The sequence below is a fragment of the Rutidosis leptorrhynchoides genome, chromosome 5, assembly GCF_046630445.1.
Source record: "Rutidosis leptorrhynchoides isolate AG116_Rl617_1_P2 chromosome 5, CSIRO_AGI_Rlap_v1, whole genome shotgun sequence".
Classification (NCBI taxonomy): domain Eukaryota; kingdom Viridiplantae; phylum Streptophyta; class Magnoliopsida; order Asterales; family Asteraceae; genus Rutidosis; species Rutidosis leptorrhynchoides.
The window spans coordinates 70345694-70417782 of NC_092337.1; the positions used below are offsets into that span (position 1 = coordinate 70345694).

A 72089-nucleotide genomic window follows, 5' to 3' on the forward strand; every position below is an offset into this window, starting at 1 on the left:
CAACCTGAATGTACCATCTTTCTTCTTGACAAACAAAATAGGAGCTCCCCACGATGATGTGCTTGGTCGAATGAAACCACGCTCTAAAAGTTCTTGTAATTGGCTTTGCAGTTCTTTCATCTCGCTGGGTGCGAGTCTGTAAGGAGCACGAGCTATTGGTGCAGCTCCTGGTACAAGATCTATTTGAAATTCAACGGATCGATGTGGGGGTAATCCCGGTAATTCTTTCGGAAATACATCGGGAAATTCTTTTGCAATGGGAACATCATTGATGCTCTTTTCTTCAGTTTGTACTTTTTCGACGTGTGCTAGAACAGCATAGCAACCTTTTCTTTTTAGTTTTTGTGCCTTCAAATTACTAATAAGATGTAGCTTCGTGTTGCCCTTTTCTCCGTACACCATTAAGGGTTTTCCTTTTTCTCGTATAATGCGAATTGCATTTTTGTAACAAACGATCTCTGCTTTCACTTCTTTCAACCAGTCCATACCGATTATCACATCAAAACTCCCTAACTCTACAGGTATCAAATCAATCTTAAATGTTTCGCTAACCAGTTTAATTTCTCGATTCCGACATATATTATCTGCTGAAATTAATTTACCATTTGCTAATTCGAGTAAAAATTTACTATCCAAAGGCGTCAATGGACAACTTAATTTAGCACAAAAATCTCTACTCATATAGCTTCTATCCGCACCCGAATCAAATAAAACGTAAGCAGATTTATTGTCAATAAGAAACGTACCCGTAACAAGCTCCGAGTCTTCCTGTGCCTCTGCCGCATTAATATTGAAAACTCTTCCGCGGCCTTGTCCATTCGTGTTATCCTAGTTCGGGCAATTTCTAATAATGTGGCCCGGTTTTCCACATTTATAACAAACTACATTGGCATAACTTGGTCCGACACTACTTGCTCCGCCATTACTCGTTCCGACACCATTTGTTCCTTTAGTTCTATTAACCCCTGGTCCGTAGACCTCACACTTCGCCGCGCTATGACCATTTCTTTTACACTTGTTGCAAAATTTGGTGCAGAACCCCGAGTGATACTTTTCACACCTTTGGCATAGCTGCTTCTGATTGTTGTTGTTGTTGCGGTTATTATTGTTGTTGGGATGATTGTTGTAGTTGCTGTTGTTGTTGTTGTTGTTGTTGTTGTTGTTGTTGTTGTTGTTGTTAGGCCGTTTGTTGTAGTTGCGATTGATGTTGCGATTGTTGGGATAATTGTTGCGATTATTGTTGTAATTGCTGTTGTTGTTGTATTGGTGATTCTTATCACCGTTTTCCTCCCACTTTCTTTTGACTTGCTTCACATTGGCCTCTTCAGCGGTCTGTTCTTTAATTCTTTCTTCAATCTGGTTCACTAGTTTGTGAGCCATTCTACATGCCTATTGTATGGAGGCGGGCTCGTGTGAACTTATATCTTCTTGGATTCTTTCCGGTAATCCTTTCACAAACGCGTCGATCTTCTCTTCCTCATCTTCGAATGCTCCCGGACACAATAGGCACAATTCTGTGAATCGTCTTTCGTACGTGGTAATATTAAATCCTTGGGTTCGTAACCCTCTAAGTTCTGTCTTGAGCTTATTGACCTCGGTTCTGGGACGGTACTTCTCGTTCATCAAGTACTTGAATGCTGACCACGGTAGTGCGTACGCATCGTCTTGTCCTACTTGCTCTAGATAGGTATTCCACCATGTTAACGCAGAACCTGTGAAGGTATGCGTAGCGTACTTTACTTTGTCCTCTTCAGTACACTTACTTATGGCAAACACCGATTCGACCTTCTCGGTCCGCCGTTTCAATCCGATCGGTCCTTCGGTTCCATTAAATTCCAAAGGTTTGCAGGCAGTGAATTCTTTGTAGGTGCATCCTACACGATTTCCTGTACTACTAGATCCAAGGTTATTGTTGGTATGTAGCGCAGCCTGTACTGCGGCTATGTTTGAAGCTAGAAAAGTACGGAATTCCTCTTCATTCATATTCACAGTGTGTCGAGTAGTCGGTGCCATTTCCTTCAAAATAGTCAAATGGAACAAGTTAATCATACAGAATATTAAGAGTAGTTAATAGTATTTCGTAGCATAATATGAACTCATTTATAAAAGCTTTTTCTTCATATTAGCGTTTTATAAGTTTAAATTCGGGTAGTACCTACCCGTTAAGTTCATACTTAGTAGCTAATATACAATTCAACTACTACAATTCTATATGAAAAACTGATTATAATAATATTTCGCGTTCAAACTTTTATACAATATTTTACAAACTTACAATACCGCTTATTTTACATAAAGCATGAAATATAGCACACAATAACTTTGATACAAGATAGTTGTGAAGATAATTCTAGCTAGTACACAAGTCGTTCAGCAAAGGCAATAAAGACACGTAATTCATACGTCCAGAAACAAGTCATGCATTCTGGTTTTACTAGGACTACTTCCCATCCTTGGTCTTGTGGAACATAACCGTTATGGCCGTTGATAAGACAGCATGTTGTAACGTCGTCAAAGGGACGAGGGTTACGTAATGTCCAACAGTCCCGTAACAATCTAAAAACCTCATTTCTTACCCCAATTACCGACTCCGTCACTTGTGGGAACGTTTTGTTTAATAGTTGTAGCCCGATGTTCTTGTTCTCACTTTGGTGAGAAGCGAACATTACTAATCCGTAAGCATAACATGCTTCTTTATGTTGCATGTTAGCCGCTTTTTCTAAATCACGAAGTCCAATATTCGGATATATTGAGTCAAAATAATTTCTTAACCCATTGCGTAAAATAGCATTTGGGTTCCCCGAAATATATGCGTCAATGTAAACACATCGTAACTTATGGATTTCCCAATGTGATATCCCCCATCTTTCGAACGAAAGCCTTTTATAAACCAAGGCATTCTTGGAACTTTCTTTGAATGTCTTACAAACTGATCTCGCCTTAAATAGTTGTGCCGAAGAATTCTGACAGACTCTAGACAAGATTTCATCAATCATGTCTCCGGGTAGGTCTCTTAAAATATTGGGTTGTCTATCCATTTTGTGTTTTTATACTGTAAAATAGACAAGAGTTAGATTCATAAAAAAAAATACTTATTAATATAAGCAATTTTTACATATATCATAAATCATAAGCACATTATATTACTTATATTACACCACACGAATACAACTATCTTATTCCGACTCGCTTGTTTCTTCTTCTTCGGTTTTGGTTCGTTTTGCCAAGTTTCTAGGGATATATGATGTTCCCCTAATACGAGCCGTCGTTATCCACATTGGTTTAGAAAAACCTGGTGGTTTAGAGGTTCCCGGGTCATTGTTACAACTTAAGGACTTCGGGGGTTGATGATACATATAAAGTTCATCGGGGTTGGAATTAGATTTCTCTATTTTTATGCCCTTTCCCTTATTATTTTCTTTTGCCTTTTTAAATTCAGTTGGGGTAATTTCTATAACATCATCGGAATTCTCGTCGGAATCCGATTCATCGGAGAATTGGTAATCCTCCCAATATTTTGCTTCCTTGGCGGAAACACCGTTGACCATAATTAACCTTGGTCGGTTGATTGAGGATTTTCTTTTACTTAACCATTTTATTATTTCCCCCACCGGTTCTATTTCTTCATCCGGTTCCGATTCTTCTTCTGGTTCCGATTCTTCTTCCGGTTCCGACTCTTCTTCCGGTTCCTCTTCGGGAACTTGTGAATCAGTCCACGAATCATTCCTATTTACATTTGACTCTTCATTATTATTAGGTGAGTCAATGGGACTTGTTCTAGAGGTAGACATCTATCACATAATATCAAACGCGTTAAGAGATTAATATATCACATAATATTCACATGTTAAAAATATATAGTATCCAACAAAATTTGTTAAGCAATCATTTTTCAAGTAAACACGGTCGAAGTCCAGACTCACTAATGCATCCTAACAAACTAGATAAGACACACTAATGCAAAATTCTGGTTCTCTAAGACCAACGCTCGGATACCAACTGAAATGTCCCGTTCTTATTGATTAAAAACGTTCCATATTAATTGATTTCGTTGCGAGGTTTTGACCTCTATATGAGACGTTTTTCAAAGACTGCATTCATTTTAAAACAAACCATAACGTTTATTTCATCAATAAAGGTTTAAAAAGCTTTACGTAGATTATCAAATAATGATAATCTAGAATATCCTATTTACACACGACCATTACATAATGGTTTACAATACAAATATGTTACAACAAAATAAGTTTCTTGAATGCAGTTTTTACACAATATCATACAAGCATGGACTCCAAATCTTGTCCTTATTTTAGTATGCAACAGCGGAAGCTCTTAATATTCACCTGAGAATAAACATGCTTTAAACGTCAACAAAAATGTTGGTGAGTTATAGGTTTAACCTATATATATCAAATCGTAACAATAGACCACAAGATTTCATATTTCAATACACATCCCATACATAGAGATAAAAATCATTCATATGGTGAACACCTGGTAACCGACATTAACAAGATGCATATATAAGAATATCCCCATCATTCCGGTACACCCTTCGGATATGATATAAATTTCGAAGTACTAAAGCATCCGGTACTTTGGATGGGGTTTGTTAGGCCCAATAGATCTATCTTTAGGATTCATGTCAATTAGGGTGTCTGTTCCCTAATTCTTAGATTACCAGACTTAATAAAAAGGGGCATATTCGATTTCGATAATTCAACCATAGAATGTAGTTTCACGTACTTGTGTCTATTTTGTAAATCATTTATAAAACCTGCATGTATTCTCATCCCAAAAATATTAGATTTTTAAAGTGGGACTATAACTCACTTTCACAGATTTTTACTTCGTCGAGAAGTAAGACTTGGCCACTGTTGATTCACGAACCTATAACAATATATACATATATATTAAAGTATGTTCAAAATATATTTACAACACTTTTAATATATTTTGATGTTTTAAGTTTATTAAGTCAGCTGTCCTCGTTAGTAACCTACAACTAGTTGTCCACAGTTAGATATACAGAAATAAATCGATAAATATTATCTTGAATCAATCCATGACCCAGTGTATACGTATCTCAGTATTGATCACAACTCAAACTATATATATTTTGGAATCAACCTCAACCCTGTATAGCTAACTCCAACATTCACATATAGAGTGTCTATGGTTGTTCCGAAATATATATAGATGTGTCGACATGATAGGTCGAAACATCGTATACGTGTCTATGGTATCTCAAGATTACATAATATACAATACAAGTTGATTAAGTTATGGTTGGAATAGATTTGTTACCAATTTTCACGTAGCTAAAATGAGAAAAATTATCCAATCTTGTTTTACCCATAACTTCTTCATTTTAAATCCGTTTTGAGTGAATCAAATTGCTATGGTTTCATATTGAACTCTATTTTATGAATCTAAACAGAAAAAGTATAGGTTTATAGTCGGAAAAATAAGTTACAAGTCGTTTTTGTAAAGGTAGTCTTTTCAGTCGAAAGAACAACGTCTAGATGACCATTTTAGAAAACATACTTCCACTTTGAGTTTAACCATAATTTTTGGATATAGTTTCATGTTCATAATAAAAATCATTTTCTCAGAATAACAACTTTTAAATCAAATTTTATCATAGTTTTTAATTAACTAACCCAAAACAGCCCGCGGTGTTACTACGACGGCGTAAATCCGGTTTTACGGTGTTTTTCGTGTTTCCAGGTTTTAAATCATTAAGTTAGCATATCATATAGATATAGAACATGTGTTTAGTTAATTTTAAAAGTCAAGTTAGAAGGATTAACTTTTGTTTGCGAACAAGTTTAGAATTAACTAAACTATGTTCTAGTGATTACGAGTTTAAACCTTCGAATAAGATAGTTTTATATATATGAATTGAATGATGTTATGAACATCATTACTACCTCAAGTTTAGTAGGTAAACCTACTAGAAGTGACAAGAAATGATCTAGCTTCAAAGGATCTTGGATGGCTTGAAAGTTCCTGAAGTAGGATCATGACACAAAAACAAGTTCAAGTAAGATTTTTACTCGAATTAAGATAGTTTATAGTTATAGAAATTGAATCAAAGTTTGAATATGAATATTACCTTGAATAAGAAAGATAACCTACTGTATATAACAAAGGTTTCTTGATCTTAGATGATTACTTGGAATGGATTAGAAAGCTTGGAAGTAAATTAGTAAACTTGAAGGGATTTTTGAAGTGTTCTTGAAGTGTTCTTCCTATGATGATTATAGCTTGATTCTTGAAGTGATTTTTGATGAAGATGATGATTAACTACTGGAAAAATACGTTCATAATAGTGTGTGTGTGTGTGTGTTGAGAGAGAATTAGAAAGAGAATTGGAAGTGAAATGGAGTGAATGATGAGTGGTAATTGGTGAGTGGTGAGTGGGGTTAAAAGGAGTTCTAGTTAGTTGACTAGCTCATGGTAGAAGTTAAAATTGATTATTCATACATGACATAATCAAGAGTGGAATCCCATGCTAGTTTCTATTGGTATATACCCATAGTAAGTACGTTTTGAAGCTGTGTATAATACGGGTAAGAATACGACTAGAATTCTTGATGAAAGAAAAGAATGGGAAAGTAACTGTAACCATTTTCGTTAAGTATGAGTGTTTTGATATATGTGTGTTTTGATATATGTCTTGAAGTCTTCCAAAAGTATTTTAATACATCTAAATACACTACATGTATATACATTTTAACTGAGTCGTTAAGTCATCGTTAGTCGTTACATGTAAGTGTTGTTTTGAAACCTTTAAGTTAACGATCTCAATTAATGTTGTTAACCCATTGTTTATTATATCTAATGAGATGTTAAATTATTATATTATCATGATATTATGATATATTAATATATCTTAATATGATATATATACATTTAAATGTCGTTACAACGATAATCGTTACATATATGTCTCGTTTCGAAATCCTTAAGTTAGTAGTCTTGTTTATATGTATATAACTCATTGTTAATATACTTATGGAGATACTTACTTATCATAATCTCATGTTAACCATATGTATATCCATATATATATCGTCATGTCGTTTTTACAAGTTTTAACGTTCGTGAATCGCCGGTCAACTTGGGTGGTCAATTGTCTATATGAAACATATTTCAATTAATCAAGTCTTAACAAGTTTGATTGCTTAACATGTTGGAAACATTTAATCATGTAAATATCAATCTCAATTAATATATATAAACATGGAAAAGTTCGGGTCACTACACCATCTCTTCTTTTCTTTCATCGGGTAAAACAGTTTAGTTTAGTCCAAAGCAAAAGTATTTTCAGTTATTTGTACAAAAATATGTGATATATGTTTTGAATAACTTGGAGAATTTTCCCACACTTGGCTTTTATTTTCCTCTATTCCATTTTAAATGAATTTTAACATTTTGGTTTGTTTCTCAATTTATGTCCTTTCCGAGGTTACAATAATTTCGGTGTTAAAACCTAGTTTTATCGTTCATAAATATGTATAAACATGATTTTGAGTTCATTTAATTGAAAATTTTGAAAATTTTTACTAGAATTGGGTAGTCAGTATATAAGACTAGGGCTGTTCTTTATTATCAGAGAGCACTAGATTCTAATACAACTACTGCTTTACTAGTATTTTTAATGGTAACCAAGTGTTTAAGATAAAAATTATAAAATCCGAAAGAATTTAACCCCTTCCCACACTTAAGATCTTGCAATGCCCTCATTTGCAAGAAATCAGTAACAATTTAAATTATTGAGGGTGATTTGTGTGAAAATGATTAAATTTTTACCAAAGTTTCCAAATATATTGGCGTTTGTTTGCTGAATGATAAATGGTGCACATCATTTGTTCATTCCGTCTTGTTGTTATTTCACATATATTTTGCATCTTGTCGTCAAAATTAGTTGCTTTTGCTGAACTTAATGTCAGTCTTTGAAAATGCGTTGTTTTACCCTGTTGTGTACATAAGATAAACTGCAAACATATATACATATTTTTGAAGTTTGGTATATTATCCCACATTCAAAAATTATTAAAATCTAAGAATAAAAGTTAGAAAATTATAAAAACTATTACAATATTAACATAAGTATTAAACGTATCAACATTACAAATTACAAAATAAATAAAACTAAGTAGACTAGGGATGATACTGGTACCAATAGGGGTTCCAAGCATAACCATAGGTGCTATAAAATGCTTCGGCAGGGTTATACGTAGGATACGGTGGTTGCATCTCTATAGACCAGGGAGGGAATATGGGTTTTGGCGTAGGAATATAGTTTCTACCTATATGTTGGCAATGAGCTATAATTTGGTTTTGATGAACTTGCCAATCTTCAAATGCTCTCTGTCTAGCATTTTCGTACTCCTGTGAAGCTATAAACCTTTGCATTTCTTGCATTTCTTGCATTTCATTTCCCCCTCCTACATTACCTTGCTGTTGGTTTCTCTCAACCTGTGGATGTCTACCATGGTATTGTACTGCGGCGTTATTTCGCCTCTTCAAAACTTTCGCAACATGGTATACATTTAAACCTATAGTATCGCGGGGTTCTGGTTCTTCGACTAATAATCCCCCCCGACTTATATCCACACCGAGATATTCAACAATCAAAGTAATAAAAATACCACCTCCTATTATGCTATGCAGTCTCATCCCCCTAACCATAGCTGATAAATAATAACCCACACAATACGGTATACTTACAGCGCTTTGTGGGTCTCGAATACACATATGGTAAAACAAATCCTGTTCATTTACCTTTTCCTTGTTCTTACCTCTTTGTGTAATCGAATTAGCTAAAAACCTATGAATCACTCTTAATTCAGCTCTATCTATATCCAAATAAGAGTAATTTCCCCCTTTGAAACGGTGATGGCTTGTCATTTGACTCCATACACCATGTGTATCAAAATTTTCATCTATCTTTCTACCATTTAGTATCAACCCTCTACAATCGGCAGATGCTAACTCCTCAGGCGTATATATACGTAAAGCCTGAGCCATGTCTAGTAAAGACATGTGGCGCATCGAACCTCCTAACAAAAATTTAATAAAAGATCGATCGGTTAAACTAGCTACCCGATCATTTAATTCTATACTACACAATAATTCTTCACACCATACTTTATATACAGGTCTACGCATGGTGAATAAACGTACCCAGTCATTAAAAGTAGAATTACCATACCTCTGTGCAAGTAATTCCCTAATTGGCCCGGCCAATTCTACAGCTTCTAATGGTCCCCATTCTATGACCTTAGGTACCTCAACAACTTTAGAATGAAGAGTATGCAAACTCCTTTGATATTTTGGAAAATCTATCCAAAGTCTGTCAAATCTCTGGTTCGGGTGCAAATCTTCCAAGTGCATATCAGAAAATGTCATGACTGGATGAGGTATATCTTGCTTGTAGTAGTTATCCACCTCCTGTTGTTCCGCATTCTCAGCAGGAGCATTGCGAGCTTGGGATGAAGATTCACCCCTTTCAGTCTGCAAAACACATCAAACACAATTTTTGTGCATCCAAATATGCATTAGTGTCAGCAAAATCATCAATCAAAATAATTACAATGACATGATCAATTTTTATCAAACTTAAGCTCATTTTCACATTTTTATCAAATCTACACTTTTTCAAATAAGCATATACGAAAATGTTCTCCAAGTTCATAAGCATTCAACTCAAATAACATGTCAAAATAATCATTACTAGCAATTAAACAAGTTTCAAATGGCATTATCTTTCAAAAATCAAGTTCATGAATTTTAGACTTGAAAAAGTCCACTTTAATTCTCAAAATCATGTTTAGGCTCAAAGTTTGGATCATTTAACTACCTAAACATGTTACACTACTTAATTTAGCAACAATTCATGACAAAAATCGGCCATAACCTGTTTATATCAAAAAGCCCCAAATTGCTCAAGAATACAAACCCTAGATTACTCAAAATTTGAAGTTTAAGGCTTCTAATCATGTTAAATAGCATCAATCTAGGTTATACAAGCATAATACATAAACAATTTAAGCATAATTACACTAAAAAGCATCAAAATCGAATTGGGGAAAAAATTGCTCAAGAACACTAATTTTCGGATTAAATGGTGTTTAGGTGTAGAAATTTACCGTTTTTCTTGAGTAATTCCTTGATAGCATCCTTCTCAACATGATTTTAGTAAAAGATTTGATGATTAACGGTTAAAAATTGTGATTTTGGGGGTGTTTTTGCGTGTTTTTTCGAGAGTTATTTCGCAGTTTTTTTTTCTGTGTTGGGACTGATCAGTTCGATCAGTATATATTTTTTTCTGGTTTTTTCATCCTCCACGAGTCGCGGTGGATTTACCTTTCAAACTCCGCGACTCGCGGAGTTTGTATATTTTTTTTTATATATCTTATATTAATTAAAACAATTAAGTAATTAATTTTAAAATTTTATTTCCCTTGTTATTTAGGATGAGGTCGTTTCGGATCGATGTCCTAGTCCGTCCTTCGACAAAATTTTAAAATTTGTCTTTTTGTAGCGATTGTTTTAAAAGCTAAGATTTTTGGGTTTTTTTAATGTTTTTGGCATACTTTAATTCAATAAGATTAAAAATAATGATAATAAAAGTTCTCGTCCCTCCCTTGGGTAAAGTAATTTCGGTTTAAAGACCTAGTCTTCAACTTACGACGAATTTTAAAAATCATATTTTTAACTTAATGAGATAAAGTAAATTTTTGTTTTTAAATTCACACAATTTAAATATAAAATTCAAAATTAATATTAAAAATTCACACCAAACTTTAAAATTTGAAATGCATAAAATTAAAAATTCATATTTTAAAAATTAAAAATTCACACCAAACTTAATTTAAAAATTCATATTATAAATTCACACCAAACTTATATTAATTTTTCAAATATTTACAATTTTAAATATATTGATTTTACAAAGTTTACAATATTAATTTAAGATTTATATATTAATTTTAAAAACATGGTAAAAATAAAATTAAAAATCTTTTTGGCTTTTTATCCCACTTTAATCAATCAAATATTATCAAAAATATGCGCCCCTCTTTTCGGTAAAGTAATTTCGGTTCCAAGACCTAATTTAACTCATGACGAATTTTTGAAATATTTTGGGTTGATTGATTAAAGATATTTATACCTTAAGAATAAACGTTAAATTTCGCAGTGATGTAATAAATTTTTGAATGATATCAATAATTTCGGTCGCCAAACCTAATTTTATTCAATACCAATTTAATACTTTATAGCGAACAAATTAGCGTTTATTATCAAAAGGTTAAAAATAAAAAAAATAAAAAATAAAAACTGTACAGACTTACCTGTGAAATAGATTTCTTAGTTATATGATCTATCTCATTCATAAGATAGTCGGTTTAATTGGTTTTCCATAGCTACATAGGCGTAACCTCGAGCATTCAGTGTCTTTTCTTCTAAACATACGAACGGTCCGTCTCTGCATAAAGTAACAAATTCGGTATTTGAATAGGTTTGATTATTTGAACATTTACCTCCATGTGACCATTTTCCGCATTTGTGACATCTTTCTAGGTGTCGTGCTCTTCTTTTTGCTGCGGATTTTGATTTTCCTTTACCAAATTGTAACTTATTATCTTCGCATCTGGATTCTTTTCTAACTCCGTCCATTCTTTCTCTGATTACTGATACTATTTCACTCGGAAGTGTGTCATTATTACGTTTAGTGATCAAAGCGTGTAGCATTAGACCATGGTTTAGTTCACAGGCAGTCTTCATTTTCTAAAAAAAATAAAAATTCAGAATGGGGGGAGAAGACTAGTTCTTTAGGGTCTGCTAGGGAAAGACCATTCGGGTTCCATTTTCGAGAACTACACGAAAACAGACAATCTAACTCTAACAGAAATACATATTATCCTTTAAAGACTTGATTCTCCCCACACTTAGTTAGCTGTGGTGTCGAAATTGTGATTAACTTCGTTGTCAACTTCCATCGGACTATCTATGTAGTGTTTAACTCTGTGACCATTAACTTTAAATTCAATTCCATTTGAATTTATCAATTCTACTGTTCCGTATGGGAAAACTCTTTTAACTATGAATGGTCCAGACCATCTTGATTTCAATTTTCCAGGAAATAGCTTGAATCGTGAATTGAAAAGAAGAACTCTGTCTCCTTCTTTAAATTCTTTTGAACTTCTGATTCTTTTATCATGCCATTTCTTCGTTCTTTCTTTATAGATTAACGAATTATCGTATGCTTCATGTCTTAATTCTTCTAATTCGTTTAGTTGACTTAATCGTAGACGTTCGGCTTCATGTAAATCAAGATTACATGTCTTCAAAGCCCAAAATGCTTTGTGTTCAATTTCTACTGGAAGATGACATGCTTTTCCATAAACAAGTCTAAAAGGTGTGGTTCCAATTGGAGTTTTGTAGGCTGTTCTAAAAGCCCAGAGTGCATCCTCCAATTTAATGGACCATTCCTTCGGATTTGATCCTACGGTTTTCTCTAGAATACGTTTTAAAGCTCGGTTTGTATTTTCAACTTGTCCACTTGTTTGTGGATGATATGCGGTGGAGATTTTATGAGTTACTCCATATCTTTTAAGAACTTTCTCAAGTTGATTATTACAGAAATGAGTACCCCGATCACTTATTAAAGCTTTCGGTGTTCCAAACCTTGCAAAAAGACGTTTTAAAAAGTTGACTACAACTCGTGCATCATTAGTTGGGAGAGCTTGTGCTTCCGCCCATTTAGATACATAATCAATGGCTACGAGAATATAGAGATTATTATGAGATTTTGGAAATGGACCCATAAAGTCAATACCCCAAATGTCAAATACTTCACATACTTGGATGACATTTTGTGGCATTTCATTACGTTGACTTATTTTTCCGGCCTTTTGACAAGCATCACAGGATTTGCAAAGAAGGTGTGCGTCTTTGTAAATTGTAGGCCAATAGAATCTGGCATCATAAACTTTTCTTGCTGTTAGTTGAGGCCCATAATGCCCTCCTGTTGGTCCTGTGTGACAATGGTTTAATATTTTACTAGCTTCATCTCCAAATACACATCGGCGTATTATTCCATCGGGACAACTTTTAAACAGATGTGGATCTTCCCAAAAATAGTGTTTTATATCACTGAAGAATTTCTTTCGTCTTTGGTACGATAATCCTTTTTCAAGGAATCCACATACTAAATAGTTTGCATAGTCTGCAAACCATGGAATTTCTTTATAATCTATCTTCAATAGATATTCATCAGGAAAGTTGTCTTGTATGGCCGATTCATTTAGAACTTCTAATTCGGGATTTTCAAGACGAGAAAGATGATCAGCGGCGAGATTTTCTGCTCCTCTTTTATCTCGGATTTCAATATCAAACTCTTGTAAGAGTAAGATCCAACGGATTAATCTTGGTTTAGCATCTTGTTTTGAAAATAGGTATCTAAGAGCAGAATGGTCGGTAAAGACCACCGTTTTTGCTAGAACGAGATATGATCGAAATTTGTCAAAAGCAAAGACAATAGCAAGGAGTTCTTTTTCAGTAGTTGTATAGTTCGTTTGTGCTCCTTGTAACGTCTTACTAGCATAATATATAGGTTGAAATCGTTTTTCAATCCTTTATCCTAAAACGGCTCCCATTGCAAAATCACTTGCATCGCACATTAGTTCAAATGGTAGATTCCAATTTGGTGTTATCATGATCGGCGCATTAGTGAGTTTCTCTTTAAGAATATTAAAAGATTTGATACACTCATCTGAAAAGATAAATGGAGCATCCTTTTCTAGGAGTTTATTCATAGGAGTGGTAATTTTAGAAAAATCTTTTATGAAACGTCGGTAAAAATCGGCATGCCCTAGAAAACTCCTAACTCCTCTAACATTGGTGGGATGTGGAAGTTTGGCAATTACATCTACTTTAGCTCTATCCACTTAAATTCCTTCTTTTGAAATTTTATGTCCAAGAACGATGCCTTCTTTAACCATGAAATGGCATTTCTCCCAATTAAGTACTAGATTTGATTGTTCGCATCTAATAAGCATTCGTTCAAGATTAGCTACACATGTTTCAAATGTATCACCGAAGACTGAAAAGTCATCCATGAAAACTTCCATGCATTCTTCTATCATGTCGTGAAAAATCGCCATCATACACCTTTGAAAGGTTGCAGGGGCGTTGCAAAGTCCAAATGGCATGCATTTGTAAGCAAAAGTACCATAAGGGCACGTGAATGTGGTTTTCTCTTGGTCTTCGGGTGCTATTGGAATTTGAAAATATCCGGAAAATCCATCTAGAAAACAATAGTAACTATTCCCGGCTAATCTTTCCAACATTTGATCTATGAAAGGTAAGGGAAAGTGATCTTTTCTGGTGGCGTCATTTAATTTTCTATAATCAATACATACACGCCATCCTGTTACAGTCCTAGTAGGAATAAGCTCATTTTTTTCATTTGTAATGACAGTCATGCCACCCTTCTTAGGCACGCATTGAACTGGGCTTACCCATGGACTATCAGAAATTGGATAAATTAGACCCGCATCTAGCAGTTTAATAATCTCTTTCTTAACTACATCTTGCATATTAGGATTTAGTCTTCGTTGGCGTTGCACATACGTTTTATGACCTTCTTCCATAAAGATTTTATGTGTGCAATACGAAGGACTTATTCCTTTAATATCATGAATCTTCCATGCAATGGCTGGTTTATGAGCTTTCAACACAGAAATGAGTTGTGATTTCTCATTTTCAGTAAGAGAAGACGATATTATTACAGGTAATTCAGATTCACCATGTAAATAAGCGTATTCCAAATGGTTTGGAAGTGACTTTAACTCTAATTTCGGAGGTTCTTCTATCGATGATTTATATCGATATCTGTCTTCTTCTTTTAGCATTTGAATTTCTTCTGTTGTTGGTTCATATCCATTAGCTATAAGTGTAGCTAACATTTCAGCTTCATTAATTGGTTCATTACCTTCTCCTAAAGAACATTCTCCTGTTCCTTGTAATTCTGGAAATTCTTCTAATAATTCTGCATGTGCATCTATAGTTTGAATATAATAACATGTATCATCTGCAGATTGTGGTTGTTGCATTGCTCTATCAACTGAAAAGGTAACACTCTCATCCTCTATACTTAGGGTCAGTTTCTTACCGAACACGTCTATCATTGCTTTAGCCGTATTTAAGAATGGTCTTCCTAATATGAGAGGAACTTGAGAATCTTCTTCCATGTCCAGAACAACAAAATCTACTGGAAATACTAAAGTACCAACTTTAACTAGCATGTTCTCCATTATCCCTCTAGGATATTTTATTGATCTATCGGCTAGTTGTATGCTTATTCTGGTTGGTTTCAATTCTCCAAGGTCTAGTTTAGCGTATAGTGAATACGGCATTAGATTTATACTAGCACCTAAATCTGCCAATGCTTCTATTGAACTAAGACTACCCAGAAAACATGGAATTGTGAAACTTCCTGGATCAGATAATTTTTCTGGTATCTTATTCAACAGCACTGCTGAACAATTAGCATTCATGGTAACAGCCGAGAGTTCTTCCATTTTCTTTCTATTTGAGATTAGATCTTTCAAGAATTTAGCATATCTAGGCATTCCTGAAATCACATCAATGAAAGGAAGATTTACATTTATCTGTTTAAACATATCCAAGAATTTGGATTACTCGGCTTCAAGTTTCTCTTTCTTCATTTTACTCGGGTAAGGAAGTGGTGGTTGGTATGGTTTAACATAAGGTTTAGCCTTAGCTGTGTTATCTTCATTAACCTTTTCAACTACCGGTTCTTTTTCCTTATCTTGATCAGGTTGTGGTTCTTGTGGAGTAGGAATAGCTTCATCAGAAGTTACAGGTATTTCAGGTGGTTTAAGTGTTGTACCACTTCTTGTGGTAATGGCTTTTGCTGTTTCATTCCGGGGGTTAGCATTTGTATCACTAGGTAGACTTCCCTGTTTTCTTTCACCTATTAACCTTGCTAGGTTACTTACTTCTTGTTCCAGATTTTGAATAGAAGCTTGTTGATTTCTAAATGCTTGAGCATTTTGTTCATTAGTTTGTTTCTGAGATGTGAAAAACTGCGTTTGAGTTTCAACTAGCTTCGTCATCATATCTTCTAAATTCGGATTTTTATCATCGGTTTGTTGTGGTGGTTTGTTTTGAAAATTAGGTCTTTGCTGATTGTAAGTATTATTGGATACTTGTTGATTGCTAGGACCTTGTTGGTTGTTGTATGGAATATTTCGGTTATAATTCTGGTTTTGATTGTAAATCGGTCTTGGCGGTTGATAATTATTCTGATAATTATTTCCAGGCCTTTGGTTTATGTATGAAATATTCTCTCTTTGTTCCATTGTAAATTCAATACTGAGACAATCTTTTGTCAAATGTGGTCCTCCACACTGCTCACAACTAATTCGTATTGAGTGAATATCTTTAGTCATCTTTTCCATTCGTCTCTCGACAGCATCTATCTTTGTGGAAATGGAATCTAAGTCATGGCTAGAATCGGCTCTAGCTGCTTTAGATGATCTAACGATATCTTTTTCTTGGTGCCACTCATGTGAGTGGGAAGCAGTGTTATCAATAATTTTGTAAGCATCAGTTTCGGTTTTCTTCATAATAGAACCACCAGCTGCTATATCTATGTCTTTCCTTGTAGTGATGTCGCATCCTTGGTAGAATATTTGTACTATTTGACAGGTGTCTAAACCATGTTGCGGACATCCTCTTAATAACTTTCCAAATCTTGTCCATGCCTCATATAGAGTTTCATTCAGCTTCTGTGTAAACGTAACAATTTCTGCTTGAAGTCTTACGGCTTTAGATGCAGGAAAGAATTGTTTAAGAAATTTTTCAACTAAAACATCCCATGTATTGATCGCCCCTTCAGGTAACGATTCCAACCAATCTTTGGCTTCTTCCTTTAAAGTCCAGGGAAATAACATGAGATATATCTGTTCATCCTCCACTTCTCGGATTTTAAATAGTGTGCAGATCCTATTAAAGGTACGTAAATGTTCATTTGGATCTTCCTTCGGCGCACCACTAAATTGGCATTGATTAGTCACCATGTGTAGAATTTGTCCATTGATTTCATAATCTGGCGCATTAATGTCTGGATGAGTAATTGCGTGACCTTGGCCAGTGCGTTTAGCTCTCATTCGGTCTTCCATACTTAAAGGTTCCAGATTCTCCATAATTGAATTTGTTGAATCAGAATCACTAGAGGATTCTGATTTAATGGTTCGTTCCTCAACAATCTCTGTTTGAATGATTGGTGTTTCCGGAGGAAAGTTTAGTGGTTCAGGATCTATGAATCGTTCCTGAATATTCTCCGGATTCTCAATTGTGAGGTCGGGTTCAAAAAATGGATTATCAGAAATTTGAACTGGAGTACTTGGTCGACTGGATGACGATTCTAAAGAAAAATCAACGGCAGTAATATTTGCTAAATGTCTTGATCTAGTTACAGGTGGTGAACGTACAAAAGGTGGTGAACGTCTTGCTCGGTGCATTCACTGAATATCCTATTAGTTTTTAAAAGGAAAGAAAAATTATAATAAGTTATCCAATCAATAGACTTTTCTGATTTTGCCCACGTTTCGAATAGCCAAAAGATGCAGCAAAGGGGCAGGATTCGTTTGGTCTCAATATAATTGAGGACTGTTTGGCTCCAATAACCCGGTCCACGTACAAATCCAACTATTACTACGAACCAGAAAATTTTGATGTCTATTAATTTAACCACTTAAAATAAATTTTCGTAATTTTAAGAAATTTAGATAAGAAGTAGAATAAAAATCTATGTCCTAAAACTAGAATAGCGAGAAATAAGAAAGAAAAAGAGTTCGTCGGAAAAAGGTCGAAAAAGAAAAATGGTTGAAAAATAAAAGGTGACGGAAAAATAAAAGAAACTTATAAAACTTAAAAATACTTGACTAGCCTAACCTTATTACTACAATTAACTTAAAATTATAATCGCAAATTGATATTACTAATTGGAATGATAATTGATACATAGGTAAAAGTCGTCTAAAAATATTAAAACTTACAGGAAAAACTAAATCCCAAATGGAAATAACTTAAAAAGAAACTAAAACTTAAAAAGGCGTCACAAAATTCTAAAGTACCTAAATCTTAGTCTAAAGAAAAAGCACTTAAGGAATTCTACGGCTAAGTCTAAAAATCTAGAAGTAAAAATAACTATTGCAAAAACTAAGTTTAAAACTAAATATGAGCTAAATATACAAATATTACGCTAAAACGATTAAAAAGGGACAAAATATTAAAAATATACAAAAAGTTGTAAAAAAAATACAATTTTTATAAAAATATTATTTTTATATTATTTAGTTATTAAAACTATTAATTTTACAATTTAATTAAACTAATTTAACTAAAATATATAAATTAAATAAAAAGTAAAAGTAATTATAATAATAATAATTAGTTAGGGTTAATAATAATAATTAATAATTACCCGTAATTAATGCTGAATTAGGGTTCTGTCGGTGTCAGAGTGTCTCCGCGAGTTGCGGTACCCGAAGCAGAAAACTCCGCGAGTCGCGGGGTTCCCGAATTCAACTCAGGTACAGTTTTTTATTTGACGCGTTTTTTTTATTTTATTTTATATTTTCTGTTTTTATATTTTCTGTTTATATCAAAATATTTATATAATAAAAAACTTATATTTTAAAAACTTAAATAAAAATAAAACTACTTTATAATTTTATAAATATCTTAAAAATAGATTTATATATATTAAAAAAAAATTTTATATGTTTTTTATATTTATAAAATATATTTATAAAATAAATTAAATAAAACTTATATTTTTACAAACTAAAGAAACTTTATAAAACTTAAATATTTATCAAATTCCTAAAAATATTTGTATTTTTGTTTTTGTTTTTATATTTTCGAATATTTAAAACGTATTTTTATAAAAACGAATTTTAATAAAAGTAAACTAAAAATACTTTTTTTTTTTATATTAGCGTTGCGCTTTCGGCTTTTAAGCGATTCCCCGGCAGCGGCGCCAAAAATAACTTGGCGTTTCGCGAGGTGTATATAAAATAGCTATTAATTTTAGCAGGAAATACTATTAAATACGATATAATTTTACACAAAATATTTATTTATTTAGAGAATGGATATACTTAAACCTTGCTACAACACTTATAGGCAGTGTACCTAATCGTACAGTAGTGTAGTTTTTAGTAAGTCCGGTTCGTTCCACAGGGAATCTTTTTAAACAAAGCTTAACGCTATATTAGTTTACTTTTATAAAAATACAAATATATATATAAGTAATATTATTATTATAAAGGGGGGTTTTTACCGTTTAATGACCGGTTTGTCGATTTTAAAACTTTAGTCGCAGTTAAAACCAAATGTAAAATATTAAAAATAAATACAAGACTTAAATTAAAACGTAAAGTAAATAACGATAATGAAATTGCGAATAATAAAAGTGCGATAAAATAAACTTGCGATAATTAAAAAGTACAATAATTAAAAGTGCAATTAAATACAATAACAATAAAAATGCGATAATTAGAAGTGCAATTAAATATAAAATAAAGGAAATTAAATATGAAATAAAAGAATTATGCTTATTTAAACTTCCGTAATCATGATGTTTGACGTGTTGATTTTAGTTTTATGCCCATGGGTTAATTGTCCTTTGTCCTGGATTATTTAATATGTCAGTCTGGTTTTTGTCCATAACAGTCCATCAGTCATAAATATAAAGTGCGAGTATCCTCGTCAAATTATCCTTATACCCGAAGTTAAACATTCCAACTAATTGGGGATTTAAACTGTAACAAGATTTTAATACTTTGTTTAATAATTACACCAGGATGTCGACTGAGTGTAACCCAAGGTTTTAATATTTTGTTATCAATTATACCAAGTGTCCTTGTACATAATTTCACCCCTGTTTTAATTATTCTAGTGGCTATTAATCCATTCCCGTGTCCGGTTAAATGAACGATTATTCGTACATATAAATACCCCGCCCATCGTGTCCGATCGAGTGTATATGGTAATTTATAGGGACGCCCAATTGTAAATCTTTATATTAACATTAACAAACTATCATTTAGTTAAACAAATATAAAGCCCATTAATAGCCCATAGTCTAATTTCCACAAGTGTCGTTCTTTTGTCCAAACCCCAATTATGGTACAAAGCCCAATTACCCAAATTTTAGTAATTAGCCCAACATCATGATTACTTCGTTTTAAATAAGCATAATAATAACTTAGCTACGAGACATTAAATTAAAAAGGTTGAACATAACTTACAATGATTAAAAATAGCGTAGCGTTACACGGACAGAATTTCGACTTACACCCTTACAACATTCGCTAACATACCCTTATTATTAGGATTTAAAATTAAAATTAAAATTAAAATTAAAATATAAATTATATATATTTTTACGTATATATTGAGAGAGAGAGATATATTAGTTATGAAAAATGATCAGAATTCGGTTGGCTTTATAGGGAGTTTCAAACTTTGGGTCTCCGCGACTCGCGGCCCATTTTGCCTTCAAACTCCGCGAGTCGCGGAGTTTGTAAATACAGCTCACCAGCTTTTGGCTCTTTGTTTGCCGACGATTTATTTTATAAATATAATATATATATAATTAATATAATTAATTATATATTATATTATATTTATATATATAATTAACTTGTAATTTTTAGTCCGTTGCGTCGAGCGTTGAGAGTTGACTCTGGTCCCGGTTCCGGATTTTCGAACGTCCTTGCGTACAATTTAATATCTTGTACTTTGAGTTTTGAATCTTGTACTCTTGTAATTTCGAGACGTTTCTTATCAATAATTGGAACCTATTTGATTGTCTTTTGTACTTTTGAGCTTTTTGGTCATTTGCGTCTTCAATTCGTCGAATCTGTCTTTTGTCTTCACCTTTTATTATTTAAACGAATATCACTTGTAAATAGAACAATTGCAACTAAAAGCTTGTCTTTCTTGAGGAATAATGCTATGAAATATATGTTCGTTTTTAGCATTATCAGTCAGTTACAGGAACTTTTAGAGCGTGGTTTCATTCGACCAAGCACATCACCGTGGGGAGCTCCTGTTTTGTTTGTCAAGAAGAATGATGGTACATTTAGGTTGTGTATCGACTACCGAGAGTTGAACAAACTTACTATCAAGAACCGCTACCCACTACCGAGAATCGACGACTTATTTGATCAACTATAAGGCTCGTCAGTTTATTCGAAGATTGATTTACGTTCTGGGTATCATCAAATGCGGGTGAAGGAGGATGATATTCCAAAGACTGCTTTTAGGACGCGTTACGGTCATTACGAGTTTATGGTTATGCCGTTTGGGTTGACTAACGCACCAGCTGTGTTCATGGACCTCATGAACCGAGTGTGTGGACCATACCTTGACAAGTTTGTCATTGTTTTCATCGATGACATACTTATTTACTCAAAGAATGACCAAGAGCACGAAGAATATTTGAGAAAAGTGCTAGAGTTGTTAAGGAAAGAAAAACTGTACGCTAAGTTTTCAAAGTGTGCATTTTGGTTGGAAGAAGTTCAATTCCTCGGTCATATAGTGAACAAAGAAGGTATTCAGGTGGATCCAGCAAAGATTGAAATCGTTGAAAAGTGGGAAACCCCGAAAACTCCGAAACACATACGCCAATTTTTAGGGCTAGCTGGTTATTACAGGAGATTCATCCAAGATTTTTCCAAAATAGCAAAACCCTTGACTGCATTAATGCATAAAGGGAAGAAATTTGAATGGAAGGATGAACAAGAGAAAGCGTTTCAATTGTTGAAGAAAAAGTTAACTACGGCACCTATATTGTCATTACCTGAAGGGAATGATGATTTTGTGATATATTGTGACGCCTCAAAGCAAGGTCTCGGTTGTGTATTAATGCAACGAATGAAAGTAATTGCTTATGCATCTAGACAATTGAAGATTCATGAGCAGAATTATACGACGCATGATTTGGAATTAGGCGCGGCTGTTTTTGCATTAAAGACTGGAGGCACTACTTATATGGGGTCAAAAGTATTATATATACCGACCACAAAAGTCTTCAACACATATTTAATCAGAAACAACTGAACATGAGGCAGCGCAGATGGATTGAATTTGTTGAATGATTACGACTTTGAGATTCGTTACCACCCGGGGAAGGCAAATGTGGTAGCCGACGCCTTGAGCAGAAAGGACAGAGAACCCATTCGAGTAAAAGCTATGAATATAATGATTCACACTAACCTTACTACTCAAATAAAGGAGGCGCAACAAGTAGTTTCAAAAGAGGGAAACTTAAAGGATGAAGTACCCAAAGGATCGGAGAAGCATCTTAATATCCGGGAAGACGGAACCTGGTATAGGGCTGAAAGAATTTGGGTACCAAAATTTAGAGATATGAGAGAAATGGTACTTAGAGAAGCTCACAAAACCAGATACACAATACATCCTGGAACGGGGAAGATGTACAAAGATCTCAAGAAACATTTTTGGTGACCGGGTATGAAAGCTGATGTTGCTAAATACGTAGGAGAATGTTTGATGTGTTCTAAGGTCAAAGCTGAGCATCAGAAACCATCAGTTCTACTTCAACAACTCGAAATCCCAGAATGGAAATGGGAAAACATTACCATGGATTTCACCACTAAATTGCCAAAGACTGCAAGTGGTTTTGATACTATTTGGGTAATAGTTGATCGTCTCACCAAATCAGCACACTTCCTGCCAATAAGAGAAGATGACAAGATGGAGAAGTTAGCACGACTGTATTTGAAGGAAGTCGTCTCCAGACATGGAATACCAATCTCTATTATCTCTGATAGGGATGGCAGATTTATTTCAAGATTCTGGCAGACATTACAGCAAGCATTAGGAACTCGTCTAGACATGAGTACTGCCTATCATCCACAAACTGATGGGCAGAGCGAAAGGACGATACAAACGCTTGAAGACATGCTATGAGCATGTGTTATCGATTTCAGAAATAGTTGGGATCGACACCTTCCGTTAGCATAATTTTCCTACAACAACAGCTACCATTCAAGCATTGAGATGGCGCCGTTTGAAGAACTTTATGGTAGAAAGTGCAGGTCTTCGATTTGTTGGAGTGAAGTAGGGGATAGATAGATTATGGGTCCTGAGATAATACAAGAAACTACCGTGAAGATCATCCAAATTCAACAACGGTTGAAAACCACCCAAAGTCGACAAAAGAGCTACGCTGACATTAAAAGAAAAGATATAGAATTTGAAATTGGAGAGATGGTCATGCTTAAAGTTGCACCTTGGAAAGGCGTTGTTCGATTTGGTAAACGAGGGAAATTAAATCCAAGGTATATTGGACCATTCAAGATTATTGATCGTGTCAGACCAGTAGCTTACCGACTTGAGTTACCTCAACAACTCGCGGCTGTACATAAAACTTTCCACGTCTCGAATTTGAAGAAATATTTTGCTAAAGAAGATCTCACTATTCCGTTAGACGAAATCCAAATCAACGAAAAACTTCAATTCATCGAAGAACCCGTCGAAATAATGGATCGTGAGGTTAAAAGACTTAAGAAAAACAAGATACCAATTGTTAAGGTTCGATGGAATGCTAGTAGAGGACCCGAGTTCACCTGGGAACGAGAAGATCAGATGAAGAAGAAATACCCGCACTTATTTCCAGAAGATACGTCAACACCTCCAACTGCTTAAAATTTCGGGACGAAATTTATTTAACGGGTAGGTACTGTAGTGACCCGAACTTTTCCATGTTTATATATATTAAATGAAATTGTTATTTACATGATTAAGTGTTTCCAACATGTTAATCAATCAAACTTGTTAACACTTGATTAATTGAAATAGGTTTCATATAGACAACTGACCACCCAAGTTGACCGGTGATTCACGAACGTTAAAACTTGTAAAAACTATATGATGACACATATGGATATATATATAGTTAACATGATATTATGATAAGTAAGTATCTCATTAGGTATTGTAACAATGAGTTATATACATAAAAATGAGTCTATTGAATTAAGAAACTCGAAGACGATATATATAACGATTATCATTATAACAACGTCTTACTAAATACATATGAATTATATTAAGATATTGATACACTATGTTTAATCATGATAAATGATAAGTAAACATGTCATTAAGTGTATTAACAATGAACTACATATATAAAAACAAGACTACTAACTTAATAACTTCGAAACGAGACATATATGTAACGATTATCGTTGTAACAACATTTAACTGTATATATATCATACTAAGATATATTAATATATCATAATATCATGACAATGTAATAATTTAACATCTCTTTATATATAATAAACAATGGGTTAACAACATTTAACAAGATCGTTAACCTAAAGGTTTTAAAACAACACTTACATGTAACGACTAATGATGACTTAACGACTCAGTTAAAATGTATATACATGTAGTGTTTTAATATGTATTCATACACTTTTGAAAGACTTCAAGACACTTATCAAAGTACTTCTACTTAACAAAAATTCTTACATTTACATCATCATCCATTTTCATCAACAATTCTACTCGTATGCACTCGTATTTGTACTCGTACAATACACAACTTCTAAATGTATTTACTATTGGTATATACACTCCAATGATCAGCTCTTAGCAGACCATGTGAGTCACCTAACCATGTGGGAACCATCATTTAACATCTAGTATGAAATATCTCACAAAATAACAAACTAATGGAGCCTATATGATGGATCAATATTCACGTGAAGTATGGTGTACACAAACACTTTCATTTTGAAACTTACATGCATCAAACTACTCTCTATCAAGTGTTCTTCCATTTTTCTAAGTGTTCTTCATCATCTTCATCAAAATATAGCTCAATCTTGTTTATAAATCCATACATAAACCAAGTTATAAAACAACTACTCAAGAACACACCAACAACACTTCCAAGTTTGCTAGCTTACTTCCAATCTTGCAAATCCACTTTGAGTGATCATCCAACCTCAAGAAATCTTTCTTGTTTACAGTAAGATATCTTTCTTATATAAGGTAATACTCATATTCAAACTTTGATTCAATTTCTATAACTTTAACAATCTTATTTCGAGTGAAAATCTTACTTGAATTTGTTTTCGTGTCATGATTCTACTTCAAGAACTTTTAAGCCATCCAAGGATCCTTTGAAGCTAGATCTATTTTTCTCATTTCCAGTAGGTTTATCCACAAAACTTGAGGTAGTAATGATGTTCATAACATCATTCAATTCATATATATAAAACTACCTTATTCGAAGGTTTAAACTTGTAATCACTAGAACATAGTTTAATTAATTCTAAACTTGTTCGCAAACAAAAGTTAATCCTTCTAACTTGACTTTTAAAATCAACTAAACACATTTTCTATATCTATATGATATACTAACTTAATGATTTAAAACCTGAAAACACGAAAAACACCGTAAAACAGGATATACGCCGTCGTAGTAACACCGTGGGATGTTTTGGGTTAGTTAATTAAAAACTATGATAAACTTTGATTTAAAAGTTGTTCTTCTGGGAAAATGATTTTTATTATGAACATGAAACTATATCCAAAAATCATGGTTAAACTCAAAGTGGAAGTATGTTTTCCAAAATGGTCATCTAGACGTCGTTCTTTCGACTGAAATGACTACCTTTACAAAAATGACTTGTAACCTATATTTCTGACTATAAACTTATACTTTTTCTGTTTAGATTCATAAGCTTAAGTTCAATATGAAACCATAGCAACTTGAATCACTCAAAACGGATTTAAAACGAAGAAGTTATGGGTAAAACAAGATTGGATAATTTTTCTTGTTGTAGCTACGTGAATATTGGTAACAAATCTATATTAATCATATCCTAGCTAACTCATATTGTATTATACATGTATTCTAATATATTATGTAATCTTGGGATACCATATACACGTATGCAAATGTTTTGACATATCATATCGACCCATGTATATATATTATTTGGAACAACCATAAACACTCTATATGCAGTAATGTTTGAGTTAGCTATACAGGGTTGAGGTTGATTCCAAAAATATATATACTTTGAGTTGTGATCTAGCCTGAGACGTGTATACACTGGGTCGTGGATTGATTCAAGATAATATATATCGATTTATTTCTGTACATCTAACCGTGGATAACTAGTTGTAGGTTACTAACGAGGACAGCTGACTAAATCAACTTAAAACATTAAAATGTATTAAAAATGTTGTAAATATATTGTGAACATACTTTGATATATATGTACATATTTGTTATAGGTTCGTGAATCGACCAGTGGTCAAGTCTTACTTCCCGACGAAGTAAAAATATGTGAAAGTGAGTTATAGTCCCACTTTTAAAAGCTAATATTTTTGGGATGAGAATACATGCAGTTTTATAAATGTTTTACAAAATAGACACAAGTACGTGAAAATACATTTTATGGTTGAATGATCGAAATCGAATATGCCCCTTTTAGCTTGGTAGCCTAAGAATTAGGGAACTGGCCCCTAATTGACGCGAATCCTAAAGATAAATCTATTGGGCCCAACAAGCCCCATTCTGGAATTTGAAATGCTTTAGTACTTCGATTTTATCATGTCCGATGGGTGTCCCGGAATAATGGGGATATTTTATATGCATCTTGTTAATGTCGGTTACCAGATGTTCACCATATAAATGATTTTTATACAGATTGTATATTATTGAAAGATGAAATCTTGTGGTCTATTATTATTACGATTTGATATATATAGGTTAAACCTATAACTCACCAACATTTTTGTTGACGTTTAAAGCATGTTTATTTTCAGGTGATTATTAAGAGCTTCCGCTGTTGCATGCTAAAATATGGACATGATTTGGTGTCAGCATGTTTGTATAATATTGTTTAAAACTGCATTCGAGATTTACTTTGTTGTAACATATTAATATTGTAAACCAATATGTATTGGTAGTGTGTAAGTGTGATATTTTTAGATTATCATTTCTGAATAATCTAGGTGGTGTCCTTTTAACCTTGTCGATAAAATAAAGGTTATGGTTTGTTTTAAAAACGAATGCAGTCTTTGAAAAACGTCTCATATAGAGGTCAAAACCTCGCAACGAAATCAATTAATATGGAACGTTTATAATCAATATGAATGGGACATTTCAAATACTATTGTATTTATTTAGACAAAGAGGGTCAATGATGACAAATGGCCATACATAGAGTATTTAACGGTTATTATTAAAAGTTTAAAATTAGAATAACTTAATTTATCGTGAATGATATATGACACCATAATAATATGGTTTTGGTACAATATCTAACATAATTAGGTATTTTTCCTGCAACTATTACTTGTCGACAATATAAACTTTTTGTGGTCGGGTAAGTAATTAAGGTTTGTTTATTATCATTAAATTATTAGATATATGTTGTATATGATAATTTGAATAAATATAAATGAAGAAGCTAGTACAATACCTATATTTAAAATATGAGTTGTATTCATTTGCATTCTTAATTTAAGTTGAGATCTAAGGGACAAATCTCAGCCATGAATCAAATTTTCATCACATGTGATTGAATTTTACAAGTACTATGTGATTATATTTGACATACGGAATCACATGTGATTGAATTTTATAATCACATGTGACTGGCATGCAGAATCACATGTGATTTGATTCTGATTTCTGTTAGTGTACATGTTCATCATCTTTATCAAAGCTCAAAATACAAATTCGTTTGTTGATAATTATCTACACAATATGAGTTCAGAAACATGACTAACATCAAAATCCTAAATTACGTGCATGATCAATTTGGATTAACAACAACAGATTCAACAATTTTGATTCGTGTTCTTCATTCATGACTTTTCATGGTGTTTTGGCCTCTGGATCAATTCAGCAACAATTAGAGAAAAGTAAAAGTGCATAAGTGTTTCAAATATCTTCATGAATCTATCTGCAAATTCGCATATCATAATTTGAAATATCAGACATGAATTTCGAGGTCAAAGGTTTGAAGAAAAAGTCAACTGTTTTGAGATTAATAAAATTCGAAAAAATCTATGTGTTTCAGGATCAAAGGATGAACGTCGAGTTATATGAAGGATTTCAAGCAAGTTTTGTGTTGATTTCATCTTCCAAAACGTCCTAGATCTCAACTTTGATTTTTGGTGTTCACCCTTAAATCCACCAATATTCATCATTGATTCGATGATTTGATGTTGTTTTGATCCATGAAGCTTTACAAAACTTGTTAATTAGTGTCTCAGAAACTAATCTCGATCAACAATTAGATTCAGTTCGATTAGTTGTTACGATGAAGATGAACGTATGATGAACTTACTTTCACGTCTGACCTGATGAACGTATGAACTGATCTGCACCTCTTCTGCAAAAATAGGGAATTAATGTGCAATTTATCTAAAGACTGAGATTTTATCCCTTAGATCTCAACTTAATTTTAGAATTTATTTGAATATTCTTCATTAAAATATAGAATACACAAATAACTTCCATATAAAGAAAATCACAAGAAAATAGTTAGTAGATAGTTGTGTTCTCTAAAGGTTTAGACTTGAAGGTGGTGCAACTTCATATTGTATATTTCTCAACATTTTGTTGAAGTCATATTTGCAAAAAAAAAAAAAAAAAAAAAAAAAAAAAAAAAATATATAGAAAAAAATCTATCCATCTATATTTATCTATATCTATTATCGAAATTCTAAATTTAGAACTAAAATAAAAACAAAATGAGATTTTATCCCTTAGATCTCAACTTAATTTTAGAATTTATTTGAATATTCTTCATTAAAATATATAATACACAAATAACTTCCATATAAAGAAAATCACAAGAAAATAGTTAGTAGATAGTTGTGTTCTCTAAAGGTTTAGACTTGAAGGTGGTGCAACTTCATATTGTATATTTCTCAACATTTTGTTGAAGTCATATTTGCGAGAAAAAAAAAAAAAAAAAAAAGGAAAAAATATAGAAAAAAATCTATCCATCTATATTTATCTATATCTATTATCGAAATTCTAAGTTTAGAACTAAAATAAAGGAAAAAACAAAATAAATAAAACGGAATATAGTCAGCATCTCCCTTATCATTTCATGTGGTCATGCATTGAATCAATTCGTCTTAAATCTCTTCGTATGTTAGTTTCTTATCTTCTTTCTGTCCTCCCAATTTCATATCTAACCTCTGCCCACACACTTTCTTTCATATTAAATCCAATAAATCTATATATGTATATACTTTCTTTATAATAATAAGTATTCAAAAGTGATAATATAACAAATTATCCAATGAAACAAAGCTTCATTTTTGATCTAAATACAATAAATTCAACACCATTTAAATTGCACGTTATCATGATCATACATACATACATACATACATACATACATACATACATACATACATACATACATACATACATACATACATACATACGTACGTACGTACGTACGTACGTACCTACATACATACATACATACATACATACATACATACATACATACATAATATCGTTTTACGGATCAACGTGTTAGTTAACACGTGAGAATGATTCACAAATGCATCAACAAGCCAGCTGGCGATTCTAGCTTTCCTACTAAAATAGAAAGGGAGGTCAAGAGTTCGAATCAACGGAGTACCAAAAAACCCCTTAGACCACGTAGGTTCTCCATGCACGACTCTGGTCAGCTCGCAAAGCAGGTTGTCGACTTAGGATTAGTCTGGAAATCGAGTTGGAAACTCGGATCCAAAACGGAAAAAAATAAGTGCTCGCCTAAAGTTGACCACTATGTTGTGAAGATTACACCATTTTGTATATGTAGGTCGTGCATTTAAGGCTTTCCTATGCCAAAATTCGAAATTATACATATTTGTGATAGTGCCATAGTGGTATATGATGGTAAAATCTTTGCAAATTGAAAAGTTAACTTGGGGCATATAAAGTGATTTTATTTAACGCACTAAAGTTAAAATATTAGACTAATCAAATATGTTTAGATCTCAACTAAAAGTATTTTTTTTTTTTTTTCCAGAGTATAGATATACAAGGGACACAAACTTCTTATCTTAAATTGATTTGGTACGAGTCGTTACATTGAATGTTCCTAATAATGGTAATATGAGGAATATCTTTTGGGAAATAAGATGTGATTCCAAGTCTAATAATTGAACTCTTCGAGTTATAGCTTCATATCAGCATTCAGTCATGATCACAAGATACTCCAATGATAAGGTTCAAAATTAAAAATAGTTCTACTAAAATTAACCAATACATTAATTGGTTAACAAAAAAAATTGTTATAAATTTAACCAATACATTAATTGTTTAACAAATAATTATGATAATAATAATTTCTCACTTGTTCATATATTCATTCATCCAATTTTTTATTTTTTAATTTTCTTTTTTAGTAAAAAACTTTAACTTTATAAAACTCGAGCTTCATAGTATCTCTTTTCTTAACCTTAAACCCTTCCTCACTATTTGTTTCGAAAGCGCCTTCGAATGAAGCAGTTTACCTTCCACCCTAATACATCTTTCAAGATCTTTCGTCGCCGCCTCAAAAAAAAAACTAGTAGCATTACCCGATGTCTTACTTTCATCTAGGCCCACACCTGTCTCCCGACCCATCTCCCATCCCTGTCTATTTTGATCTAAATCGAACCGAGGACAACCATCATCCTCCACCATCAGGTTGCAAACCGGATGAACAGCGGAAACACCATTCACCTCTAGAAAATCAGGAACACGATCCGAACCACAAACCCCATTATCCATTTTGTAATTCTCTGAAACCACATCATCATCCCCTAAACTTAAACAAAGACCTCTTTTGCGACTTCGAAAACCATGAGAATCTAAAGGCGCTTGAACCTTGTCTACAGAAAACGTAACCGAGGGAGACCGATCCAAACCTAAACCTGCACATTCAGTAGATTTACAACCAATGCTTTTGCCACCCGTATGACGGTACGAGGAACCTTATTCACCCGAGAAGAACTCCCAACTTCAAAATTTCCAAACACAAAATTGCCATCACTTCGAGCAAAGTGCTCGGACTGAACCACGGGACTCGATGGCACATCCGTATCAAACATTACGGCCCTATCAACAAGTTTTAATCATATTATTATTAGGATATTAGGACGATCTTTACGCCAACCAATTTTCGTTTATGATTCTATTATCTTTATCTATTCAAGTACTCCGTCGATCTTGTTGGCTCTCCGTAAGGATGTTGTCCATAATCGAGTTAATTCTCTTTGGGGTTTTGACTATCAAATTGGGCCTAACTAGTCTATTAGCCCAAAGACTGGATACAATATTAAATCCACCGCATCCATATTAACTATGCATCTCCATGACTCACTACACATCCATGATCACCTCTATACAAAGTTTCATGAGTTTATTAGACTATTTTACTTCTTTATTTGAACTTTAAATTAAAATTAAATGACATGAACAAAAACAAAAAGTACAACATTCTTGTGGCTGGATTATAGATCCATCGGGTTGGAGCGTGTGGACTATTTAGTGTTGCCGATTATCAACATTTGCCAAAACACCAACTAATACTAATTAACCTGCGAAATTAAGCAACCTCTATTACATTGACTCGTAATCCATAAAAAGCTTAGGTTTCATCGATATTAATTCTTATAATCAAGAGTTCTCTTTTAATATTTAGTTTAGGGGTATTATTATCATTCACTTCGTTCACTCAGAAAAAAAGTAAATAATATACTTCATTCTCACATTAATGGATATGATCCTCCTAATTTTTGATAGACCAATAACAACTACAATCAAATTAATCTATATATCATTCATTAAGTAACAAGATACAACTTATATAAAGCTACTAGTGAATCTGACAATAAGCTTCTATTATCTTATAATAAAAAAATAATTATAGTTATTATTGTTATACTTATAGTTATATAGTTCAGAATAACGCAACATATTTATAATTATAACAATAATTAAGACAGACACTAGTATAAGTTAACAATGGAGTACGAAATTCCAAACTTTCCGTCACCACAAATTGTAATTTCCATTTTTTTTTTTTCTCAGCTTGTTCCCACATAGGTTGTAGTACATACCTGAAACCTCTTTATATAGCGCTTTTGTAAGCTATCTGTCACCGGGTTTGGTAGCGCTTGCCTTTAACTCAAGAGAGGGTATTAAGACGGTTGGATGTTGAACTTGTTAAGTTAGATTGGTTCTGCCGGAGCATATCCGCTTGCCCGTTTCAAGTTGTGAGTTTTGGATCCGTTTCAAGTTGTGAGTTTGGACCCATGTGGCTCAAGCGAAGGCTTGGGTCTCATGGTTCCTAAAGTAGGGGGCATTGCGTAAGGCTGGCTTCACAGAGCTGCGTAAACCCCTCTCTCATGACAGTGTAAGGATAACGAGTTGGGGCTTTCAACAGGTTCATAAAATCTGCTTGGCTGTCTCAAACAAGCAACTGCTTTTTTTATTATTTTTATTATTTACATTCCACTCTATAAGACGGCCTCGGTTAAAAACGGATAACTTGCTGGATCGGCCAAAAAACGAAATTTACCTATAATTTGATATGTTCTTCACACTACTAGATTAATGTGATGAATGTGCTTATAGATGGCGATATAGAACGTTGTTTGCGTTGAAAGTACTATCCGGGCAACTTTTAACCCTTTCGGCTTTGTTCCATTCCCTATTTAGCTTTGAAAATCTGTATATAACTCATTTGACATGTAAAAGACTCGAATACCCGTGCAGAAATCCGTTTATCCGATAGTTCATAAGTAAGTGGGGACCCGGATACCTATGGGAAACCCATTGCCCGCTAGTTAGTAACTAAATAGGCACCGACGGGTCCGGGTTTTTTTGTTACTTCATACTTGTGTTACAAACATTGATATTTATCATTGAATACTAATTTTGTATTAAGTTTATAATCTAGTACTAAGACCCAACAATATCATATTTTAAACTAATCAATTCCTTCAACATACCTTTTAGGGTTATAGCAACAATGAATTTTTTATGGATAATCCATTTCACGAATCATCCATGTCATCGGATGGCAAACTCAATCATTAAACTTGTACAACTGCCTTACTCAAAAGTTTGATATTCGGTGATTAACTTTAATTCATAATCATACTCAAAGCTGGATCTCTTTTGGTTAATTGTAAAACTGTCACACTAATTCTTCATTTTGAATCAAACCGACTCAACTTGACCCGTTTAAAATTTTACTTGACCCGTTTAAAATTTTGACATGGTTGACCCATGACCCGTTTCGACATGTTACCCAAACCAACCCATTCTGACCCGTTTGGCAGGTGTACCTCCTATATTCATTCTACCATCTAGATTATCTATATATGAGAAGATGAGTAAACAGCGTCTTAGCAAATAAAGATATTTAAACTGAACGCATCATATTCGTATCTATAAAATTAAATTAGTATATGGTTAATCAAGTTGATAATAGGATAACCATTGATCTTCAAGCTTATTCTCTCATTCTCCTATGATAAAATTAGATTCTTCACCATCACCTTCCTTAATCAATGGATCAACACTTGTTGTATTACATCATCCCATTTTTCTCCTTTCTCTTTCTTTTTCTTCTTTCTAAATTTCTCTTACAAACACAAACAAATCACAAAAAGCTTCCTCCAACCCCTCTTTCTTACCCGATAATCGGCCATTTACACCTTTTTAAACATCCAATACATCGATTTTTACATTCGCTTAGTCTAAAACACGGCCCGATTTTCACCCTCCGCTTTGGTTCCCGCCTCGTTCTTGTCCTATCCTCCGCGTCCCTAGTTGAAGAATGCTTTACACAAATCGACATTTTAGAAAATCGAGAATGTATTACAACAATTCAAGAGTACATGAAACACGACTACACGTACATGATCACGGCCCCTTATGGCCCATATTGGAGGAAACTACGTCGTATCACCACCATCGAACTCTTCTCAATTACACGACTCAACACTTATTCAGATGTACGACAAGATGAAACACGAGAAATGATTAAAACTTTGTTGCAAGGAACCCTCCATGATGAATTCACAACAGTTGGATTAAGGCCTAGGCTACAAGACATGTGTTTTAACATTATAATGAGGATTGTTTCTGGTAAACGAAATTATGATCCTGAACTTGATGATTTAATGGAGGCGATTAGATTCAAGAAGATGATTAAGGAGATTTCAAAAGATGGTCGTGTTTCGTATCGAAAAGATTGTTTGCCATTCTTGAAGTTGATTGATTTTCAGGGTATGATGAGGACATTAGTGAGACTAAAGGCGAAAAAAGATGCATTTACAAAAGATTTATTAGATGAATATAAAAAGAGAGATGGGATATCTAACAAGAAAATGATTGATGCCATGCTTAGTTTGCAAGAATCACAATGTGTAGATTACTCTGATCAGACACTTAAAGGGATTATGTTGGTATATATGTTTTCTGTTTTCTATTTAATTTGACAGGAGAACGCTAAACGTAGCTGTTAAAGTTATGCTCAAACATATTATATACGAGTATAACTTAATTTGAGAATGCTTACATAAGAAAATCAGTATAAAAACAAATATGCATACTTTCTAATTAATTAAACCAAGTTTTAAGACTTAGTAATGTTAAACATAGCACTAAAAGCTACTTTTAGCATTATTTGATATGACAAATACTAGTGCATCAATTGTGCATCTTTAGTTTCTTTTTTAAAGAAAAGTCTGTGTAGTTATATAGTCACTGACTATGCCATAAATCTGTACATAATTTATTCATTTGTTGCATTTGCGTATGCTTAAAAAGATTCATGCTTGTTTTGTGTAGACACTATTACTAGTAGGTACTGATAACTCAGCGGCAACGATCGAATGGGCGATGTCACTTCTCTTGAACCATCCGCACTTGTTACAAAAAGCTCGAGCAGAGGTCGATGAACACGTAGGCCAAGACCATTTGATACAAGAAACCGATCTCCATAAGCTAAAATACTTGCAAAACATAGTTAACGAGACGCTTAGGTTATTTCCCACAACACCACTTTTCATCCCACAAGAGTCTTCTAACGAATGCACCATCGGAGGCTACAACGTGCCACATGGAACGATGTTATTGGTGAACACGTGGGCTATCCATCGGGACCCACATGTGTGGGAAGATCCAACAAGTTATGGACCCGAAAGGTTTGAAACTCAAGTTGGTGATCTTGGGTATAATTATATACCATTTGGGATGGGAAAAAAGCAATGCTCTGGAGCTGGACTTGCTAATAAAGTCATCGGCATGGGTTTGGGTTCATTGATTCAATGTTTTGAGTGGAAAAGGATTAGTCAAAAGATGGTTGAGTTAGATGAGGATAGAGGGTTAACCATGCCAAAGAAAAAGCCATTAGAGGCTATGTGTAAAGCAAGAGAATGTATGTTTAATGTTTTATCAAAAGTATTAGATGATTAATATAAATTTGATTATGATGATTACATTAATTGGATTCTTACTTTGAAACGACCCCAACTTAAATCCAAAAAATGACAAATATTATTAAATTTTTTTTTTTTTTTTTTTTTTTTGAAAAAAATGGTTTCTCCAAAACAAGAAGTACATTCTTCCATTCCGGGAAACATTCTCCCAATACGGGAGAAAGTTCTGATAAAACTCAAGAACCTAAAAACCTTCTCCCAGATTAAGAGATCATTTCCCAGGTCGGGAGATGACTCAGCACATGGCATTTTGCCCAAATTGCTATCCTTTAACCCATTTAAAACAACGCAAATCGACATCGACACTTACCATTCAATTGCAACATGTTTAACTTCAAATTTTACATGAAGTAAGATTTCTAATGTACATAATAATGTACATTCATCCATCAGGTATCAAACGACCCATACTACAACAAAAGGTGTTAAACTTGACCCATAATGACAAACTGACAACATCAACACTAGTATTAGAAGTTGTGATGTGGTCCAGCAGTTGGTGGTCTGCCTCCTTTAGGGGAGGTCAGGAGTTCGACCCCCGTTGCCTACATATTAAAACACAATTTCATCCCTGCCATGAAGTATCCACCCATGACACCTTTCCTATATCGTTTGGGGGGTAAAGGGGAGGGGGTTTTACTTGGCCATGCCCTTGGATCGGTTTCAAGGTTTCCTCCAGGGCAGCGATGGGAGCGGGGTTATTGTCGCTGCATCGCCATAGTCGAAACGGAAGATGATCACAACGGGTGGTTTAGTCCCCCTCGAATGATCCCAATCGCTGTTAAAAAAAAAACACTAGTATTAGAACATGATCCCAGGAATAACTACCCCACAACAAGCAACTACCAAAAACATAAGCATTAGCTACAAGCAACATCCAACAGCATTCACAACTACTCTAGCACCTCCACATTCTTACTCTTTCCTTTGTCGGAGCCCAAGCCTACGAAAGAGTAAACAACAACGTAATAAACAACGCTTAGTGAGAACAATATATATATATATATATATATATATATATATAGGGGCAGGATCAATGGGGAAGTAACCAATCGGGGGAAACGGGGGGAAGCAAATTTTTTTTTTTTTTTCCGTTTTTTTTTTAAAATTTTTTTTTCCGGCATCAAGATCACACGAAAATATGAACATTTAGAAGAGACACTTCGTGATGAATGTTATTATTTAGGCGGGAAAACGATCGACAAAAATAACATTCAAGATAATATTGTTCGTGAAGAATATGAACGTTTTTTTTTTTTCCATGTTTTGTGAAGTAAAATTTAGCCCGATTTAGAGTTTAGGGTTTAGGGTTTAGGGTTTGGTGTTTTGGGTTTATGAAATAAACCCAAAACACCAAACCCTAAACCCTAAACCCTAAACTCTAAACCGTTCGTGTTAAAAACTCAATCTAAATCCTAAATCTAAACCCTAAATCTAAACCCTAAACCCTAAATTTCTAAACCCTAATATCTAAACCCTATAAACCCTAATATCTAAACCCTAATATCTAAACCCCAATAGCTAAAACCTCAAAATACGCTCGGAAAACACGATAATTGTTATATATTACTTCTTCGAGCATTTTCCCGCCAAAATAAAAACATTTATCACAAAGTGTCTCTACTAAATGTTCATATTTTCATCTCATCTATAATGTTCGTGAACAAAGTTTTTTCAAAAAACGAAAAAAAAAGTTTTTGCTTCCCCCCGTTTCCCCCGAATGGTTACTTCCCTCTTGATCCTACCAGAATATATATATATATATATATATATATATATATATATATATATATATATATATATATATATATAGGTTCAAACAAGAACAAAAAAAAAGTGAGAACTGTGAAATAGTTCATTTTGAGATTAAAAACCAAAATGAGGATAAAAAAGATTACGTTACAGATTAAAAAACCAAAATTATATTTAAAGATTACGTTACAGTTAAAGATAAAAAAGAGATGACGGGCGAAACGGAAGAACAAACGGCAACCGTAACAGCTGGAGAAGATGCCGGCACCACTGTGGAACCAATGGAAAATGACGTTGAAGAAACAACAAAGAAGTTCGAAACTATGTCTTTCAGTATTTGGCCGCCGTCGCAACGTACTCGTGACGCCGTCATTAAACGCATGATCGAAACCCTAACTGAACAATCCGTACTCTCTGATCAATACGGAACGATTTCTTCCGATGAGGCTGCCGACATGGCTCGCCGGATCGAGGAAGAAGCTTTTGGAATCGCACCTTCTGAACCTCTTCCTGACGTTGAGGACGGTATCGAGATTCTGCAGTCATACTCGAAAGAAATCAGTAAGAGAATGCTCGAGTCTGTTAAGTCCAGATCTGCTTCCACGGCGGTGTTAACAGTACCGGAGGATATGGACGGTGTAACCGCTGATGCCGCTGTTGTTGACGGCGGTAGTGTGGATGTGGAAAGCTCGGCCTGAGGGTTGGGATTTCGTGTTTATTCATTTATCCGTTATGTTTGATTAATTTCTAGGGTTAGGGTTTTGGTTTTGGTGTAGGCTTGCTTTTTGGTTTCCCCCAATTGAGATTGGTCTATATTGAAAAATTGTGGATTTATGTGTTAAATGTGGTATTAAATTAAAATTATTAAGTTTTGGAAGTATTATTATGTTATATATATCTTGTTTAATTAATTCCTTGTTTCAACCTAATATTTGCTGCAAGTGATATTGTGTATGTTAGTGAAATCAACTTTGAAGTGATAATACTGAATTTTAATGTCACGCTCGGAGGGTAGTTAAGGTGCTTATAGATTATTGCGTTTTTAAACGCAGTAAACACAATTAAAGTTTCTGAGAAATAGTGAAATACTGCATATTATCTTAGATTGAAAGATAAACACACAAATACACTTGTAATTATGCTAATGGTGAACACACTTTAGATTATAATAATCTTTCCCAAACACCTTCTTAGGTTACGCGAGATATGAGTAATGTATGTCATTCTTGGGTTGATATATAACTTATTTTTAGTGCGATTAGGCAGGTTTTAGGAATATCTAACGGTTGGTTATCTTTTAGATTGAGTTGGGTTGCCAGAAAAATTTTGGTTGCCTCATATTAGGTGAGATGTAGGAGTAGGATTTTGATGTAAGAACAGTTTATAGTTAATAGTTTGAGATTCTAAAGAAACTATTCATGGTAACAGAACAGACCAGAGTTTAAGGAGAAATGTTCAATGATTGAAGCTGCTGCAAGTGTGTAGTAATAATAACAAGAAACTGTAGGTTAAAACTTTGAAGTCTAGACAAGTATGACCAGAATAATGATCGTTACAATTTGTTTTGAGCGTGTATTTAATCAATGGAATTCAAAGGTGAAGTCTTCGTAACTGTCCCTTTAACGTAACCTTTCAAGACTCGTTAGTTATCAATTTCACATCTACAGGTGACTATTGCATTATTGCATTATCTACACAGGCATTATGATTTTGATTGATGAGTAGGATAGATACCAAAATACACCTGCCGACATTTTATCCTTCTTTCTTTAATATTAAATTTAAATGTGATCCGATATACAAATAAGTATGATAATTATCCAGTTTTCCTCAATAGTATAAGGAGCTTGTTTGCATATTTAGGGTTCGATTGACTAGCGTCTAATAGACAGCCAGTCAGGATCCTAACAAACGACAGTTTATATAACCATTTGATTATAAGACTAGACTTAAAAATTCCAGTTATTACTACCAGCCAAGATGAACATGGTTATGAAAACTTTAACCCTCCATTGGGACAAAGCACTAGATTGATGATAGTCACACTTTGAATGCACATATTGATTTCATCAATAGAATTCTAAGTTGGATTTTATCCCAAACGTTTGTTCTTTGTAGGATAATTTTAAATATTTTAATGACAATTATAAATTCTAAAAAAATATGGGGCCCTATAACTATATTTAGTGGTAATGGTACACTGTAAAAAACGATTTGCCTATAAATTTATAGTGTCTCACAAGACACGACTCCTAACAAGCTAGAATCGCCACTGCTTGGTTGTTGCGTTGCCCGCAAACAATCTTTGCACAGATGGCTATTTGCTATTACATAGCTGATAATCCGGTATATGATGATTGTGACTGACAGGGAGTTAGTTCAATCATACAGCTTCGTCCTACCAGTAGCCTATTTGAAGTAGTGATGAAAATGAAACTTGATGAAATAGAGAAAACTAGAAAGAATGATAAAGGAAGCCATACAGCAATTATTTTGTGCAAATAACTGTACGTGGTAATTTTTATTAGTAGATGGTTTTATTTTCATTCATGTTGGTGTATTGATGGTGACCTGACTTCTTATAAGGGAGATAAGGGTTCGACGCTCACGAGTTGCAAAATATTTCACTTGAGGTTACCTGTCAATTTCGTGGGCCTCGGTGGTTTCAGACGTCTTGCATTTGAGTCTCACCTGATGGAATTATACCACACGTGATTTCCGAATGGATTCATTCGTAGTTGGACTTTCCTCATGAGGGGCGGTACGACTATTAATGGTTCGTCTCGGGAAATGATCGGGTGGGTGGGTTCCGATAGTGCGTTCGGAACTCGTCAGTCAATTTGGGCAGGGGTGGAAACATAAGCGGGCCGGGGGGCGCCCGTCCCCAGTGGATTCTAAATTTTTAGCTAAAAAAATTTGGCTTTTTTCATTTTGCCCCTAGTGGGTTTTTTTTGCTCAAAAGTCTCCATATTTTGCCTAAAAATCTTCGTATTTTGCTCAAAAGCCTCTATATTTTGCCGAAAAAACTTGTTACGCTTTTAAAATTTTTTACCCTTCGATGAAAAAAATTCCTAGTTCCCCCACTGATTGATTATGTGGGGCTTTGATGCACTTATTAGACTATTTTCAACAAGAGTTCGTGATCGAGTCACCTCAACCGTCCTCTTAGGGCATCGATCGCAGGGAGGTCGTCCTTGGTCGCTCTCTATTCATCGCCCTCATTTTCTTTCAGTCTATTTATATATATATATATTTTATCTTTTACCATTAAAGGTGAAAAATGGGATATTTTAGAACGAGGATTTTGACTATTTTTGACTGTTGAAACGTTAAATAGGAAGAAAAAAAAAAGTTTGAAATTAACGGCTAGTTATTGATTAAACAAAAACAGGTAATACATATTATAATTATACACGGGGTTTACCAATTAGAGGGGACTCATTATGATTCGTCGCTAGCGGGTTCCTCGTAAAAAAAAAAATTATATATATATATATATATTATAATTATACACACTCAATCTACCATCTTTTTAATATACATATTATAATATTATAATTATACTATAATTCTACCATATAAAACACATTTTAAATATTTTTCAATCGATATAATGAAACGTAATGATTCGAGCGATGAGTACGATATAGTTAAAATTCACGCAATCGTAAATTCTTACAATCCTATTGATAAGAAGATGACATCGAACCTTCAATACTAAGAGTACCTGGAAGGTTTTTTAACAAAAGAACGTGAACCTGTCGTCAAACGTTTGTGGGATAATTAGTTTTCTGAGACACCAACCTTTCCAGCACATTACTTCTAAGGGTAGTGATATCTACACAACCAATTTTTACAAATACACAATTAAACATGCTTTACAGTATTATACTGTACAACATTGTAAAGCATGTTTGGTTGTGTATTTGTAAAAATTGGTTCTGTATATATCATCACCCTACTTCTAAAGGCGGTATCGAATGAGTAAGTACGAACAAATATTTTGAACTATAAATTCTATAATGACTTACTCTTAAGTACCAACAAATTACTTCAGATATTTTTACTATCGGGATGGACCTGTATCAATCGATACAAACATGATTAACTTTAAAAATAGAAACGTTGATGTTATGCGATACACATTGGACATATTGTTATCGGGGGATTAATTTCACAACTTCAAACATATCATATTTTTATTATTGTTATTATCAATTATTATTCTATTATTATAAATTATAAATTATAAATTATTGTTGTTATTTTATCTGTGAAAAATATAAAATAGATTAATGCATATTAAACTATCTGTTATCCTACAATTTTTAAATATTTTTTGTGACACTTAAATTTAATTTAATGGTGTTCTGTAAAATTTTTAATGATCGTTGATAAAAATTTCTGTAACTAGCGGTGTCACGAAATCCGACAGTTCTATATATAGAGTTGCCATATATAGAGTCGTCAGTGCTTAGAACGTAACCATATATTCAAAATCTAAATAGTTGACCGGGCCATTAATACAAACTAGCTCTAATTGGCCTTTTATTTTTATTTCTTTCTCCTTGATATCCTTATAATTTTGTTTTATCAGATGCAAACATCTATCCGCGTTTATGTTCCGATCTATATATTTGTTAGGGAAAAATCCCCTTTAGCAAAATAAATAAATAAAAGTGAACTGATCTATATAAAGGTTGGATCGCGTAGAAAGCAAGAAATGCATGGAGGCCGCACAGCTCAAATCCGTGTGAATTCAACTGAAAAGATGTATGTACTGTGTATGTATGGCCTTGAAAAAGTCAACAAAACTACACCTTAGTTACATTATTCAACATATTTAAATTAAATGAATTTTTTTTTATAAAGATTTATCTAGGTCTAGACAATGTCAAACTTCTATATATATACTTAGCACCTGCTACCTATACTTTCATCAAATTTTCATTCATCTAAGCTTATAAAAAACAACACTAGAAAATGTCACCCGTTTTAATAAAGAGTTTCTATTTTCTAATTGGAATCATCTTCCTGTTTATGTCGACAAATATTTGCAGTGTCGAGTGCAGAGTCCTGCAATCGACACCACTAAATACCAAAACCGCAAGCACAATTGATGTCACCAACATCGCGAGTAGTAACGTAACTGGTTGTAGAAGCTTGCGACTGAGGATCCGGGATTTGACACTTACATTGGCTTCGGGCCCTAGCAAAAGAGGAGCAGGGCATTGATATTGTTATGTATTTTTTAAGATGAAAAATACGGCTTTTTTATTCCGTTCTTTATTCATCTTCTTGTGATATATAAATTATTTGTTTCCCCGGAATTTTTTCATAGTTTATGCATATACGGAAACCATAACCTAACTTCTGCAATATATCTTGAGGAAGATATGAGCACTATATATGTTGTTACTTTAACTAATTATATGTAACGTTGGAACATTAATTTGATTTCGTTTTTATTCAAATACTCCGTTGTTTTTTATTTATAAACACGTATTAAATGTTACGAGTACTAATTTAATTATAACTGATGTTAGTGAATTGGACTACGGGTTAAGGGGTCAAAAGTTATACCATAAATTGTGGATATTATGATGAATTACACTTTTTTCAAAACATTGGAACAAAATACACTTTTTGCAAAAAAATTGCGAATATACATCATAGGTTCGTACATCGACCCTCTGTCCCTTACGTAATGACGAGGAGGAAAATTCTGATCATTTATTTGTAAAATGCAAATGCATAGTTCCATTATGGAGGAATCTTACGGCTTGGTGGAATGTGAGTGATCCCACTCCAAATAGTTTGAATAATACAATAAGTGCAGCGAACTTCCAGCTGGGTTCAGTCAATGCATCTAAGGCATTCTTCTCAACGAGGCTTATTCTTTTGTGGTTAATATGAAATGGCGCAACAAGCTCGTTCACTCCCTGTCGAAAAAGAAGCAATCTATATTAAATGAAGACGTAATGGCGAACCTTAAGGGTCTCTCATTTCTATGGATCAAAAACAGGTCAAGCATGGTGCAAAGCGATTTTAGCGTCTGGACTCAAGATCCGAGGAGTTAATTAATTGTTTAACTGTTCTTTGGTTTTTGGGAGTTTGTTTTTGGTGTAGGGGTGTTTTCCCTTTTTGTTTTCCCCTCATTTGAGTCTTCTGTATCGGTTTGCTGTTGCTCACTTCTTGTGGGTCTTTAATAAATTCTAGCTTTCCGAAAAAAAATAGGGTTCGAACAAACCCGTGTTCACGTTCAAACCTATTACACGGGTTGAAAAAACTTCATTGCTTGACAAAAGTTGAACTACGCTCCTGTGCACCAGGTTCGAACAAAATCCGAACACGACCGTGTTCGAACCTATTGGTGTTGTTCGAACGAAATCAGGTTCGAACATGTTTGATCTTTGAACATGTTCATATCGAGTGTTATCTTCATTATGTGTTAACTTATTCGAATACTAATGGAGTTATATTTGAATGATACAAAGAAGAAATTTAACATACCTACAATCTAGTTTATTACACAAGTCTGTTTCATTCTACTTGGTAAAAATACAACACATATATGTTATACTAAAAACATTGAAATAAATGTGTATTGTGTTGTATGCTTTCTGTAATTATTTGTATAATTTAATAAATAGATGTGTGTTTGTATGTTCTGATGGTTATAACTTAAAAAATCACTCAGTTCGAACAAGTTCGAACCTGTTCGCGTTCGAACTTCGTGTATCATTAATATTAATCTGAGTTCGAACAACACCAATAGGTTATGATCAGGTCAAAATTGACCTGATTGCAAAGGTATATAGCTCTAACCTTCAATGTTCGATCTACATACCTTTGTTAGAGTTGAGGGGTAAAGGGGGTGTTGTTGTTTATCTTTTGTTGAGCCCCCCAGGGTGAGAATCACAATGAATTTTTAAGGGTTCCAAAAGTGTGGTGAAATGAGCCTCAAGCCTTGTATTTGTAGCTACTCGATTGACGGTTATTGAGTAACTGCCCATAGATAACTACCCACCAAGTGAACCTTCCAGAATTGGCGGTTATGACTTTACAACTGGACCTCACGATCCAATCCACATTTGTTGACGTGGATTAAGACCTAGTCATTATGGAACAAGGCTTGATGTTGTCAGGACTAGGGGTGTTCAAAATATCCGAATCCGAAATCCGAATCCGAATTATCCGAAATCCGAATCCGAAAATATCCGAAAAATCGGATATCCGAAAATTCGGATATCCGAAAATCGGATATCCGATTTTTCGGATTCGGATATCGGATGGAGTTTTTAAAATTTTCGGATATTCGGATATCCGAATATCCGAAAATTTTTAAAAAATCCGAAAAAATCCGAAAAATATCCGAAATATATCCGAAAAATATCCGAAATATCCGAAAAATATCCGAATATCCGGAAAATTATCCGAATATCCGGAAAATTATCCGAAAATATTCGAAGTTCTTCAAAAATATCGGATATTCGGATAATCCGATATCCGAATCCGAAATTTCGGATATCCGAAAATCGGATATCCGAAATTTCGGATTCGGATTTCGGATGGGGTTTTTCACTATCCGAATTTTCGGATATCCGAAATTTCGGATATCCGAATTTCGGATATCCGAAAATGAACACCCCTAGTCAGGACCTTCATGCTGGATGGAAGTTCTTGTAAATAAAGCAAGGTTGTAAAAGATGCGAGTCGATGACGCATCGGCCATGCCTAAAAAATGGCGCGTCGGACGCAACGGGCTTTGACTAACGTTGACTTTTTAAAATATTATTATTAAATATATATTTATATATAATATTATATAGATCGAATCTTAAAATATAAACTATATTTACCATAAACATGAACAATTAACAATTATTAACAATATCACAAAAAAAAAAATGCACCGACTTTGACTGACTTTGACCGACTTTGGCCGACTTTTTCGGAATTTGACCGACTTTTTACCTTTAACCGACTTTTTAGCAACGACGCATCGACCATGCCTAATAAACGACGCGTCGACCAAGTCGGTCAAGTCTGCCGACTTTTGCAACACTGAAATAAAGTGTGGCACACGCGGTTAAAATTGTGAACTGCATGAAGTCATACGTCAACACGTGACATGTAACGCTTGACGTACGTCATTAGGTTCGAACATGGTCATGTTCGAACTTTGCATAGGAGCGTAGTTCAACTTTGATCGGGCATCAAAGATTTTGTGACTCGTTCGCTATTTTCGGACATGGATTTTTTCGAACCAAGTTCGAACATATGGTGTATATTCACAATTTTTCTACAAAAGTATATTTTGTCATAAAATTTAAAAAAAAAAAAGGTGTAAATTCATCAAAAATGGATAAATTTTTAGATATACACCATTATTACATTGTCTTTTAAAACATGGCAAAAACATTGTAATGTAAAATACTTTTAATGCTCAATTAATGATATTTGACTAAAATGGTTAGAAACTTGATTTTCGAAAAGGTATAAATTGGTGATTAGTGATATTACGTTACAAAGTCCGTAACACTTTTCTTTACTTAATCATGTAAGATTAATGTGCAAGGTACAATATATAACTATATGGTCAACATCATTTGAGCCTTCGGGGTCACACACATATACACCGAGACGTCAAATAAAATATATATATGATGTATATATATTACTCAAGTAACAAAATAGTAAATCGAAATTAATTTATTTACTATTCATATGAATAGTAAATGAATCGAAATTAATTAATTTACTATTCACATGAAAGCGACAAAATTATTAATTATAAGTTACATAACATACCCCTAAAGTATTTGAGAAATACGACTTTATGATGAAATTTGAATTCACGGGCGAAATATTAAAATAAAATATCTATATATATTGTACCATATCACGGAGTAATTAATCTCTCATTCTTCTTTCGATGAACTAAAAATTTTGATTTCATAATATTAACCAAAGGTTGATTAATATTACTTGGGTTTGGACTAGCATCCATTAACGGTCGTTTGAAGTGTAGTGTGGACTATCCAAAGAGACGGTCATACTTTTGATCGTAAGTTTCTCTCCGTCTCATCAATTTCTCCAAGAAAGGTATATCGTCAACTCCTCCTTTGTTGTTTTATATTCATGACAATTATTATGGTGTAACTGGATCATTGGGAAAGATTAATCGTGTGCATGTTTCATTAAATAAGTGAAAATATAATCTTGTTAAATTTTGTTCATAAAATAATAAAAGATTATTATTTTAACTATCCGCTGCGTTAATCTGTTTTGGTAAAAGTACACACGATTTTCCATCAGTGGTATCCGAGCCGCTTTTACATCATCTTAATTGTCTTGTGACTATTCTTTAGATTTAGCTTTGTGGTATATTGGTGAAAGTCGAAACCTTTTTGGTTTTTAAAGTCAACACGGTTGATCTAAACTTAACCTCATGACGCACAAATATGATTGAAAGAATGTCACTATTTTAAATTGTAGATTTAATTGTTATGGCTTGAATATTTATTATAATTGTTGATTGTTTTATTCCATGGTTATACACATGCATTGTAACCATGGACAAGCCATATTTAAGTATTAATAATGTAGTTATTAAAATTGTGATTGCACTCATAGCCCATAATGCCCCGACCTATGTATGATTGTTGTGATTGTTCATGTTGATTATTTGTATTATTAGAAAGGCCAATTTTGAAGCCAAAGTTGTATTATATTTATTTTTTATTTTTATAGTATTGTATTTAAGTTTATTTCAATTTGTAAAAGTACTAGTTTAGTTGTATTTCCAAATTTAAATAAATGTAACAAGATGAAGATTGAAGATAAAATACAACGTGCTTTTGGCTTAGAAGATGGCGAACAGGTCAAGTTGACAACGATGGCATTTGTCAAGTTTTCACTTGATTCTTGAATCAAGTGGGAGCTACGATATTACCCTTAGTTTGACCTCTTGATCCCATGTCGGCTCATGGGATCAAGCATATGATTTTTTGGGCTAGGCTATGTGTGTGTGATGCATGGTATGGTTGTGTTTTATTTTTATGCATTTATATTTAATTGTTGATTATAAAATATGCTAAATGTTTTTGATGAAAACATCAAATAAAACTAGTAACGAGTTTCAAAGGTTAAAATTGATGATTTTCAAAAGTTAAACTCTAACGAGTTTAAAGTTAAATATATTTTTTTTTGAAACTCAAATAATATATATGAGCGACATCTTTTAAAGATGTTTTAAAATGATACACAATGTGTATTTGTTATTTTTTTTATAAAAAATAAAATAAGAAACTAGACGCATAAACACGATCGACATATATAAAATTGGTTAAAATAATTTTTTAATAAATAGTGTAGCGAATCTTGTGTGCATGCATTATTCGTTAACACAAACATTTTCAAAATACCCGTCAAATTTAAGTCATGCCATCCAATGAGCTTGCAAACACTCCTCGTTATTTTTTGATTACGGTGAGACCTAATCGAATTATAGCCACGAGGTGAATTTTTAGTTACGAGTGAGACTAGGCTGAATTTTCACTGTTTCCAAATTGGACGACTTAATCGTATTCACGATGATATCTGAGTTCGAGGCAAGGATGGGACAAACATGCCAATAGATAATAGTGGTTTGTTAGACTACACATATCTCAAGGTCCCATAAAGATCTAAGAGTTGCACCTGTGATGCAATTGGTACTCGCTACCTACCAGTAGACTCTATAACTGCTAGCTGATCAACAGATGTAGTTATGAAACCTCTATGTGGATCTTAGGCTTTCGTAAATTAATTGTTTTTTAATATATTAAAACTTGGGTAATTAATTTATTAAAGTATTATATCGAAAATACTAAAATTGAACCTTGTTCTTTTGTAGATGTCAAACAATCAAAACGTAAACCAAAACACCCTCCGTTCTTTGTTGGAGAAGGAGAAACTCAATGGTTCAAACTTCCTCGATTGGTACCGCAACCTGAGAATTGTTCTCAAATATGGAGGGAAGTTGAACAAAATTGAAGAACCTTACCCGAAGCTCCTCCTGAGACAGCTACTGCTGCTCAAAAGAATGCTTATCAGAAGTTGTTTGATGAGCAAGAGAAGATAGCTTTAATCATGCTTGCTAGTATGATTTCTGACCTCCAAAAGGAAATGGAAGATCGTACAGCATATGATATGATGACTGAGCTGAAAAATATGTTTCAAAAACAGGCTAGTCAAGAGTTATATGAAACTTATAAGCTTCTTCAAACATACAAAATGGAGGAGGGTCAATCAGTGAGCTCTCATGTCTTGAAAATGAAAAGCTACATTGACCGATTGGAAAAACTTGGAACTACCTTGCCGCCTAACTTGGCTGTGAACACGGTTTTGGTTTCACTACCAAAATCGTATCACCAATTTGTAATGAATTACAATATGCAAGGTTGGGAGAAATCTCTGGCAGAGGTGCACTCGATGCTCAAAACTGCTGAACAGGATATTCCATATAAGGTTTCCAATTCAGGTGTCCTGATGATTAGGGATGGTAAGGTGAGAAAAAATAAGCTGAAAACTTGGGGAAAAGGAAAAGGCAAGTCAATTGCTAAGAAAAAGATTCCACCACCTCCCAAGAAAGAAAACCCAACGAAAGACGCCGAATGTTTTCACTGTGGAAAAGTTGGCCACTAGAGGAGGAACTGTCCTTTCTACCTATCTGAGTTGAGAAAAGGCAAAGCTGACCATATCAGCAAATCAGGTATATTTCATATACAGTTATATACATTTTCTAGTGATTCCTGGTTTTTTGATACTGGTTGTGGTACTCACATCTGTAACAATATGCAGGGAATGAGAAGAAGTAAGAGAATGAAGAACAATGCACTAGACTTAAGAGTGGAGAATGGGGCTCGAGCTGCTGTCGAAGCTATTGGCACCTATGCGCTTACTCTACCTAGTGGTCTTATTGTTTTGTTGGAACAATGTCATTATGCTCCTAGTATTACGAGCAATGTAATTTCAGTTTCTCTTTTGAAAGATGTTGGTTTTGAACTTACTTTTACGCACCTTGGTATTTCAGTTTCTAAGAATAATGTATTTTATTTTAATGCTATTCCACGTGATGGTATTTTTGAAATTGATATGCATGGTGTGCTTTCAAATAATAATTCTGTATATACCTGTACTGCCAAACGAGTCAAGAAAGACTTGAATAATACCTATCTATGGCATTGTCGTCTTAGTCATATAAACAAACAACGCATTTCAAAACTCCAATCTGATGGGCTTTTGGAATCAACTGGCTCTGAGTCATTTGATGTATGCGAGTCATGTTTATGTAGAAAGATGACAAAGGCTCCTTTCTCCGGTTTAGGGGAAAGAGCTAAAGATCTTTTAGGACTAATACATACTGATGTATGTGGCCCTTTTAGAACTATGTCTAGAAATGGTGAATCATACTTCATTACATTTACTGATGATTATAGTAGATATGGTTATGTTTACTTGTTAAAACATAAACATGAAGTTTTTGAAACATTCAAAATCTTCTAAAATGAAGTAGAGAATCAATTTGAAAAGACCATTAAAGCCCTTCGCTCTGATCGGGGAGGGGAATATATGAGTCAAGAGTTTTTGGACCACCTGAAGAATCGTGGGATTGTCTCACAGTTCACTCCACCTTACACACCATAACACAATGGTGTGTCGGAGCGGAGGAATCGAACTTTACTTGATATGGTTCGATCTATGATGAGTCTAACTACTCTGCCGATGTCTTTTTGGGGTTATGCATTAGAGTCTGCTGCACGCATACTCAATATGGTTCCAACCAAGAAGGTAGAAAAGACACCATATGAATTATGGTATGGAAAGAGTCCTAAGTTGTCTTATCTGAAAGTCTGGGGTTGTGAAGCGTATGTGAAACGTGACACTTCAAACAAGTTAGAACCCAGAGGTATCAAATGTTACTTTGTGGGATACCCAAAGGAAATAATGGGTTACTACTTTTACTACCAAGCTGAAAACAAAGTGTTTACTGCTCGGTTTGCTGAATTCTTTGAAAGAGATCTTCTCTTACAAGAAGTCAGTGTGAGTAAAGTAGATCTTAAAGAAATTCAAGAATCACAAAGTAACATACCTTCTGAAGGCACTAGCCAACCGCACGTTGAAGCTGAACACACTGTTGGTGAGCCAGAACGTGTTGCACCTATACTTCGTAGATCTAGTAGAACTCTTCATCAACCTGAGAGGTTAAATCTTCTGATTAATTCAAATGAACCTCATATACGGGATTATGATGAACCCTCTAGCTATGGTGAAGCCATGTCAGATCCACAATCTGACAAATGGAGAGATGCTATGAAGGCAGAGATGCAGTCCATGAAAGATAATCAAGTATGGGACTTGATTGATCTTCCACCCAATTGTAAGACAGTGGGGTGTAAATGGGTCTTTAAGAAGAAGGCTGACATGGACGGTAATGTAAATACTTTTAAGGCTCGGTTGGTGGCAAAAGGTTATACTCAAACTCAAGGAATTGATTATGAGGAAACTTTTTCACCAGTCGCGAGCATTAAATCAATTAGGATACTTATTGCCATAGCTGCTTTTCATGATTATGAAATATGGCAAATGGATGTCAAAACCGCTTTCCTAAATGGCGACCTAAGTGAGGACGTATATATTGTTCAGCCAGAAGGGTTTGTGAATCCTAAGCATCCTACTAAAGTATGCAAGCTTCTAAAATCCATTTATGGATTAAAGCAAACATTCAGGAGCTGGAATCTTAAGTTTGATCAGAAAATCAAAGAGTTTGGTTTTTCTCAAAACCAAGATGAGCCTTGTGTTTACATTAGAGCTAGTGAGAGCAAAGTTGTCTTCTTGATCTTGTATGTTGATGACATACTACTTATTGAAAATGACATTTCAACTATGCAAGATGTCAAATCTTGGCTTGAAAAATGTTTTGCCATGAAAGATCTTGGAGAAGCTAAGTATATTCTAGGAATCAGGATCTATAGAAATAGATCCAAAAGGCTTATTGGTTTGAGTCAAAGTACATACATTGAAATGTCCCGTTCTTATTGATTAAAAACGTTCCATATTAATTGGTTTCGTTGCGAGGTTTTGACCTCTATATGAGACGTTTTTCAAAGACTGCATTCATTTTTAACACAAACCATAACCTTTATTTCATAAATAAAGGTTTAAAAAAACTTTACGTAGATTATCAAATAATGATAATCTAAAATATCCTGTTTACACACGACTATTACATAATGGTTCACAATACAAATATGTTACATCGAAATCAGTTTCTTGAATGCAGTTTTTACACAATATCATACAAACATGGACTCCAAATCTTGTCTTTATTTTAGTATGCAACAGCAGAAGCTCTTAATATTCACCTGAGAATAAACATGCTTTAAACGTCAACAAAAATGTTGGTGAGTTATAGGTTTAACCTATATATATCAAATCGTAACAATAGACCATAAGATTTCATATTTCAATACACATCCCATACATAGAGATAAAAATCATTCATATGGTGAACACCTGGTAACCGACATTAACAAGATGCATATATAAGAATATCCCCATCATTCCTGGACACCCTTCGGATATGATATAAATTTCGAAGTACTAAAGCATCCGGTACTTTGGATGGGGTTTGTTAAGCCCAATAGATCTATCTTTAGGATTCGCGTCAATTAGGGTGTCTGTTCCCTAATTCTTAGATTACCAGACTTAATAAAAAGGGGCATATTCGATTTCGATAATTCAACCATAGAATGTAGTTTCACGTACTTGTGTCTATTTTGTAAATCATTTATAAAACCTGCATGTATTCTCATCCCAAAAATATTAGATTTTAAAAGTGGGACTATAACTCACTTTCACAGATTTTTACTTCGTCGGGAAGTAAGACTTGGCCACTGGTTGATTCACGAACCTATAACAATATATACATATATATCAAAGTATGTTCAAAATATATTTACAACACTTTTAATATATTTTGATGTTTTAAGTTTATTAAGTCAGCTGTCCTCGTTAGTAACCTACAACTAGTTGTCCACAGTTAGATGTACAGAAATAAATCGATAAATATTATCTTGAATCAATCCACGACCCAGTGTATACGTATCTCAGTATTGATCACAACTCAAACTATATATATTTTGGAATCAACCTCAACCCTGTATAGCTAACTCCAACATTCACATATAGAGTGTCTATGGTTGTTCCGAAATATATATAGATGTGTCGACATGATAGGTCGAAACATTGTATACGTGTCTATGGTATCTCAAGATTACATAATATACAATACAAGTTGATTAAGTTATGGTTGGAATAGATTTGTCACCAATTTTCACGTAGCTAAAATGAGAAAAATTATCCAATCTTGTTTTACCCATAACTTCTTCATTTTAAATCCGTTTTGAGTGAATCAAATTGCTATGGTTTCATATTGAACTCTATTTTATGAATCTAAACATAAAAAGTATAGGTTTATAGTCAGAAAAATAAGTTACAAGTCATTTTTGTAAAGGTAGTCATTTCAGTCGAAAGAACGACGTCTAGATGACCATTTTAGAAAACATACTTCCACTTTGAGTTTAACCATAATTTTTGGATATAGTTTCATGTTCATAATAAAAATTATTTTCTCAGAATAACAACTTTTAAATCAAAGTTTATCATAGTTTTTAATTAACTAACCCAAAACAGCCCGCGGTGTTACTACGACGGCGTAAATCCGGTTTTACGGTGTTTTTCGTGTTTCCAGGTTTTAAATCATTAAGTTAGCATATCATATAGATATAGAACATGTGTTTAGTTGATTTTAAAAGTCAAGTTAGAAGGATTAACTTTTGTTTGAGAACAAGTTTAGAATTAACTAAACTTTGTTCTAGTGATTACAAGTTTAAACCTTCGAATAAGATAGCTTTATATGTATGAATTGAATGATGTTATGAATATCATTACTACCTTAAATTCCTTGGATAAACCTACTGGAAAAGAGAAAAATGGATCTAGCTTCAACGGATCCTTGGATGGCTCGAAGTTCTTGAAGCAGAATCATGACACGAAAACAAGTTCAAGTAAGATCCTCACTTGAAATAAGATTGTTATAGTTATAGAAATTGAACCAAAGTTTGAATATGATTATTACCTTGTATTAGAATGATAACCTACTGTAAGAAACAAATATTTCTTGAGGTTGGATGATCACCTTACAAGATTGGAAGTGAGCTAGCAAACTTGAAAGTATTCTTGATTTTATGTAACTAGAACTTGTAGAATATATGAATAACACTTAGAACTTGAAGATAGAACTTGAGAGAGATCAATTAGATGAAGAAAATTGAAAATGAAAGTGTTTGTAGGTGTTTTTGGTCGTTGGTGTATGGATTAGATATAAAGGATATGTAATTTTGTTTTCATGTAAATAAGTCATGAATGATTACTCATATTTTTGTAATTTTATGAGATATTTCATGCTAGTTGCCAAATGATGGTTCCCATATGTGTTAGGTGACTCACATGGGCTGCTAAGAGCTGATCATTGGAGTGTATATACCAATAGTACATACATCTAAAAGCTGTGTATTGTACGAGTACGAATACGGGTGCATACGAGTAGAATTGTTGATGAAACTGAACGAGGATGTAATTGTAAGCATTTTTGTTAAGTAGAAGTATTTTGATAAGTGTATTGAAGTCTTTCAAAAGTGTATAAATACATATTAAAACACTACATGTATATACATTTTAACTGAGTCGTTAAGTCATCGTTAGTCGTTACATGTAAGTGTTGTTTTGAAACCTTTAGGTTAACGATCTTGTTAAATGTTGTTAACTGATAATGCTAAAAACGAACATATATTTCATAGCATTATTCCTCAAGAAAGACAAGCTTTTAGTTGCAATTGTTCTATTTACAAGTAATATTCGTTTAAATAATAAAAGGTGAAGACAAAAGACAGATTCGACGAATTGAAGACGCAAACGACCAAAAAGCTCAAAAGTACAAAAGACAATCAAAGAGGTTCCAATTATTGATAAGAAACGTCTCGAAATTACAAGAGTACAAGATTCAAAACGCAAAATACAAAATATAAAATTGTACGCAAGGACGTTCGAAAATCCGGAACCGGGACCAGAGTCAACTCTTAACGCTCGACGCAACGGACTAAAAATTACAAGTTAACTATGCATATAAATATAATATAATATATAATTAATTATATTAATTATATATATATTATATATATATATTATAAAACCGTCGGCAGAGAAACTCCAAGGGTGTGAGCTGTAAATACATTCTCCGCGACTCGCGGAGTTTGAAGAGGATTTTGCCGCGAGTCGCGGAGCCCCAAATTTCAACTCTGGCTATAAAGCAAACCGAATTCTGATCATTTTTCATATTCTATTTCTCTCATCTCTCTATCTATACGATATATATATATATATAATTTATATTTTAATTTTAATTTTAATTATAATTCTAATAATAAGGGTATGTTAGCGAATGTTGTAAGGGTGTAAGTCGAAATTCTGTCCGTGTAACGCTACGCTATTTTTAATCATTGTAAGTTATGTTCAACCTTTTTATATTAATGTCTCGTAGCTAAGTTATTATTATGCTTATTTAAAATGAAGTAATCATGATGTTGGGCTAATTACTAAAATTGGGTAATTGGGCTTTATACCATAATTGGGGTTTGGACAAAAGAACGACACTTGTGGAAATTAGACTATGGGCTATTAATGGGCTTTATATTTGTTTAACTAAATGAACGTTTGTTAATGTTAATATAAAGATTTACAATTGGGCGTCCCTATAAATTACCATATACACTCAATCGGACACGATGGGCGGGGTATTTATATGTACGAATAATCGTTCATTTAACCGGACACGGGAATGGATTAATAGCCACTAGAATAATTAAAACAGGGGTGAAATTACATTCAAGGGTAATTGGTGTAATTGTTAACAAAGTAGTAAAACCTTGGTTTACACGCAGTCGATAACCTGGTGTATTCATTAAACAAAGTATTAAAACCTTGTTACAATTCGAATCCCCAATTAGTTGGAATATTTAACTTCGGGTATAAGAATAATTTGATGAGGACACTCGCACTTTATATTTATGACTGATGGACTGTTATGGACAAAAACCAGACGGACATATTAAATAATCCAGGACAAAGGACAATTAACCCATGGGCATAAAACTAAAATCAACACGTCAAACATCATGATTACGGAAGTTTAAATAAGCATAATTCTTTTATTTCATATTTAATTTCCTTTATTTTATATTTAATTGCACTTCTAATTATCGCATTTTTATTTATTGTTATTTAATCGCACTTTTAATTATCGTACTTTTTAATTATCGCAAGTTTATTTTATCGCACTTTTATTATTCGCAATTTCATTATCGTTATTTACTTTACGCTTTAATTTAAGTCTTGTATTTATTTTATATTTTACATTAGGTTTTAACTGCGACTAAAATCTTAAAATCGACAAACCAGTCATTAAACGGTAAAAACCCCCCTTTATAATAATAATATTACTTATATATATGTTTGTATTTTTATAAAAGTAAACTAATATAGCGTTGAGCTTTGTTTAAAGATTTCCCTGTGGAACGAACCGGACTTACTAAAAACTACACTACTGTACGATTAGGTACACTGCCTATAAGTGTTGTAGCAAGGTTTAAGTATATCCATTCTATAAATAAATAAATATCTTGTGTAAAATTGTATCGTATTTAATAGTATTTCCTGCTAAAATTAATAACTATTTTATATACACCTCGCATAACATCAAAGTATTTTTGGCGCCGCTGCCGGGGACACTCTTAAACGCCGGAAGCGCAACGCTAATATAAAAAAAAAAAAAAAGATTTTTAGTTTACTTTTATTAAAAATTCGTTTTTGTAAAAATACGTTTTAATTATTCAAAAATATAAAAAGAAAAACAAAAATATATGTATTTTTAAGATTTTGTTAAATATTTAAGTTTTATAAGTTTCTTTATTTTTTTTAGTTTATAAAAATATAAGTTTTATTTTAAAATCTTTTATTTATTTAAAAACAGAAAACAGAAAATAAAAAATAAAAAATAAAGAAAAACGCGTAAAAATTCAAACCTGTCAGCTGAATTCTGGAACCCCGCGACTCGCGGGGTTTGATGCAATAAATGCCGCGACTCGCGGAGCTTCTCTGACACACGGACAGAAGCCCTAATTCAGCATTAATTACGGGTTTTAATTAATTATTATTATTATTTAACCCTAATTATTATTATTATTATTATTATTATTATTAGTTTTATTTTTATTTTTACTTTTTATTTAATTTATGTATTTAGTATTAATTAGTTTTATTAAATTGTAAAATTAGTAGTTTTATTAAAAAAATAATATAAAAATAATATTTTTATAAAAATTGTACTTTTTACAACTTTTTGTATATTTTTATATTTTGTCCCTTTTTAATCGTTGTAGCATAACTTTTGTATTTTTAGCTCATATTTAATTTTAAACTTAGTTTTTGCTATAGTTATTTTTACTCCTAGATTTTTAGGCTTTGCCGTAGAATTCCTTAAGTGCTTTTTCTTTAGACTAAGATTTAGGTGCTTTAGAATTTTGCGACGCCTTTTTAAGTTTTAGTTTCTTTTTAAGTTATTTCGATTTGGGATTTAGTTTTTCCTTGTAAGCTTTAATATTTTTAGACCTTTTACTATGTACCAATTATCATTCCAATTAGTAATCTCAATTTGCGATTATAATTTTAAGTTAGTTGTAGTAATAAGGTTAGGTTAGTCAAGTATTTTTAAGTTTTTATAAGTTTCTTTTATTTTTCCGTCACCTTTTATTTTTCAACCATTTTTCTTTTTCGACCTTTTGCGACGAACTCTTTTTCTCTCTTATTTCTCGCTATTCTAGTTTTTAGGACTTAGAATTTTTTCTACTTCTTATCTAAATTTCTTAAAATTACGAAAATTTATTTTAAGTAGTTAAATTAATAGACATCAAAATTTTCTGGTTCGTAGTAATAGTTGGATTTGTACGTGGACCGGGTTATTGGAGCCAAACAGTCCTCAATTATATTGAGACCAAACGAATCCTGCCCCTCTGCTGCATCTTTTGGCTATTCGAAACGTGGGCAAAATCAGAAAAGTCTATTGATTGGATAACTTATTATAATTTTTCTTTCCTTTTAAAAACTAATAGGATATTCAGTGAATGCACCGAGCAAGACGTTCATCACCTTTTGTACGTTCACCACCTGTAACTAGATCAAGACATTTAGCAAATATAACCGCCGTTGATTTTTCTTTAGAATCGTCATCCAGTCGACCAAGTACTTCAGTTCAAATTTCCGATAATCCATTTTTTGAACCCAACCTCACAATTGAGAATCCGGAGAATATTCAGGAACGGTTCGTAGATCCTGAACCATTAAACTTTCCTCCGGAACCACCAATCATTCAAACAGAGATTGTTGAGGAACGAACCATTAAATCAGAATCATTTAGTGATACCGATTCAACAAATTCAATTATGGAGAATCTGGAACCTTTAAGTATGGAAGACCGAATGAGAGCTAAACGCACTGGCCAAGGTCACGCAATTACTCATCCAGACATTAATGCGCCAGATTATGAAATCAAAGGACAAATTCTACACATGGTGACTAATCAATGCCAATTTAGTGGTGCGCCGAAGGAAGATCCAAATAAACATCTACGTACCTTTAATAGGATCTGCACACTATTTAAAATCCGAGAAGTGGAGGATGAACAGATATATCTCATGTTATTTCCCTGGACTTTAAAGGGAGAAGCCAAAGATTGGTTGGAATCGTTACCTGAAGGGGCGATTGATACATGGGACGTTTTAGTTGACAAATTTCTTAAACAATTCTTTCCTGCATCTAAAGCCGTAAGACTTCAAGCAGAAATTGTTACGTTCACACAGAAACCAAATGAAACTCTATATGAGGCGTGGACAAGATATGGAAAGTTATTAAGAGGATGTCCGCAACATGGTTTAGACACCTGTCAAATAGTACAAATATTCTACCAAGGATGCGACATCACTACAAGAAAAGACATAGATATAGCAGCTGGTGGTTCTATTATGAAGAAAACCGAAACTGATGCTTACAAAATTATTGATAATACTGCTTCCCACTCACATGAGTGGCACCAAGAAAAAGACATCATTAGATCATCTAAAGCAGCTAAAGCCGATTCTAGCCATGACTTAGATTCCATTTCCGCAAAGATAGATGCTGTGGAGAGACGAATGGAAAAGATGACTAAAGATATTCACTCAATACGAATTAGTTGTGAGCAGTGTGGAGGACCACATTTGACAAAAGATTGTCTCAGTATTGAATTAACAATGGAACAAAGAGAGAATATTTCATACATAAACCAAAGGCCTGGAAATAATTATCAGAATAATTATCAACCGCCAAGACCGATTTACAATCAAAACCAGAATTATAACCGAAATATTCCATACAACAACCAACAAGGTCCTAGCAATCAACAAGTATCCAATAATACTTACAATCAGCAAAGACCTATTTTTCCGATTAAACCACAACAAACCGATGATAAAAAGCCGAATTTAGAAGATATGATGACGAAGCTAGTTGAAACTCAAACACAGTTTTTCACATCTCAAAAACAAACCAATGAACAAAATGCTCAAGCATTTAGAAATCAACAAGCTTCTATTCAAAATCTGGAACAAGAAGTAAGTAACCTAGCAAGATTAATAGGTGAAAGAAAACCGGGAAGTCTACCTAGTGATACAAATGCTAACCCCCGGAATGAAACAGCTAAAGCTATTATCACAAGAAGTGGTACAACACTTAAACCACCTGAAATACCTGTAACTTCTGATGAAACTATTCCTACTCCACAAGAACCACAACCTGATCAAGATAAGGAAAAAGAACCGGTAGTTGAAAAGGTTAATGAAAATAACACACTTAAGGATAAACCTTATGTTAAACCATACCAACCACCACTTCCTTATCCGAGTAAAATGAAGAAAGAAAAACTTGAAGCCGAACAATCCAAATTCTTGGATATGTTTAAACAGATAAATGTAAATCTTCCTTTCATTGATGTGATTTCAGGAATGCCAAGATATGCTAAATTCTTGAAAGATCTAATCTCAAATAGAAAGAAAATGGAAGAACTCTCGGCTGTTACTATGAATGCTAATTGTTCAGCAGTGCTGTTGAATAAGATACCAGAAAAATTATCTGATCCAGGAAGTTTCACAATTCCATGTTTTCTGGGTAGTCTTAGTTCAATAGAAGCATTGGCAGACTTAGGTGCTAGTATAAATTTAATGCCGTATTCACTATACGCTAAACTAGACCTTGAAGAATTGAAACCAACCAGAATAAGCATACAACTAGCCGATAGATCAATAAAATATCCTAGAGGGATAATGGAGAACATGATAGTTAAAGTTGGTACTTTAGTATTTCCAGTAGATTTTGTTGTTCTGGACATGGAAGAAGATTCTCAAGTTCCTCTCATATTAGGAAGACCATTCTTAAACACGGCTAAATCAATGATAGACGTGTTCGGTAAGAAACTGACCCTAAGTATAGAGGATGAGAGTGTTACCTTTTCAGTTGATAGAGCAATGCAACAACCACAATCTGCAGATGATACATGTTATTATATTCAAACTATAGATGCACATGCAGAATTATTAGAAGAATTTCCAGAATTACAAGGAACAGGAGAATGTTCTTTAGGAGAAGGTAATGAACCAATTGATGAAGCTGAAATGTTAGCTACACTTATAGCTAATGGATATGAACCAACAACAGAAGAAATTCAAATGCTAAAAGAAGAAGACAGATATCGATATAAATCATCGATAGAAGAACCTCCGAAATTAGAGTTAAAGCCACTTCCAAATCATTTGGAATACGCTTATTTACATGGTGAATCTGAATTACCTGTAATAATATCGTCTTCTCTTACTGAAAATGAGAAATCACAACTCATTTCTATGTTGAAAGCTCATAAACCAGCCATTGCATGGAAGATTCATGATATTAAAGGAATAAGTCCTTCGTATTGCACACATAAAATCCTTATGGAAGAAGGTCATAAAACGTATGTGCAACGCCAACGAAGACTAAATCCTAATATGCAAGATGTAGTTAAGAAAGAGATTATTAAACTGCTAGACGCAGGTCTAATTTATCCAATCTCTGATAGTCCATGGGTAAGCCCAGTTCAATGCGTGCCTAAGAAGGGTGGCATGACTGTCATTACAAATGAGAAAAATGAGCTTATTCCTACTAGGACTGTAACAGGATGGCGTGTATGTATTGATTATAGAAAATTAAATGACGCCACCAGAAAAGATCACTTTCCCTTACCTTTCATAGATCAAATGTTGGAAAGATTAGCCGGAAATAGTTACTATTGTTTTCTAGATGGATTTTCCGGATATTTTCAAATTCCAATAGCACCCGAAGATCAAGAGAAAACCACATTCACGTGCCCTTATGGTACTTTTGCTTACAAACGCATGCCATTTGGACTTTGCAACGCCCCTGCAACCTTTCAAAGGTGCATGATGGCGATTTTTCACGACATGATAGAAGAATGCATGGAAGTATTCATGGATGACTTTTCAGTCTTCGGTGATACATTTAAATCATGTCTAGTTAATCTGGAACGAATGCTAATTAGATGCGAAAAATCAAATCTAGTACTTAATTGGGAGAAATGCCATTTCATGGTTAAAGAAGGCATCGTTCTTGGACATAAAATTTCAAAAGAAGGAATTGAAGTGGATAGAGCTAAAGTAGATGTAATTGCTAAACTTCCACATCCCACCAATGTTAGAGGAGTTAGGAGTTTTCTAGGGCATGCCGGTTTTTACCGACGTTTCATAAAAGATTTTTCTAAAATTGCCACTCCTATGAATAAACTCCTAGAAAAGGATGCTCCATTCATCTTTTCAGATGAGTGTATCAAATCTTTTAATATTCTTAAAGAGAAACTCACTAATGCACCAATCATGATAACACCAAATTGGAATCTACCATTTGAACTAATGTGCGATGCAAGTGATTTTGCAATGGGAGCCGTTTTAGGACAAAGGATTGAAAAACGATTTCAACCTATATATTATGCTAGTAAGACATTACAAGGAGCACAAATGAACTATACAACTACTGAAAAAGAACTCCTTGCTATTGTCTTTGCTTTTGACAAATTTCGATCATATCTCGTTCTAGCAAAAACGGTGGTCTATACCGACCATTCTGCTCTTAGATACCTATTTTCAAAACAAGATGCTAAACCAAGATTAATCCGTTGGATCTTACTCTTACAAGAGTTTGATATTGAAATCCGAGATAAAAGAGGAGCAGAAAATCTCGCCGCTGATCATCTTTCTCGTCTTGAAAATCCCGAATTAGAAGTTCTAAATGAATCGGCCATACAAGACAACTTTCCTGATGAATATCTATTGAAGATAGATTATAAAGAAATCCCATGGTTTGCAGACTATGCAAACTACTTAGTTTGTGGATTCCTTGAAAAAGGATTATCGTACCAAAGACGAAAGAAATTCTTCAGTGATATAAAACACTATTTCTGGGAAGATCCTGAAATGTCCCGTTCTTATTGATTAAAAACGTTCCATATTAATTGATTTCGTTGCGAGGTTTTGACCTCTATATGAGACATTTTTCAAAGACTGCATTCATTTTTAAAACAAACCATAACCTTTATTTCATAAATAAAGGTTTAAAAAGCTTTACGTAGATTATCAAATAATGATAATCTAAAATATCCTGTTTACACACGACCATTACATAATGGTTTACAATACAAATATGTTACATCGAAATCAGTTTCTTGAATGCAGTTTTTACACAATATCATACAAACATGGACTCCAAATCTTGTCCTTATTTTAGTGTGCAACAGCGGAAGCTCTTAATATTCACCTGAGAATAAACATGCTTTAAACGTCAACAAAAATGTTGGTGAGTTATAGGTTTAACCTATATATATCAAATCGTAACAATAGACCACAAGATTTCATATTTCAATACACATCCCACACATAGAGATAAAAATCATTCATATGGTGAACACCTGGTAACCGACATTAACAAGATGCATATATAAGAATATCCCCATCATTCCGGGACACCCTTCGGATATGATATAAATTTCGAAGTACTAAAGCATCCGGTACTTTGGATGGGGTTTGTTAGGCCCAATAGATCTATCTTTAGGATTCGCGTCAATTAGGGTGTCTGTTCCCTAATTCTTAGATTACCAGACTTAATAAAAAGGGGCATATTCGATTTCGATAATTCAACCATAGAATGTAGTTTCACGTACTTGTGTCTATTTTGTAAATCATTTATAAAACCTGCATGTATTCTCATCCCAAAAATATTAGATTTTAAAAGTGGGACTATAACTCACTTTCACAGATTTTTACTTCGTCGGGAAGTAAGACTTGGCCACTGGTTGATTCACGAACCTATAACAATATATACATATATATCAAAGTATGTTCAAAAATATATTTACAACACTTTTAATATATTTTGATGTTTTAAGTTTATTAAGTCAGCTGTCCTCGTTAGTAACCTACAACTAGTTGTCCACAGTTAGATGTACAGAAATAAATCGATAAATATTATCTTGAATCAATCCACGACCCAGTGTATACGTATCTCAGTATTGATCACAACTCAAACTATATATATTTTGGAATCAACCTCAACCCTGTATAGCTAACTCCAACATTCACATATAGAGTGTCTATGGTTGTTCCGAAATATATATAGATGTGTCGACATGATAGGTCGAAACATTGTATACGTGTCTATGGTATCTCAAGATTACATAATATACAATACAAGTTGATTAAGTTATGGTTGGAATAGATTTGTTACCAATTTTCACGTAGCTAAAATGAGAAAAATTATCCAATCTTGTTTTACCCATAACTTCTTCATTTTAAATCCGTTTTGAGTGAATCAAATTGCTATGGTTTCATATTGAACTCTATTTTATGAATCTAAACAGAAAAGTATAGGTTTATAGTCGGAAAAATAAGTTACAAGTCGTTTTTGTAAAGGTAGTCATTTCAGTCGAAAGAACGACGTCTAGATGACCATTTTAGAAAACATACTTCCACTTTGAGTTTAACCATAATTTTTGGATATAGTTTCATGTTCATAATAAAAATCATTTTCTCAGAATAACAACTTTTAAATCAAAGTTTATCCTAGTTTTTAATTAACTAACCCAAAACAGCCCGCGGTGTTACTACGACGGCGTAAATCCGGTTTTACGGTGTTTTTCGTGTTTCCAGGTTTTAAATCATTAAGTTAGCATATCATATAGATATAGAACATGTGTTTAGTTGATTTTAAAAGTCAAGTTAGAAGGATTAACTTTTGTTTGCGAACAAGTTTAGAATTAACTAAACTATGTTCTAGTGATTACAAGTTTAAACCTTCGAATAAGATAGCTTTATATGTATGAATCGAATGATGTTATGAACATCATTACTACCTTAAGTTCCTTGGATAAACCTACTGGAAAAGAGAAAAATGGACCTAGCTTCAATGGATCCTTGGATGGCTCGAAGTTCTTGAAGCAGAATCATGACACGAAAACAAGTTCAAGTAAGATCATCACTTGAAATAAGATTGTTATAGTTATAGAAATTGAACCAAAGTTTGAATATGATTATTACCTTGTATTAGAATGATAACCTACTGTAAGAAACAAAGATTTCTTGAGGTTGGATGATCACCTTACAAGATTGGAAGTGAGCTAGCAAACTTGAAAGTATTCTTGATTTTATGAAACTAGAACTTTTGGAATTTATGAAGAACACTTAGAACTTGAAGATAGAACTTGAGAGAGATCAATTAGATGAAGAAAATTGAAGAATGAAAGTGTTTGTAGGTGTTTTTGGTCGTTGGTGTATGGATTAGATATAAAGGATATGTAATTTTGTTTTCATGTAAATAAGTCATGAATGATTACTCATATTTTTGTAATTTTATGAGATATTTCATGCTAGTTGCCAAATGATGGTTCCCACATGTGTTAGGTGACTCACATGGCCTGCTAAGAGCTGATCATTGGAGTGTATATATCAATAGTACATACATCTAAAAGCTGTGTATTGTACGAGTACGAATACGGGTGCATACGAGTAGAATTGTTGATGAAACTGAACGAGGATGTAATTGTAAGCATTTTTGTTAAGTAGAAGTATTTTGATAAGTGTATTGAAGTCTTTCAAAAGTGTATAAATACATATTAAAACACTACATGTATATACATTTTAACTGATTCGTTAAGTCATCGTTAGTCGTTACATGTAAGTGTTGTTTTGAAACCTTTAGGTTAACGATCTTGTTAAATGTTGTTAACCTAATGTTTATAATATCAAATGAGATTTTAAATTATTATATTATCATGATATTATCATGTATGAATATCTCTTAATATGATATATATACATTAAATGTCTTTACAACGATAATCGTTACATATATGTCTCGTTTAAAAATCATTAAGTTAGTAGTCTTGTTTTTACATATGTAGTTCATTGTTAATATACTTAATGATATGTTTACTTATCATAGTATCATGTTAACTATATATATATCCATATATATGTCATCATATAGTTTTTACAAGTTTTAACGTTCGTGAATCACCGGTCAACTTGGGTGGTCAATTGTCTATATGAAACATATTTCAATTAATCAAGTCTTAACAAGTTTGATTGCTTAACATGTTGGAAACATTTAATCATGTAAATATCAATCTCAATTAATATATATAAACATGGAAAAGTTCGGGTCACTACAGTACCTACCCGTTAAATAAATTTCGTCCCGAAATTTTAAGCTGTTGAAGGTGTTGACGAATCTTCTGGAAATAGATGCGGGTATTTCTTCTTCATCTGATCTTCACGCTCCCAGGTGAACTCGGGTCCTCTACGAGCATTCCATCGAACCTTAACAATTGGTATCTTGTTTTGCTTAAGTCTTTTAACCTCACGATCCATTATTTCGATGGGTTCTTCGATGAATTGAAGTTTTTCGTTGATTTGGATTTCATCTAATGCAATAGTGAGATCTTCTTTAGCAAAACATTTCTTCAAATTCGAGACGTGGAAAGTGTTATGTACAGCCGCGAGTTGTTGAGGTAACTCTAGTCGGTAAGCTACTGGTCCGACACGATCAATAATCTTGAATGGTCCAATATACCTTGGATTTAATTTCCCTCGTTTACCAAATCGAACAACGCCTTTCCAAGGTGCAACTTTAAGCATGACCATCTCTCCAATTTCAAATTCTATATCTTTTCTTTTAATGTCAGGGTAGCTCTTTTGTCGACTTTGGGCGGTTTTCAACCGTTGTTGAATTTGGATGATCTTCTCGGTAGTTTCTTGTATAATCTCAGGACCCGTAATCTGTCTATCCCCCACTTCACTCCAACAAATCGGAGACCTGCACTTTCTACCATAAAGTGCTTCAAACGGCGCCATCTCAATGCTTGAATGGTAGCTGTTGTTGTAGGAAAATTCTGCTAACGGTAGATGTCGATCCCAACTGTTTCCGAAATCAATAACACATGCTCATAGCATGTCTTCAAGCGTTTGTATCGTCCTTTCGCTCTGCCCATCAGTTTGTGGATGATAGGCAGTACTCATGTCTAGACGAGTTCCTAATGCTTGCTGTAATTTCTGCCAGAATCTTAAAATAAATCTGCCATCCCTATCAGAGATAATAGAGATTGGTATTCCATGTCTGGAGACGACTTCCTTCAAATACAGTCGTGCTAACTTCTCCATCTTGTCATCTTCTCTTATTGGCAGGAAGTGTGCTGACTTGGTGAGACGATCAACTATTACCCAAATAGTATCAAAACCACTTGCAGTCCTTGGCAATTTAGTGATGAAATCCATGGTAATGTTTTCCCATTTCCATTCCGGGATTTCGGGTTGTTGAAGTAGACCTGATGGTTTCTGATGCTCAGCTTTGACCTTAGAACACGTCAAACATTCTCCTACGTATTTAGCAACATCGGCTTTCATACCCGGCCACCAAAAATGTTTCTTGAGATCCTTGTACATCTTCCCCGTTCCAGGATGTATTGAGTATCTGGTTTTATGAGCTTCTCTAAGTACCATTTCTCTCATATCTCCAAATTTTGGTACCCAAATTCTTTCAGCCCTATACCGGGTTCCGTCTTCCCGAATATTAAGATGCTTCTCCGATCCTTTGGGTATTTCATCCTTTAAATTTCCCTCTTTTAAAACTCCTTGTTGCGCCTCCTTTATTTGAGTAGTAATGTTATTATGAATCATTATATTCATAGATTTTACTCGAATGGGTTCTCTGTCCTTCCTGCTCAAGGCATCGGCTACCACATTTGCCTTCCCCGGGTGGTAACGAATCTCAAAGTCGTAATCATTCAATAATTCAATCCACCTACGCTGCCTCATATTCAGTTGTTTCTGATTAAATATGTGTTGAAGACTTTTGTGGTCGGTATATATAATACTTTTGACCCCATATAAGTAGTGCCTCCAAGTCTTTAATGCAAAAACAACCGCGCCTAATTCCAAATCATGCGTCGTATAATTTTGTTCGTGAATCTTCAATTGTCTAGACGCATAAGCAATCACCTTCGTTCGTTGCATTAATACACAACCGAGACCTTGCTTTGATGCATCACAATAAATCACAAAATCATCATTCCCTTCAGGCAATGACAATATAGGTGCCGTAGTTAGCTTTTTCTTCAATAACTGAAACGCTTTCTCTTGTTCATCATTCCATTCAAATTTCTTCCCTTTATGCGTTAATGCAGTCAAGGGTTTTGCTATTCTGGAAAAGTCTTGGATGAACCTTCTGTAGTAACCAGCTAGTCCTAAAAACTGGCGTATGTGTTTCGGAGTTTTCGGGATTTCCCACTTTTCAACAGTTTCTATCTTTGCCGGATCCACCTTAATACCTTCTTTGTTCACTATGTGACCGAGGAATTGAACTTCTTCCAACCAAAATGCACACTTTGAAAACTTAGCGTACAATTCTTCCTTCCTCAATACTTCTAACACCTTTCTCAAATGTTCACCGTGTTCTTGGTCATTCTTTGAGTAAATAAGTATGTCATCAATGAAAACAATGACAAACTTGTCAAGGTATGGTCCACACACTCGGTTCATAAGGTCCATGAACACAGCTGGTGCATTAGTTAAACCAAACGGCATGACTATAAACTCGTAATGACCGTAACGTGTTCTGAAAGCAGTCTTTGGAATATCATCTTCTTTCACCCGCATTTGATGATACCCGGAACGTAAGTCAATCTTTGAATAAACAGACGAGCCTTGTAGTTGATCAAATAAGTCATCGATTCTCGGTAGTGGGTAGCGGTTCTTGATGGTAAGTTTGTTCAACTCTCGGTAGTCGATACACAACCTGAATGTACCATCTTTCTTCTTGACAAACAAAACAGGAGCTCCCCACGGTGATGTGCTTGGTCGAATGAAACCACGCTCTAAAAGTTCTTGTAATTGGCTTTGTAGTTCTTTCATCTCGCTGGGTGCGAGTCTGTAAGGAGCACGAGCTATTGGTGCAGCTCCTGGTACAAGATCTATTTGAAATTCAACGGATCGATGTGGGGGTAATCCCGGTAATTCTTTCGGAAATACATCAGGAAATTCTTTTGCGACGGGAACATCATTGATGCTCTTTTCTTCAGTTTGTACTTTCTCGACGTGTGCTAGAACAGCATAGCAACCTTTTCTTATTAGTTTTTGTGCCTTCAAATTACTAATAAGATGTAGCTTCGTGTTGCCCTTTTCTCCGTACACCATTAAGGGTTTTCCTTTTTCTCGTATAATGCGAATTGCATTTTTGTAACAAACGATCTCCGCTTTCACTTCTTTCAACCAGTCCATACCGATTATCACATCAAAACTCCCTAACTCTACTGGTATCAAATCAATCTTAAATGTTTCGCTAACCAGTTTAATTTCTCGATTCCGACATATATTATCTGCTGAAATTAATTTACCATTTGCTAATTCGAGTAAAAATTTACTATCCAAAGGCGTCAATGGACAACTTAATTTAGCACAAAAATCTCTACTCATATAGCTTCTATCCGCACCCGAATCAAATAAAACGTAAGCAGATTTATTGTCAATAAGAAACGTACCCGTAACAAGCTCCGGGTCTTCCAGTGCCTCTGCCGCATTAATATTGAAAACTCTTCCACGGCCTTGTCCATTCGTGTTCTCCTGGTTCGGACAATTTCTAATAATGTGGCCCGGTTTTCCACATTTATAACAAACTACATTGGCATAACTTGCTCCGACACTACTTGCTCCGCCATTACTCGTTCTGACACCATTTGTTCCTTTCGTTCTATTAACCCCTGGTCCGTAGACCTCACACTTCGCCGCGCTATGACCATTTCTTTTACACTTGTTGCAAAATTTGGTGCAGAACCCCGAGTGATTCTTTTCACACCTTTGGCATAGCTGCTTCTGATTGTTGTTGTTATTGCGGTTATTATTGTTGTTGGGATGATTGTTGTAGTTGCTGTTGCTGTTGTTGTTGTTGTTGTTGTTGTTGTTGTTGTTGTTGTTGGGCCGTTTGTTGTAGTTGCGATTGATGTTGCGATTGTTGGGATAATTGTTGCGATTATTGTTGTAATTGCTGTTGTTGTTGTATTGGTGATTCTTATCACCGTTTTCCTCCCACTTTCTTTTGACTTGCTTCACATTGGCCTCTTCAGCAGTCTGTTCTTTAATTCTTTCTTCAATCTGGTTCACGAGTTTGTGAGCCATTCTACATGCCTGTTGTATGGAGGCGGGCTCGTGTGAACTTATATCTTCTTGGATTCTTTCCGGTAATCCTTTCACAAACGCGTCGATCTTCTCTTCCTCATCTTCAAATGCTCCCGGACACAATAGGCACAATTCTGTGAATCGTCTTTCGTACGTGGTAATATCAAATCCTTGGGTTCGTAACCCTCTAAGTTCTGTCTTGAGCTTATTGACCTCGGTTCTGGGACGGTACTTCTCGTTCATCAAGTGCTTGAATGCTGACCACGGTAGTGCGTACGCATCGTCTTGTCCCACTTGCTCTAGATAGGTATTCCACCATGTTAACGCAGAACCTGTGAAGGTATGCGTAGCGTACTTCACTTTGTCCTCTTCAGTACACTTACTTATGGCAAACACCGATTCGACCTTCTCGGTCCACCGTTTCAATCCGATCGGTCCTTCGGTTCCATCAAATTCCAAAGGTTTGCAGGCAGTGAATTCTTTGTAGGTGCATCCTACACGATTTCCTGTACTGCTAGATCCAAGGTTATTGTTGGTATGTAGCGCAGCCTGTACTGCGGCTATGTTTGAAGCTAGAAAAGTACGGAATTCCTCTTCATTCATATTCACGGTGTGTCGAGTAGTCGGTGCCATTTCCTTCAAAATAGTTAAATGGAACAAGTTAATCATACAGAATATTAAGAGTAGTTAATAGTATTTCGTAGCATAATATGAACTCATTTATAAAAGCTTTTTCTTCATATTAGCGTTTTATAAGTTTAAATTCGGGTAGTACCTACCCGTTAAGTTCATACTTAGTAGCTAATATACAATTCAACTACTACAATTCTATATGAAAAACTGATTATAATAATATTTCGCGTTCAAACTTTTACACAATATTTTACAAACTTACAATACCGCTTATTTTACATATAGCATGAAATATAGCACACAATAAATTTGATACAAGATGGTTGTGAAGATAATTCTAGCTAGTACACAAGTCGTTCAGCAAAGGCAATAAAGACACGTAATTCATACGACCAGAAACAAGTCATGCATTCTGGTTTTACTAGGATTACTTCCCATCCTTGGTCTTGTGGAACATAACCGTTATGGCCGTTTATAAGACAGCGTGTTGTAACATCGTCAAAGGGACGAGGGTTACGTAATGTCCAACAGTCCCGTAACAATCTAAAAACCTCATTTCTTACCCCAATTACCGACTCCGTCACTTGTGGGAACGTTTTGTTTAATAGTTGTAGCCCGATGTTCTTGTTCTCACTTTGGTGAGAAGCGAACATTACTAATCCGTAAGCATGACATGCTTCTTTATGTTGCATGTTAGCCGCTTTTTCTAAATCACGAAGTCCAATATTCGGATATATTGAGTCAAAATAATTTCTTAACCCATTGCGTAAAATATCATTTGGGTTCCCCGCAATATATGCGTCAAAGTAAACACATCGTAACTTATGGATTTCCCAATGTGATATCCCTCATCTTCCGAACGAAAGCCTTTTATAAACCAAGGCATTCTTGGAACGTTCTTCGAATGTCTTACAAACTGATCTCGCCTTAAATAGTTGTTCCGAAGAATTCTGACCGACTCTAGACAAGATTTCATCAATCATGTCTCCGGGTAGGTCTCTTAAAATATTGGGTTGTCTATCCATTTGGTGTTTTTATACTGTAAAATAGACAAGAGTTAGATTCATAAAAAAAAATACTTATTAATACAAGCAATTTTTACGTATATCATAAAGCATAAGAACACTATATTACATATATTACACCACACGAATACAACTATCTTATTCCGACTCGCTCGTTTCTTCTTCTTCGGTTTTGGTTCGTTTTGCCAAGTTTCTAGGGATATATGATGTTCCCCTAATACGAGCCGTAATTTTCCACATTGGTTTAGAAAAACCTGGTGGTTTAGAGGTTCCCGGGTCATTGTTACAACTTTAAGGACTTCGGGGGTTGACGATACATATAAAGTTCATCGGGGTTGGAATTAGATTTCTCTATTTTTATGCCCTTTCCCTTATTATTTTCTTTTGCCTTTTTAAATTCAGTTGGGGTAATTTCTATAACATCATCGGAATTCTCGTCGGAATCCGATTCATCGGAGAATTGGTAATCCTCCCAATATTTTGCTTCCTTGGCGGAAACACCATTGACCATAATTAACCTTGGTCGGTTGGTTGAGGATTTTCTTTTACTTAACCGTTTTATTATTTCCCCCACCGGTTCTATTTCTTCATCCGGTTCCGATTCTTCTTCCGGTTCCGATTCTTCTTCCGGTTCCGACTCTTCTTCCGGTTCCTCTTCGGGAACTTGTGAATCAGTCCACGAATCATTCCAATTTACATTTGACTCTTCATTATTATTAGGTGAGTCAATGGGACTTGTTCTAGAGGTAGACATCTATCACATAATATCAAACGCGTTAAGAGATTAATATATCACATAATATTCACATGTTAAAAATATATAGTTTCCAACAAAATTTGTTAAGCAATCATTTTTCAAGTAAACACGGTCGAAGTCCAGACTCACTAATGCATCCTAACAAACTCGATAAGACACACTAATGCAAAATTCTGGTTCTCTAAGACCAACGCTCGGATACCAACTGAAATGTCCCGTTCTTATTGATTAAAAACGTTCCATATTAATTGATTTCGTTGCGAGGTTTTGACCTCTATATGAGACATTTTTCAAAGACTGCATTCATTTTTA

At 33.9% G+C, this 72089-nt stretch overlaps 2 protein-coding genes across 2 annotated transcripts; both read left to right on the forward strand.

The window, feature by feature from the left end:
• The first annotated feature begins 34047 nt into the window (after window positions 1–34047).
• LOC139848739 (cytochrome P450 81Q32-like) lies at window positions 34048–35629 on the forward strand. The gene is made up of 2 exons (XM_071838443.1): window positions 34048–34617; window positions 35003–35629. The coding sequence occupies exons 1-2, from the start codon at window positions 34048–34050 to the stop codon at window positions 35627–35629; spliced, it is 1197 nt and encodes a 398-aa protein (XP_071694544.1).
• A 1928-nt stretch (window positions 35630–37557) lies between these two features.
• On the forward strand, window positions 37558–38272 carry LOC139850284 (MFP1 attachment factor 1-like). Its single transcript, XM_071839873.1, has one exon. The coding sequence runs from the start codon at window positions 37614–37616 to the stop codon at window positions 38100–38102; it is 489 nt and encodes a 162-aa protein (XP_071695974.1). The 5' UTR covers window positions 37558–37613; the 3' UTR covers window positions 38103–38272.
• Window positions 38273–72089: the final 33817 nt, after the last annotated feature.

Bases quoted from the DNA above. Each gene is read 5' to 3' on its own strand.
- LOC139848739 (XM_071838443.1), top strand. From the start codon at position 34,048: ATGAAACACGACTACACGTACATGATCACGGCCCCTTATGGCCCATAT. The intron at 34,618-35,002 runs GTATATATGTTT...TGTTTTGTGTAG, and splicing joins CACTTAAAGGGATTATGTTG to ACACTATTACTAGTAGGTAC.
- LOC139850284 (XM_071839873.1), top strand. From the start codon at position 37,614: ATGACGGGCGAAACGGAAGAACAAACGGCAACCGTAACAGCTGGAGAA.